Genomic DNA, 68,434 nt, shown 5'->3' on the forward strand with positions numbered 1-68,434 from the left:
CAAGGTCCGGCGGAAGGATCCCGGTTGGAGCCCCCGGCTCCCCACCTGCAAGGGAGTCGCTTCACAGGTGGTGAAGCAGGTCTGCAGGTGTCTTTCTCTCCCCCTCGGCCTTCCCCTCTTCTCTCCATTTCTCTCTATCCTATCCAACAACAATGACATCAGTAATAACTACAACAATAAAACAACAAGGGCAACAAAAGGAATAAATAAATAAGTAAATAAAATAAATTTAAAAATATATATAAAAGAATAATAAAAGAAAAATAAAAGCTGATAAAAGAAAGGCTAAATGAAAGCGGAATCGCAAGTTGCAAGCTGTCCCATGGCAGCTGGATGCAGGCGACCCTCAGTGGCTGGTCACTCTGAGTGGGCCCAGCCTGCAGCCTGCAGCGGTCAGCGCAGAGACAGGAAGTGGGTCAAAAAAGGGGAGCGGCCACGGAGCTCTAGGTCGGGGATTCCTGGACAACCTCTGAGCCCTGACTTCATACAGTGGCACACAGTACCTCTGCCACTAAGCTTAGCTGAGACCGGAAGCTCAGAATTCAGCACTTCCGGGAAGGATTTATTTTTTCAACGCTGATTGGTGGTTGGTTGGACCCCGCCCTTGTGTTGTTGAATTCTTCCGACCACGCATGCTCAGTAGCACGCGGAACGGCAGCATGGCTGAAGCAGAATCCCTCGGTTTCCAAGACATGGGGCTCGACCCCCGGCTTCTGCAGGTAACCAGGAGGGCTGGTGGGCCCGGAGGAGAACAGTCTCATCCGTGGGGGTGCTGGAGGCTGAGTGGGTCTGAATCAGGCTTCATTTTTCCTAGGCAGTCGCCGACCTGGGCTGGTCGCGCCCTACGCTGATCCAGGAGAAAGCCATCCCGCTGGCCTTGGAGGGGAAGGATCTTTTGGCTCGGGCCCGCACAGGCTCGGGGAAGACTGCCGCCTACGCCATTCCGATGCTGCAGCTGCTCCTCCATAGGAAGGCGGTGAGCAGGGGCAGGGAAGCCGGTAGGCTTGCAGGCAATCTGTGTTTCCGTCCTCCAGTCTCAGCTAAGAATCAGGTTTTTCTTTTTTTTTTTTTAATATTTGTTTATTTATTACTTATTGTTATCCTTGCTATTTCATTGTTGTAGTTGTTGTTGGATAGGACAGAGAGGAATGGAGAGAAGGGAAGACAGAAGGAGAGAGAAAGACACCTACAGACCTGCTTCACCGCCTGTGAAGCGACTCCCCTGAAGGTGGGAGCCGGGGACTCAAACCTTACGCTGGTACTTGTGCTTTGCAGCCAATGGCGCTTAACCTGCTGCGCTACCGCTCTTCCTCTTCCTCCTCCTCTTCTTCCTCCTCCTCCTCCCCTTCTCCTCCCCTTCCTCCCCCTCCTCCCCCATCTCCCCCTCCTCCTTCCCCTCCCCCCTCCTCCCCCTTCTTCTCCCCTTCCTCCCCCTCCTCCCCATCTCCCCCTCCTCCTCCCCTTCCTCTCCCTCCTCCCCCTCCCCCTCCTCCTCCCCCTCCCCCCTCCCCTTCCTCCCCTCCCCTTCCTCCCCCTCCCCCTTCCTCCCCCCTCCTCCTCCCCTCCTTTTTTATTTATTTATGAGAACCAGACATCACTCTGGCACATGGCTGCCAGGGATTGAACTCTCGACCTCATGCTTGAGAGTCCAAAGCTTTACCACTGCGCCACCTCCCAGACCAATATTTTTAATTTTAAAGACTTTATTTGCTAGAGAGAGAGAAACACACCAGAGTATTACATTGACATATTTACTTGTTAGAGTCAGAGCATCACTCTGCTACATGGGATGCGGAGGTTGAACTTGAGACCTTATGCTTGAAAGCCCTAGACTTTATTCACTGTGCCACCTCCTGGGCCCTTCATTTGGCTTCTTGCCTGCAAAGACTGGCCTGGGTATGGCTATGGCTATGGCTATTGCTGTGCACTGGAACTCAGGTTACATTGGTTCCAGTCCAGGCCCCACTACCTTGATTTGTAGTAGCCTTAAGTAAATAGTTTTCATTTTTTCTTTTTTTTAATTAATTAATTAATTCCCTTTTGTTGCCCTTGTTGCTTTATTGTTGTAATTATTATTTTTAAATTTATTTCTTTATTGGGGAATTAATGTTTTACATTCAACAGTAAATACAATAGTTTGTACATGCATAACATTCCCCAGTTTCCCATTTAACAATACAACCCCCACTATGTCATTTATCATCCTTCATGGACCTGTATTCTCCCCACCCACCCACCCCAGAGTCTTTTACTTGGGTTCAATAAGCCAATTCCATTTCAGGTTCTACTTGTGTTTTCTTTTCTGATCTTGTTTTTTAACTTCTGCCTGAGAGTGAGATCATCCCATATTCATCCTTCTGTTTCTGACTTATTTCACTCAACATGATTTTTTCAAGGTCCATCCAGGATTGACTGAAAATGGTGAAGTCACTTTTTCACAGCTGAGTAGTATTCCATTGTGTATATATACCACAACTTGCTTAGCCACTCATCTGTTGTTGGACACCTGGGTTGCTTCCAGGTTTTGGCTATTACAAACTGTGCTGCCAAGAACATATGTGTACACAGAGATCTTTTTGGATGGATGTGTTGGGTTCCTTAGGATATATCCCCAGGAGAGGAATTGCAGGGTCATAGGGTAGGTCCATTTCTAGCCTTCTGAGAGTTCTCCAGACCGTTCTCCACAGAGGTTGGACCAATTGACATTCCCACCAGCAATGCAGGAGGGTTCCTTTGACCCTACACCCTCTCCAGCATTTGCTGCTGTTACCTTTTCTGATGTATGACATTCTCACAGGAGTGAAGTGATATCTCATTGTTGTCTTTATTTGCATTTCTCTGACAATCAGAGACTTGGAGCATTTTTTCATGTTTTTCTCAGCCTTTTGGATCTCTTCTGTGGTGAATATTCTATCCAAGTCCTCCCCCCATTTTTGGATGCGGTTATTTGTTGTCTTGTTGTTGAATCTGGCAAGCTCTTTATATATGTTGGTTATTAAACTCTTGTCTGATGTATGGCATGTAAAGATCTTCTCCCATTCTGTGAGGGGTCTCTTGGTTTGGGTAGTGGTTTCTTTTTTTTTTTTTTTTTTTTTTTTCTTTCTTTTTTATTTATTTATTTATTTATTTTTTATTTTTTTATTTAAGAAAGGATTAATTAACAAAACCATAGGGTAGGAGGGGTACAACTCCACACAATTCCCACCGCCCAATCTCCATATCCCACCCCCTCCCCTGATAGCTTTCCCATTCTCTATCCCTCTGGGAGCATGGACCCAGGGTCATTGAGGGTTGCAGAAGGTAGAAGGTCTGGCTTCTGTAATTGCTTCCTCGCTGAACATGGGCGTTGACTGGTCGGTCCACACTCCCAGTCTGCCTCTCTCTTTCCCTAGTAGGATGGGTCTCTGGGGAAGCTGAGTTCCAGGACACATTGGTGGTGTCTTCAATCCAGGGAAGTCTGGCTGGCATCTTGATGACACCTGGAACCTGGTGACTGAAAAGAGAGTTAACATACAAAGCCAAACAAATTGTTGAGCAATCATGGACCCAAAGCTTGGAAAAGTGGAGAGGAAGTATTAGGGAGGTACTCACTGCAAACTCTAGTATACTTCTGCTTTCTTACTTTGGTGGGTAGTGGTTTCTTTTGCTGTGAAGAAGCTTTTTAATTTGATGTAGTCCCATAAGTTTATACTTGCCTTAGTCTTCCTTGTAATTGGGTTCGTTTCACTGAAAATGTCTTTAAAATTTATGTGGAAAAGAGTTCTGCCAATATTTTCTTCTAAGTTATCTGATAGTTTGTGGTCTAACATCCAAGTCCTTGATCCACTTGGAATTTACTTTTGTATTTGGTGAAATACAGTGATTCAGTTTCATTCTTCTGTATGTTTCAACCCATTGTTTCCAACACCATTTCTTGAAGAGACTCTGCTTTCCCCATTGACTAGTCTGGGCACCTTTGTCAAAGATTAGATGTCCATAGGTGTGGGGCCTTATTGTTGTCATTATTATTGTTGTCGTCATTGTTGAATAGGGCAGAGAGAAATGGAGAGAGATGGGGGAGACAGAGAGGAGGAGAGAAAGACACCTGCAGACCTACTTCATGGATTGTGAAATGACTCCCCTGCAGGTGGGGAGCCGGGGGCTCGAACAGGGATCCTTCCGCTGGTCCTTGCCCTTTGCTCCAAGTGCGCTTAAGCTGCTGTGCTACTGCCCTACTCCCTTTATTTTCTTTTCTGAGCATATGCGCACACATACACGTTCATACATATATTCAGTTTTGTAGAATTACTGTGAGACTTCAGCTCCTTAAATCTTAGACATTTCATTACTGTTAAGTTATTTTTCTTAAAAGTTAGTTTATGGGGGAAGAATCCTCTGTTCCACATTCACAGGTGGATACTAGATGTGAGGAGCTGATCAGAATGCAGCTCACTTGTTCTGTTGAAACCGCAACAGTTGAATCACAGCCACAGTGCATGGAAGAAGCTGAGAAGAACACCACGTGCTGCAGTAACAGACTAATCTATAATGACTGACTCTAATTCCTGTTCTTGCAGACAGGTCCAGCCATAGAGCAGGCAGTGAGAGGCCTTGTCCTCGTGCCCACCAAGGAACTGGCACGGCAGGCCCAGTCCATGATCCAGCAGCTCGCTGCCTACTGTGCTCGAGACATCCGAGTGGCCAATGTGTCAGCTGCTGAAGACTTAGCTTCTCAGAGGTGGGTGAGAACAATGCAGTAGGGCACTGAAGCTGCCTATGGGTTGTGGGGTTGGGTGAGTGCTGCACGAAAGAGGGTTGGGCCAGGGTCAAGTTCCACTTGCTGCTTTGCCACCCCCACAGAGCCGTGCTGATGGAGAAGCCTGACGTGGTGGTTGGGACCCCGTCTCGAATACTGAACCACTTGCAGCAGGACAGCTTGAAGCTGCGGGATTCCCTAGAGCTGCTGGTGGTTGATGAGGCCGATCTTCTTTTCTCCTTTGGCTTTGAGGAGGAACTCAAGAGTCTTCTCTGGTAAGGAAGAGAGAGGCCGACAGGGGTTGTGATTAGAGACCCAGAGCAGAGAAACCTAAAATTCAGCTGTCAGAGGCCTGTAGAGTGAGAGTCTAATGGGGATTTGTTTCATTTCAGCCACTTGCCCCGGATTTACCAGGCTTTTCTGATGTCAGCTACTTTTAACGAGGATGTACAAGCACTTAAGGAGCTGGTCCTTCACAATCCGGTGAGGGCCCTGCAGAAGTGTCTGGAACCACTGGCATACAATACTCAAAAGGATGTGATCCTTCCTTCTCAAAGAACCTTTTAGTGTTTCTAGTGGGAAAATCAGTAGCATCTAGAAATTAGTTATCACCTCCTCCAATCTAAAATCACTATGGTGGTTGCAGATGTGGAAGTGGAGGGGTTCATCTAAAGATCCGAATGGGGACCAGCAAGGGCTAGACAGGTTGCTTCCAACAGCAGGACTAGAATTCTTGCCATATGTGGACTTGACTCTTCTGAAAGGTTGTGGAGGTAGGATCGCCCTCATTTCATTCAGTTTCGAAGTAGTTCTACTGGTTCTGTGACCCTAATGGTCTCCGTGAGGTATTTATTTATTTATTCCCTTTTGTTGCCTTGCTGTTTCATTGTTGTTATTGATGTCATTGTTGTTGGATAGGACAGAGAGAAATGGAGAGGAGGGGGAGAGAAAGACACCTGCAGACCTGCTTCACCGCTTGCGAAGTGCCCCCCCCCCCCGCTTGTGGGGAGCTGGGGGCTTGAACTGGTATCCTTAGGCCGGTCCTTGCGCTTTGCGCCACCTGTGCTTAACCCACTGCGCTACCACCCAACTCCCTTCCATGAGGTTTTATGGCATCTGAACACCAGCGCGCTTAGAGTGTTGTGAAAGCTTTCTTTCTTTTTTTAACCAGAGCACTGCACTCTGGTAGTGCAGGGGATTGAACCTGGGACTTGGGAGCCTCAGGCCTGAGTCTCTTTGCATAGCCATTATGCTATTTACCCCTGCTCGTGAAAGCTTTCTTGTATTTTCCTTCTCTGTTGGTGTTGGGGATTGGACATGTGAAGCTTGTAGCCTCCCATGGTCCATGCTTCCTAGCTCCTTAGGTTCCATGCTGGAGGGAACTAGGATGCCCTGAACAGACATTCCTGTCTCCTTTCTCCTGACCATAGACTTGTCCTCCCCCAGGTTACCCTCAAGTTACAGGAGTCACAGCTGCCAGGGTCAGACCAGTTGCAGCAGTTCCAGGTGGTCTGTGAGACCGAGGAAGATAAGTTTCTGTTGCTGTATGCACTGCTCAAACTGTCACTGGTTCGGGGCAAGTCACTGCTATTTGTCAACACCCTGGAGAGGAGTTACCGGCTGCGTCTGTTCCTGGAGCAGTTCAGCATCCCCACCTGTGTGCTCAATGGAGAGCTCCCACTGCGCTCCAGGTTTGCCATGCTGGTGTTATGGATGAGATGAGCTGAAGATGGGGGCTGCAGATGGAAGACCCGCTTAACTGCTCCTGTTTCTTTACCTCCTATGAGATAGTTTCATGAGAAAGGTGACTCAGGAGGTGGCACAGTGGCTAGAGCACTGGACTCTCACGCATGAGATCCTGAGTTCGGTCCCCAGCATCAAGTGTACCAGAGCAATGTTTTGGCTCTGTCTGTCTCTCACATGCTGGTTTTTTTTTTTTTTTTTAAAAAGTCTTTTTAAGAAGGAAAGAAATCAAGGCACCACTCTAGTAGCACTGCAGTGGTGGGGGTTGAATCAGAACCCTCAGGCATGTATGCCCTGCTCAGCTGAGTAAATTTTAGTTCAGTTGCTGTTACTCTCCCCCCTTTTTATTGTTGTTATTGATGATGTTGTTGAATAGGACAGAGAGGAATGGAGGGGGGTGGGGAAGGTGGGGGGTGGGGGGAACACCTGCAGACCTGCTTTACCTCCTGTGAAGAGACTTCCCTGCAGATGGGGAGCTGGGGCTCGAACCGGTATCCTTATGCTGGTCCTGCACTTAACCCGCTGCACTACCACCCGACTCCCCACCCCCCCTTTTTTTTTTTTGTTACCAAGGTTTTGCACCTGACCAATCCCACCACTCCTGGCAGACTATTATTTTATTTTATTTTTTAAAAAAGATTTTATTTATTTTATTAATGAGAAACATAGGAGAGAGAAAGAGACAGATATTACTCTGGTACATGTGCTGCTGGGGACTGAACTCAGGACCTCTTGATTGAGAGTCCGATACTTTATCCACTGCGCCACCTCCTGGACCACAAGACTATTATTTTTAGATGGTGGAAGACAAGAGAGGGAGAGAGAGAAGACAAGACACTGTAATATTTCACAAAACTTTCCCTTTGCATTGTGTTCCCAAGTGGTGGCCAGGGTCTTGACCCAGGTTCTTGCACATGGTAAAGTATGCACTTGACTGGTATGCAGTATCCTGGCCCTCTTTCTAATTTTTTTTTCTCTCTTTTTATTTTTATTTTTTATTGGGGGATTAATGTTTTACAGTCGACAGTTAACACAATAGTTTGTACATGCATCACATTTCTCAGTTTTCCACATAACAGTACAACCCCCACCAGGTCCTCTGTCTATCTTCTACTCCCCCTCGTCACACACACACACACACACACACACACACACACACACACACACACACATCAGAGCACTGCTTGGCTCTGGCTTATGGTGGTGTAGGGGATTGAACTTGAGCCTCAGGTATGAGAATCTTTTTGTATAATCACTATGCTATCTACCCTCCACACTTTTTTTTTTTCTCTCTCTCTCTCTCTCTTTAAAAAATATGTATTCCCTTTTGTTGCCCTTTTTTTAAAAAAAAAATTCTTTATTTGGGAATTAATGTTTTACATTTGACAGTAAATATAATAGTTTGTACATGCATAACATTTCTCAGTTTTCCATATAATAATACTATAACCTCCACTAGGTCCTCTGTCATCCTTCTTGGATCTGTATTCCCCCCCCCCCAACCCCAGCGTCTTTTACTTTGGTACAGTACGCCAATTCCAGTTCAGGTGCCACTTGTGCTTTCTCTTCTGATCTTGTTTTTCAACTTCTGCCTGAGAGTGAGGTCATCCCATATTCATCCTTCTGTTTCTGACTTATTTCACTTAACATGAATTTTTCAAGGCCAATCCAAGATTGGCTCAAAACGGTGAAGTCACATTTTTTTATAGCTGAGTAGTATTCCATTGTGAATATATTTATTTATTCCCTTTTGTTGCCTTTTTTTTTAAAAATTGTAGTTACTATTGTCGTTGTTGGATAGGACAGAGAGAAATGGAGAGAGGAGGGTGTGAGAAAGATAGACACCTGCAAGACCTGCTTCACCGCTTGTGAAGTGACCTCCCTGCAGGTGGGGAGCCGGGGGCTCGAACCGGGATCCTTATGTCGGTCCTTGTGCTTTGCACTACGTGTGCTTAACCCGCTGCACTACCACCTGACTCCCTTCTCTCTCTTTTTTAAGAAATTAATTTATTGGGTAGAGACAGTAATTGAGAGGGAAGGGGGGAGATAGGGAGACAGAGAGACACCTGCAGCCCTGCTTCACCACTTGTGAAGCTTTACCCCTGCAGGTGGGGACCAGAGGCTTGAACCCAGGTCCTTGCACACTGTAATGTGTGGGCTTAACCAAGTTGCCACCACCTGGCTCCTCCTTTCCCTCTTTCTTTGCTTTATTATTTATTTATTATTACTTTTTTTTTTTTTTTTTTTTTTAACCAGAGCACTGCTCAGCTCTGGTTTATGATTATGCAGGGGAGTGAACCTGGGACTTTGGAGCCTCAAGCACGAGAGTCACTTTGCATAACCATTGGGCTATCTACCCTCACCCCTCTTGCTTTATTTTAATGACACAAACACACACCCTAGATGTTAAGGAAACTGTTAATAAGATGCCTGAAGCCGAGGTGGGTGGAGGAAGAAAGGGGCCTTTTATTTATGCATAGGCCAGGAGCTCAGATCTTTTTGATAACTCTGGCCCCAAACAAAGGGACAGTACAAGCTTATATAGGGGGTGCAGGCTGAGAGCAGAAGCATTACAGAAGCAGAGGCTGCAAGGTTAAGGGGTGGACTTGTACCCATTCCTCAGGGCCTGGTTGTCTTAGTTATTGTTATCTTTCCTGCATAGCTGTGTCTGGGAAAGGTTAGCCTCAGCACAAGATAGACCACTGGGGTAGGGTGGGGGTTGCCTTTTAGGAGGGCAGAAGCTAGCCAGGGTTACAGAAGCTGCCTTCTCGGTCAAAGTTCTGTCTGACCTTCATTGTCTCTACCTGTTATTATTTGCTCACCCAGTGAAGGCCAGCCTGCACTAGCCACCCGCCCTATCTCAGAATTTCCACACATTCTTAACCCATTATTAGTTTGTCAGTCTTTCTGTCCTGTATTGAGGCCTACTTACAAATGTATCACAATCAGATTAGAAGCATATATTATAAACATATCCAGGAGCTAAAAATTGGAAATTTCCTATCATATAGAGTACTGCTCAACTCTGGCTGATGGTAGTACTGGGGATTGAACTTGGTGCCTCAAAATCTCAGGCAAGAGAGACCTTTTGCAGAATCATTATGCTGTATGCCTAGCCCCACTCTTGCCCCTTCCTTCCTTTCTTTTTTATTACCTTTATTTATTTGTGAGAGATATCCATATATGGAGAGGGAAGGTGGAGATAGAGAGGAAGAGAGACAGAGAGACCCCTGCAGCACTGCTTCACCACTTGTGAAGCTTGCCCCCTGCAGTTGGAGACTGGGAGATTGAACCTGGGTCCTTGCTCATTAATGTGAGTTTAACCAAGTGTGCCACCACTCTTTCCCATTTAATAGTAGCTGACTTTATATCATGATAGTCACTTATTTCTCAGCTCTGAGAATACCTGCTGTAACTCCATGGGGTAAGGAAAAGTTTTAAGAAAAGTCAGAAAGGGGTTGGGTTAATGGTTGGGTAATGTTTGCCTTAGTGTCTGCAGACTGTATGTTGAATGAGTGTTGTGTCTGTCTCACCCCCCCCCCAGATGTCACATCATCTCACAGTTCAACCAAGGCTTCTATGACTGTGTTATAGCAACTGATGCTGAAGTCCTGGTTTCCACAGTCAAGGGCAAGCAGCGGGGCCGAGGGAGCAAGGGGGACAAGTAAGTTCACTTCTCTGCCCCTAGAACTCCACAGAAATCTGTTTCCCAGCCTTTCAGAAGACTGAAACCGTAGTGCCTGAGCAGGGGGCCTGGCCTGGCTGCCTGGGCATGGGGATGGGCATGGAGGAGGAGGTGACCTGGGAGCTGACCAGGGGCTCAGGTCTGTGACCTGTTGGGAGGATGTTTCTGGAGGAGGGAAACCCCAAGCCTGTGCTTGGTGGGTTATCAGCATAGAAGTGGTTTCAGGGGACCCTGTGGGCCAGTGAGTTCTACTGTTACCCTAGAGCTGAGGTGAGAGCAGGGGCCTGTCTGAGTGACAAAGCTCTAGGCTGTCCCCTACTTCCCTATCCTGTAGAGTAGTTCTTATACTAATTACTGGTATGTTGGGGCCTTGTGGTTCCTTCCAAGGTCTTGTTTAGGGTGCTGGATGATTACTAAGCTTGGGGGAGTACCTGCCATAGACAGGGAGGGTCAATCTGAGGTTGGGATGTTTCCCTATAGGGCCTCAGATCCTGAGGCAGGTGTGGCCCGAGGCATCGACTTCCACCATGTGAGTGCCGTGCTCAACTTTGACCTGCCCCCCACCCCGGAGGCTTATATCCATCGTGCGGGCAGGTAGGTGTGCCGGGTGGGCACTTGGGTGGAATGATGAGGGAACACACCAAAGGACTTGGTCCATAGACACAGGCAGGGCCTCTCCCCTTGTAGGACGGCGCGTGCCAACAACCCGGGCACAGTCTTGACCTTCGTGCTGCCCACAGAGCAGTCCCACCTGGGCAAGATTGAGCATCTGCTCAGCGGAGGTAAGAGGCTGGCTCTTTCTGGCCCAGACATGGGCAAGGTTTCTCTCACAGGGCCTTCACCAGTGCTGGTGGTGGCAGTGGGGACCCAGCATGATCAGCTACCCTCTCACTGGAACCATGGAGCTCTCCACCCCATTGTCCATCCTTTCCTGCCTCATGGTAGCCACTGCCCCCTCCACAGACATGCCAGTGGGATTCAGAGTCAGTGATTGCCTGGGTATGGGAAGGGCTGAAGGGCTTGGTGGTGATTTAGGAGATGACCCTGCGAGAGGGAGCTCTCAGTGGGACTCTTCACCAACTGAGCTGCCAGGTCTTGGTGACCTCTGGGTGGGCAGCACTGCCTACCACACAAGGTATCAGGAAGATCAGGACAGAGTGTCTTGTGCTGGCAAAATAGCTCCCTTGGCTAGTGCACTGCTTTGCCATGTTGTAACCCAGATTAGAGGCCATTTTCCACCACACTGAAGGAGCACTTCTGTGCTGTTATCTCTCTGTTTATCTCTCTGTCTCTGCCTTCTCTGTCTCAGTCTAAAAAGAAAAAATAAAAAAAAGTCAAAGTTTCTTGTGGGGGCCAGAGAAGGACACCAGCCCTTCTGGCATTAAGCCTCTGGGCCCTCTGTGTAAGGTGGTGGTCCAGGATGTACTTGGTGGGGAGGTTGAGGGAGTCTGCTTGTTCCTTACCTGAAGCAAGTGATGCCTATCCCCCATCATCATTGTCATGAGTATCTGGTAACTTTGTGCACTGCTGAGACAGCTTAGAACAGGGTCAGGCTGAGGTGGTGCTTCTGCCCTGCACGGACCCACTGTGACCTAAGTGTCCTCTGGGCAGCAAAGAGGTCAGGTGGGTGGGTCCTGAGCCTCGGGGACAGTGGGCCACCCTGTGTACAGCATTGTAGAGCAACTGCCACCACCCTGCTGGAAGATGCAGACTTTTGGCTGCGTATGTGACACACTAGGAAGGAGTGAACTTTAGTTCCCGAGGGGCCAGGGGCCCTGACTCTCAGCCTGAGGGACTCTTGTTGCTGCCCCTCCCCCAACCCCACAGAGAACGGGTCACCCGTCCTGCTTCCCTATCAGTTTCGCATGGAGGAGATTGAGGGCTTCCGCTACCGCTGTAGGGTGAGTGGGAGCTGGGGTGGGCATCCAGGTGAGGAGGGGGGGTTTGTTCATCTCCCACCTTGACCACTCTTGTCGACCCCCAGGACGCCATGCGCTCGGTGACCAAGCAGGCCATCCGAGAGGCCCGGCTAAAGGAGATCAAGGAAGAGCTTCTGCACTCGGAGAAGCTCAAGGTGTGTGGGGCAGCAGAGGGGTGCGGGGGGTGGGTGCAGGGCAGTAGGGCATGGGACAACTCATCTGGGAGGGTGCCTACCTTCCCATGCATGTGAGCCGGGCTCTAGCCAGGCCCCCATCGCACCAGAGTGAGCATGCATGGGCCCATAGTAGAAGCAGCACTGTATGAACACGAGAGGCATGAGTGCCTGAGACTCCACCATAGAGGCACAGTGGGCATGTTAGGATAAGGACAGGAGCCTGGAGGCTGCATGTCCAGACAGAGCAGCTACAACATCATGCTGAGCAAGGAGGGTGCTACGAGCCTCACAGGGAGGGAGAGGAGCTTGGGGCCAAGCCTTCACAGCTGTGTGCAGAGCATAGTAGTAGCTGCCTCAGGAGGGTCAAGGCGTCCTAGGCCAGGATAGCAGGATGGTCTCTGTTGCCTCCATTCTCAGGCCCAAACCACCCTGTCACACCCTCCTCCCCACAGTAGCCAAGGAGAGGCTGACCATACTTTCTCCCTATGCAGACATACTTTGAAGACAACCCCAGGGACCTCCAGCTGCTGCGGCACGACCTGCCCCTGCACCCAGCCGTGGTGAAGCCCCATCTGGGCCACGTCCCTGATTACTTGGGTGAGTGGGCTCTGCTCTCTGCCACCATGTGCTGCCAGTCATGGGGCCCTGGGGGCTGGTAGTGCCCATGTGCACAGACACGAGTACAGACTTGGGCATGTGGACACCTGTCCATAAGATCTTGCAGGGTAGGAGTTGCTCTTTCATGGAGATGGGGAAACTGAGGCAGCACAGGGGCCCTCTGCCTCACTTGGTGGGAGATACAGGGAAAGAATGAACCAGAAACTTCCCAGGCAGCTCCTTTGTGGTGAAGGGGGTGACAGGGTGGTGGAGGACTGAGGGTGCTGGGCTGGACGGCTAGAGTCTAGAACAGTCATTGAGAATGTGTGTGTGTGTGTCTGTCTGTCTGCCTGCCTGCCTGCCTGCCTGCCTGCCTGCCTGCCTGCCTGCCTCACCCAGTACAACACACACTTCAACATGTACAAGGACCCAGGGTCATATGGGAACACCTGCATGAGGAAAACTTCCTGAGTGGTAGAGCAGTGCTGTGGTGTCTCTCTTCTCTGTCACCTCTATCTCACCCTCTGTCTAAAAACAAAAAACAAACCTCAAACAGCTTGTACCAACATACGCACAGGCACATGTTTTGTCCTGTTACATGTTGTTAAAATTCGGATGCTCCAGCTGGCCGGGCTAGCTTCACGGGCGGGTAACAGAGACTTGTGGACACACGACTGGGCAGGGAAGCTGTATTTCTTTATTCAAGAACGATTCATAAACTGAACCAAACTAATCACCAAACAAAACTCTCCTGCCTCCTTCTCACATGGCGGCGCCAAGAACTCTCGAACTCTGGAATTCTGGAACTCTCTCAGGGTTCCTTGGGGCGGGGCCAAGCGGGCCCGGGAAACTAGCAGGACTGAACCAATTTTCTTGGCAGGGGGAGAGCTAGAACAACTCAATGTAAAACATACAACAATTCCCCCTTTTCTTTTTAACTAAATGACCACAGTATCAGGGGAGTGGGGTGAACAGAAACCTCTATCATACAGGCATTTTTTAAAAAGAAGCTGGCACAAACATGGAGAAACATGTAAGCAAGTAACAAGAACCAGTGTGCTGCCAAGGGAAGGCCTGAGGGGGCCATTTTTTGCCTCTGTGGGCAAAACTTTATCAGCTTAAAAAAAAAATTTCTTGCCTCTGGGGGCGTACATGTCTCAACGGACATTTGCATGGGGGCGGGGAACGGCCTAGAGTCCCAAAGGCAGCTGGCTGCAATTTACTTACTATGAAACAAAACTTGTTATTAGCATAACCATAGCGCAATCTAACGTTTCTAATAGAGAAGGAATTTGAGACTTTTTTTTTTTTCCTCCTCCAGGGTTATTGCTGGGTTCGGTGCCTGCACCATGAATCCACCGCTCCTGGAGGCCATTTTTTTTTTTTTGCCCCCTTTTGTTGCCCTTGTAGCTTCGTTGTGGTTATTATTATTGCCCTTGTTGACGCAATTCGTTGTTGGATAGGACAGAGAGAAATGGAGAGAGGAGGGGAAGACAGAGAAGGGGAGAGAAAGATAGACACCTGCAGACCTGCTTCACCGCCTGTGAAGCGACTCCTCTGCAGGTGGGGGGCTGGGGGCTCGAACCGGGATCCTTACGCTGGTCCCTGCGCTTTGTGCCACATGCGCTTAACCCACTGCGCCACCGCCCGACCCCCGGAATTTGAGACTTTCGGAATTTGAGACTTTTACATATCAACAACGTCTTTTTAACCTTTTGTTACACCCATTCAAGATGGAGACACACCCTAGGTGTGAGCAGGAAAGAAAACCTCAGGCATGAGAATAATTAGCATAGCCATTGTGCAATCTACCATTTCTAATAGAGAAGGTAATCGAGAGTTTTACATATCAACAAGTCTATTTAACCTTTTGTTACACCTATTCAAGATGGAGACACACCCTAGGTGTGCGCAGGTCTTGTTTAGACCAACTTAGTTAAAATATATTGATTGTTAACTAATTTTTACCTCAGACTTTAAATGTAAGTTAATTTTATCTTTATGAGAATACCTTTGTTGAAGACATGTCATTTTAAACACAAATTTAAATGTGTACTGTCTTAGTTGTTGGGGGGGTCACCATCTGGAGGTGGCCTCCCACGCAGCTCCACTTCAAGGAATTGCAGGTTGCAATCTCTGCACGAATCTCTGCATACTCCAGCTTGTCTGCCTTCAGACTGGAGCTGAGGATCTCGGCCAGAGTGCCCAGTTTCGGCAGGGCGCCCGGGGGGTCCAGGAGGTCTGGGATCTGTATAGAATTCATAGCCCGAGGGCGGGCGGGCCAGCCTTGTAGAAGGCGCAGGCCGAGATGCCCTGGGGTAGCGGCCATGATAGGCCGCCACGGCCCTGCCCCATGGCCCTGTCATATCTGCTGTCTTGTTCCATGGCCCTGCCATGTCTGCTGTCCTGTTCCATGGCCCTGTCATATCTGCTGCCCTGCTCGCAGTGGCCGAGCAACGTGGAGGGATCCCGCGTCCAGTGCCCTGCGCCACGTGGTGGAGAGCCGGCTCCTGTGGGCTGGCCTGAGTGCTGGCATTGGGCTCCTGCGTGTTGGCATTGGGCTCCAGCGTGTTGGCATCGGGCTCCTGCGGGCTGTGGGGTTGCGGGCGCGGTGTGTGGAGTTGTGTGGGCGCGGCCAGCTGGCTGGCTGGCTGGCTGGCTGGCTCCTCAACCAGGCAGCTCCACGCCTCACTCCCGCCCGCTGGCTCTTCCCAACTCCGCTGGCTGTTCTGAGTTCGCCCGAGCGAGTGGAAACCACAGAGTGGTCCAGAGATAAATGTTCCAGAAACAGCGAAACAATCTCGTGAAGAAAGGGCAGAGGCCTTTGGAGATCTCTTCACAAGCAGAAGAGAAGGCCATAGTACATAGGTAGCCAAATTGTCTTTACTTATCTGAGAGATGCGCAGGTCAGGTCCACGTGGGCACCATTTGTTGTTAAAATTCGGAGGCTCCAGCTGGCCGGGCTAGCTTCACGGGCGGGTAACAGAGACTCGTGGACACACGACTGGGCAGGGAAGCTGTATTTCTGTATTCAAGAACAACGATTCATAAACTAAACCAAACTAATCACCAAACAAAACTCTCCTGCCTCCTTCTCACATGGCGGTGCCAAGAACTCTCAAACTCTGGAACTCTCTCAGGGTTCCTTGAGGCGGGGACAAGCGGGCCTGCGAAACTAGCAGGACTGAACCAATTTTCTTGGCAGGGGGAGAGCTAGAACAACCCAATGTAAAGCATACAACAGTTACAGAGTCAAGTGCTGCAGGGAGTACAAGACCAGGCCCCCCCCCATGGCTCTGTGTGGGGATCCCTGTTCTGTGCACTCAAGAATAACAACTGCATGCTCGTAGGCACTTCAGATATGAGGCTCAGCCTGGGATTGAGGTGGGGGTATAGAGAGGGTTCCTCTCAAAACTCACTCATCTTTTCCAGTCCCTCCCACCCTGCGTGGCCTTGTGCAACCTCACAAGAAACGGAAGAAGCTTCCTTCGTCACAGAAGGGCAGGGTATGTCTCTAGGGGATTTGATGACAGCTTCTGGGCTCCCTCCCTGTCTGCCACCTTGTCCCACTGTCACAAGTCTGCTTGTGTCCTGCCCTAGGGAGGGAGAAGAGAAGCCCTAAGAAGTGACCTCCCCACTTCTAGCAATGGAGCAGAGTCAGGCTTGGTGCCTCCTGCCGCTGCCATTGAGTGGCACAGCCACCCTCCCCATGGTGCTCGTTCTCATAGGGGCAGACAGCACATTTCATTCCCCAACTAACCTGCAGCTTTGCTCCCGTAGAGGATGAAGACTCAGAACCCACTGCGCAGCTTCAAGCACAGAAGAGAGAAGACCAGACCCTCAGCCAAGCCCTCCTGAGGGCAACAGGCCTCCTGGACTGTCTTCAGGGTCCCCTCTGGCCTGAGCAGAGTGGGGAGTGGGAGTCCTGCCACCCCCACCCTGTGTGGACTATTTGTGGGGCAGCTGGAGTTGTGGACTTGCGCTGCCACCGGCACCCCTTACAGCAAAATAAAAGAGTCCAGCCGCCCTGCCTCATGTTTCCTGCGTGTAAGAAAGGACCTTCTCCAGACACTTCAGGACAAGAGCAGCTTCAGGAGGCAGGTGCACCAACTGTGCTTCCTGGGGCCTTGTGGTATCACCTCCACCAGGGTCTCGGTCTCAGCTCCTATGACCCTACCTACGTGATGTCATTTCCCGACTGTAAGGAGGGGAGCACAGAAGGGAGGACACCTGCTCTAGCTGCTTTAAGTCCAGCCCTCCGCCCAAGGGCATCCAGGGAAAGCCAGCTCCTCTCAGTTCTTTGTTTTTTGAGATTTAGATGCCAGAGCTTTGCCCCTCGTCATGCCATGTGGGGATTGAAACAGGGCCTCACAGTGGCATGTGCTCTGCCTACATGGTCACCTCCCAGCTGCACCTGGACGTGCCTGTGCACACGGTCATGTGATGTCAGCGTGTTCTGTGCCTTTGCTCTCTGCTCAGCTGGTAGGTAGGCCCCTTTATGGCTGCCTGCTCTCCAGAGTCACTGTCTTACCTGCTTATCAGGCCCACTAGTGAGGAGAGTCAGAGCAGCAGAGCAGAGCTGGGGCTGCCTGAGTATTCTAGAAAGGAAGACCAGCTCCCAGCTCAAGGCTGGGCCTCTGCTTACTGTTTTGGTGAGGCTTGGAGCAGGTGAAACTAGGTTTGGGGTCACAGTGTTTTCTTGTCGCCCCCCCTCCCTCCCTTCAGCCCTGTTCAGCTCTCGTTTATGGTGGTACTGGGGATTGAACCCAGGACCTTGGAGCCTCAAGAACAAGAGTCTGTTTGCATAACCATTATGCTGTCTCCCCTCACCCTCTGCCTTCTGTTATCATCTGAGCATTAGCAGGTTGGGTGTGATGGGGCACTTCAGTTGCAAAGCTTGGCTTACCAGTGAGTGGCATGAGGCAGGACCCAACGCAGTGTGGTCAGCCTGGGCTTGGACACACAATGGAGAAGCCATTGGGGGCCTGGGAGGTCGCTGGATTTGGAAGGATGAGGTCCTGAGTCTAATCCCTGGCATTCCATGTAAAGCTCTGGATTGTTCTGTTTCTCTATCTTGCATAAACAAACCTTTAAAAAAGGGAGGAACAGTTATTGCTGACCCAACATAGCAGCCTGGTGAGCTCTTGCTGTCCCCCAGGCATTGTGCTGGAATATTCTTATTTTTTTAAATTTTGATCATTGTTATTGCATAGAGACAGAAATTGAGAAGGGGAGAGGAGATAGAGAGGAAGAGAGACAGAAGCACCTGTAGCACTGCTTCACCACTTATGAAGCTTCCCCCTTGCACGTGGGGACCAGGGACTCGAACTTGGGTCCTTAAGCACTGTAATGTGTGCGCTTAACCAAGTGCGCCACCACCTGGCCATGTGCTAGACCATTCTGTGGGCTCCACTTGGAGAAGAGGCTGACTGGAGAGCTCAGGGCTTTGGCCTGGCTGGTGTATTGCGCCCCCTGTTGGGCTAGGAGGAGAGACCTGACCTGGGACTTAAACAACCGGGGTGGGGGTGAGGGGGGGTTGTCTGTGAGGCCCTGGGTTTGAGCCTTGGTGTGGCATGGAGCACCAAGGATGGCACTGGGGGACTTTGGATGCAGAGTGCTGCTCTGCTGTCTGTTTAGAAAAGTAATTGTGTTCGCACTCCCCCACTTTAAAAAGAAAAAAAAAATTAAAAAAGAAAAGTAATTGAATTGGACCACGACAAGCTGCTCAACTGTCACATACACACAGCACACTTGGTTCTACATGGTAAAAAAATGAAGGTGCATAAAAATGAAGGTGGTGACCTGGGCTGGGGAGACCGATGATGGTCATGCAAAACAACTCGAGACTGAGGCTCTCAGGTCCCAGGTTCATTCCCTAGCACCATCAACAACTAGAGCTCAGCAATGCTCTGGTCTTTCTTTCTCTGTATCTCTTAAAAATGATAAAAAAAATTTAAAAGAAAACAGTCTTGCATTGACATGGTTCCCTCTCTGACCCTGTCATCTCGGCTTGCATCCCAGAACCAGCCTGGATAGAAAGGGAGTTGTGCACTTTGAATAATAACCTATAATGATGTCATCCCCCCTCCTGTCCCCTATCCTCCCATAGAGATCGTGAAAGATACCATAGCACTGAAGCTTCCTTCAGTGCAGTGGAGGCCTGGGTCATGCACATGGCAAAGCAGTGCCCTCATCGTCCTGTTTTTTTTTTTTTTTTAACTTTGTCTACCTAGTTTATATTTATTGCCTTTCTTGTGATTATTAGTAGGTTATAAAATTACAGCTTATATAGTTCTACAACATACCAACTGGCAGAGTTCTGTGTCCCCACCTTCCCAAAGATACCCATCATATTTATCACAATTTTATAGTTTACTTTTCCCCCCTGCAAGTTCATGTGTATTTTTTTTTTTTTTTTAAGATTTTGTTTATTTGTGAGAAAGATAGGAGGAGAGAGGAAGAACCAGACATCATTCTGGCACATGTGCTGCCGGGGATCAAACTCGGGACCTTATACTTGAGAGTCTAAAGCTTTATCACTGTGCCACCTCCTAGACCACCATGTACACATGTCTTTTAAATTTCATAGTTAAAAGTGAAACCATTCAATAGTTGTTTTTCATCTTTTTCTCACAAAGCATAATCACCTCTGAGTCTATCCATTTGACAACACCATTTCTTAAAAAGTTGCTGAGTAGTGTTTCATGGAGCATATATATATATTTTAAACAATTTTTTAAAAATTTAAAAAATTTATCATTATCTTTATTGGATAGAGACAGCCAGAAATCAAGAAGGAAGGGAGTGAGAGAGAGAGACACCTGCAGCCCTGCTTCACCACTCGCAAAGCTTTCCCCTGCAGGTGGGGGCTTGGGGTTTGAACCCGGGTCTTTGTGCATTGTAATACATGAACTCAACCAGGTGTGCCACCACCCGGCCCTGGAGCATATTTTGAATTTATTGGATTAAGACAAATTGAGGGGAGGGGGAGATGGAGAGAGAGAGACACCCACACCACTGTTTTACCACTTGTGGAGCCTTCCCGCCATGCAGGTGGGGACTGCAGGCTTGAATATGGGTCCTTGTGCATAGTACATGTGCGTTCTACCAGGTGGACTGCCCATAGAGTGTGTATATATATATATATATCCCATAACTTGCCACCAGTGTTGTCATGGGCTTGATGTCTGTGATTAATCCATCATCCCTGATGGCTATTTTTTCTTTCTTCCTTTTTTCCTCCATGTTATCACTGGGGCTCAGTGCTGGCACTATGAATCCACTGTTCCTGGCAGGTGGGTTTTTCCATTTTATTGGATAGGACACAGAAATTGAGAGAGAAGAAGGAGATAGGGAGAGAGAAAGGTAGACACCTGCAAACCTGCACTGCTTGTAAGCTTCCTCCAGTATGTGGGAGTGGGGGCTCAAACCCACATCCTTGCCTGGGTCCTTGCATTTAGTATTATGTGCACTTAACCAGGTGCACCACCACCTACCCTTGGCTCTTTTTTTTAAAAAAAATTGTTCTGTTTTATTGATTTATTACAAAATTATGAGATAACATATATATATACATATATAAATATTTAATTGTGATAGAGACAAGTAGGACAAGAGAAAGGGGAAGAGGAGAGTGAGAAGCATTTGCAGCCTGTTCATTGCTAGTGAAGCTTCCCGCCTGCAGGTGGGGACAGGAAGCTTGAACTCAGGTCCTGATGCATGATGACTTGTACATTATATCAGCTGTGCCACTGCCTGGCACTGCTGTCCCTTCTTGAAGGCTGCTTTGCTCAGGGATATCCTGGTGAGGGCTGGGCCTGGTGGAGGTCAAGCACTACACAGTTGTGTGCAGAGACCCGTGTGGAGCATCTACCCCGTGTCTTTGCAACAGTCCCTGGAGAGGGTGATTGACTCCTTTGTTATTGTTATTATTGTTATTTTATTTATTTATTCTTTTTGTCTCCAGGGTTGTTGCTGGGGTTCGGTGCCTGCACTACAAATCCACTGCTCCTGGAAGCTTTTTCCCCCTTTTGTTGCCCTTGTTTATCGTTGTTGTTGTACCATTATTACTGTTAATTGCTGTCATTGTTGGATAGGACAGACAGAAATTGAGAGAGGATGGGAAGACGGGGAGAGAAAGACAGATATCTGCAGACCTGCTTCACCAATTGTGAAGCAACCCCCCTCCCCCCGCAGGTGGGGCGCTGGGGACCTGAACTGGGATCCTCGTATGGTCCCTGTGCTTCATGCCATGTGCACTTAACCCGCTGTGCTACTGCCGGCACCCTATTTATTATTATTATTAATATTCATTCCCTTTTGTTGCCCTTACTGTTTTATTGTTATAGTTATTGTTGTCATTGTTGGATAGGACAGAGAGAAATGGAGAGAGGAGGGGAAGACAGAGGGGTAGAGAAAGACAGACACCTGCAGACCTGCTTCACCGCCTGTGAAGCAACTCCCCTGCAGGTGGGGAGTCAGAGGCTCAAACCGGGATCCTTATGCTGATCTTTGCACTATGTGTGCTTAACCCGCTGCGCTACCGCCCAACTCCCTGTTTATTTATTTTTTACCAGAGCACTGCTCAGCTCTGGTTTATGGTGGTGTGGGGGACTGAACCTGGGACTTTGGAGCCTCTGGTGTGAGACCTCTTTGCATAGCCATTATGCTATCTACCCCCACCCTTTATTTCCTTTTAAAGTACATTTTAATTCTGATCATTTTATTTTTCCCTTTTGTTGCCCTTGTTGTTATTGCTGTCATCGTTGTTGGATAGGACAGAGAGAAATGGAGAGAGGAGGGGAAGACAGGAAGAGAGAAAGATAGACATCTGCAGACCTGCTTCAACGCTTGTGAAGCGACTCCCCTGCAGGTGGGATGAGAGCCTTTTACATAACCATTATGCTGTCTCCTGCCCAAGAAGGTGACTTATTCCCAGTTCCTAGCTGGAGTCTAGAGGCTCTGAGAGGAGATCACAGTGGATGAGGTTGGGCAGGGTTGGATGTCATTGAGGGCCTGCTTTGGAGCTGCAGACTAGCCAGTTTAGTAGAGGTGTCCTTGGGGCTCTTCCCAGCCTGGGAGGCAGGAACCTCAGGAGTTGGGCCATATGCTGAGTGAGGATGGCTCCTAGCACTTGGTGGTATCTGTAGCACAGTGCAGGGCAGGGCTGAGTGTCTGAGCTTCCAGCTGCAGGTGTACAAGGCCTCAGAAGCCTCCTCTCTGTGCAGCCCTGGACCAGGACCATTATGTTTGTACAAGCAGAAAAGCAGGCTCTAGATCTGATGCCTAGACCTCTGCCCCTAACAAAGGTGCCCAGAGGAGATCCCGGAAAGGCTCTGGGATGTGGATGTGCATGTGGCACCTCGCCAGGGAGATAAGCCAGGCGTTCTTGCTGTCAACAGCTCTTCTGGGCTTATCTGACCCATTTTCAGGCCAGCTGACGCACACACAGGGCTCACGGCAGGGAAGGTAGGGAATGTTCCCTCCCCCTGGCTGGTGTGAGCACATGAGGCTTCCACAGACACCTCTGTGTTTTGGACTGTCTGCTGTGTCCCTGGGGGGAAGCACAGGGCACAGCCTTGAGATGTGTGAGGAGCTTTGGAACAGAGATAAAGCTCACAGGGAGGTTGTGCACACTGCCAGGTCTGATCCCAGCACCAAGTAGGGAGGTGCTATGGTCTCTCTCCTTCTCTTCCAGTCTCTTGCTGATTAAAAAAATCCTGCCTGGAGGTGGAGGAGATAGCAAAATGGTTCTACAAATGACTTTTTTTTTCTTTTTCTTCTTTCTCTCCCTTTTTTTTTTAAAGTATTTATCTTTTTATTTATTTTTTTTGCCTCCAGATTATTGCTGGGGCTCTGTGTGATTATTGCTGGGGCTCCGTGTCTGCAGTAGGACTCTGCTGCTCCTGGAGGCTGTTTTTTCCCTTTTGTTGCCCTTGTTGTTTATCGTTGTTGTTATTGCTGCCATTGTTGTTGGATAGGACAGAGAGAAATCAAGAGAGGAGGGGAAGACAGAGGGGGAGAGAAAGACACCTGCAGACCTGCTTCACCACTTGCGAAGCAACCCCCTGCAGGTGGGGCCCAGGGCCTTGAACTGGGATCCTTGTACCGGTCCCTGTGCTTCACGCCATGTGTGCTTAATCCACTGTGCTGCTCTCCGGCTACTATTCCTTCCTTCTTCTTTTTTTTTTGCCTCCACGGTTATTGCTGGCTCTCAGTGCCTGCACTACCAATCCACTGCTCCTGGAGGCCATTTTTCCCCCCTTTTATTGCCCTTGTTTATTTATTTTTATTTATTCCCTTTTTGTTGCCCTTGTTGTTTTATTGTTGTAGTTATTGTTGTCATCATTGTTGGATAGGACAGAGAGAAATGGAGAGAGGAGGGGAAGACAGAGGGAGAAAGACAGACAGACACCTGCAGACCTTCACTGCCTGTGAAGCGACTCCTCTGCAGGTGGGGAGCTGGGGGCTCGAACCAGGATCCTTACGCTGGTCCTTGTGCTTTACGCCACATGTGCTTAACCCACTGAGCTATTGCCTGACTCCCCCCCCCGCCCTTGTTTATTGTTCTTGTTCTTATTGTTGTTATTGCTGTCATTGTTGGATAGGACAGAGAAATCAAGAGAGGAGGGGAAGACAGGAGGAGAGAAAGATAGACACCTGTAGACCTGCTTCACTGCTTGTGAAGTGACCCCCACCCCCGCAGGTGGGGAGTCAAGGGCTTGAACTGGGAGCCTTATGCTAGTCCTTGCACTTCACACCATGTGTGTTTAACCTACTGCACTACCACCTGGCCCCTTTTCCTTTTTTTTTTTTTTAATATTTATTCCCTTTTTCTCTTGTTGTTTTATTGTTGTAGTTATTATTGTTATTGTCATTGTTGGATAGGACAGAGAGAAATGGAGAGAGGAGGGGAAGACGGGGAGAGAAAGACACCTGCAGCCCTGCTTCACCACTCGTGAAGCTTTCCCCCTGTAGGTGGGGACTGGGGGCTTGAACCTGGGTCCTTGCACACTGTAGTATATGCACTCAACCAGGTGCACCACTACCCGGCCCCAGACTCTTTGCATGTATAACCAGTGAGCTGTATCCCCAGTCCTGCAAAAGACTTTCATGCCTGAGGCACCAGAGGTCCCAGGTTTCAATCCTCTGCACCATTACAAAGCACAGCTGAGCAGTGCTCTGGTAAAATGTGTATAAGTAAAAAATAATAAATCAAGTAAACAAAACATTATAAAAATCAAAGAAACAAGACAAAACAAAATCAAAATCCTGCCTGGATTGTGAAATCAGGAATGGGGAAGGCTCTGACTGGGGATGGGGGGACGGGGAGGAAACAGAAGAAGCCATTGGTTCACCTTGACCTTTCCTAAACTGCAGACTCCAGGAAGTATCTTGTCTGTTCCTTAACTGGAGGTCTGGCCAGTCAAGCCTGGAAGCAGGGGCAGGTACAGCTGTCCCAAGAGGGAAACCACATTTGAAGGCTCATCTGAAGATGAAAGGAGAAAACCTAAGTGTTCGTTACCAAGTCCCACACAGGCTCAAATGCAGGCTTGGTTTCCTTGAAAAGATAGCATGCTCACGTGTTGAGAATGCAGAAGATAACACCAAGGAACAGGTGTCTTCTAAGCAGGGGAGGACTCTGATCAGACAGCTGAGGTAGCCATGGCGATAAGAAATCGGTGAACAGAGTTCCTGCAGACCTCTGGACCCAGAGCAGAAAGCAGTTCAAGTGTGCTTCCCACTCCAGCATCCTCTCCTCGCATGAGGATCAGTGACTCAGCATTTGGGGCTTTATCTGTCTGGGGACTTTGGCCTTGGCGGGAGTGTCCCCAGGAGGCAGTCATAGGCAATACAGATTCATGCAGGGAAGGCACTCTCCCCCACACCCAAACGCCACCCTTTTTCCCTAGATAGAAGCATTTTGATGCTCAGTCTGTCAGAAGGGACTTCTCTTGTGCCTTTCAGCCATTTTCATTTGGTAAGAGAAGATGCACCTGGTAGAGTGCCTGCTACCATGCTCAAGCACCCAAGTTCAAGATCCCCATTCCCACCGCAGGAGAGAAGCTTCATGAGTGATGAAACAAGTTTTAATATACACACCATTTGCAGAGGTGTATTACTTTTTTTTTTTTCCTCCAGGGTTATTCCTAGAGCTTGGTGCCTGGCCATTTTTTACCCATTTTGTTGCCCTTATTGGTTTTTTTTTTAAATGTTTATTTATTTATACCCTTTTGTTGCCCTTGTTGTTTTATTGTTGTAGTCATTATTATTGATGTCATTGTTGTTGGATAGGACAGAGAGAAATGGAGAGAGGAGGAGAAGACAGAGGGGGAGAGAAAGAGACACCTGCAGACCTGTTTCACCACTTGTGAAGCGACTCCCCTGCAGGTGGGGAGCCGGGGGCTTGAACCGGGATCCTTACACTCATCCTTGCGCTTTGCGCCACGTATGTTTACCCCTTTGCGCTACTGCCCAACTCCCTGTTGCCCTTATTGTTACCTAGTTGTGTCTTTTTTTTTTTTTTTTTGATAGCAGCAGGGCCTCATACATGTGTGATTTCCCCACTCATGGACTCCCAGGTCACTTTTTCATTCAAAAAGATATAAAAAGAGGGAGAGACACTCCAGCACCATGAATTCCCCTGTTGCCATGTCATCTTGCATGTGGTGCCAGTGCTCAAACCTGGGCTGCTTGCAAATGATCAGACACCTGCCCAGTAAGCCATGTCTCTGACTCCCAAAGCTTTTTCCTGCCAGGGTTATCACTGGGGCTCAGTGCTTGCATGACTCCACTATACCTGGTGGTCACTCCCTCCACTTTTTTTTGACTAAGGGCGAGACAGAGAAATAGGAAGAGACAGAGAGGAGAGACATGTGCAGCACTGCTCCACCACTCATACATCTCCCCTGTCCCCCACCCTAGGTAGGGACCAGGGACTTGAACTCAGGTCTTCACACCACCCAACCCCCAGGGGTGTCTTCTTAATGCTGGTCTTGGCCACCAGGCCTGGGACAGCGCTTGAGTGGCTCCTGCCCACACCCCTGTGCTATTTTATAGACTGGCATCCAGGCTTGAACACAGCATCCAACTTGGGGAGCAGGCTGTGCTAGTACCTAGGCTGCTCTGAGCCCTGAGGAGTTGGTTTCCTTCTGTCCTGACCCCCTCAGAGCTCTCATAGTGCTACTTGTGAAGTGCAGTGCCTGGGAGTGAGTGCCCAATGGGCAGGGAGACTAAACTCACAAGTCAACCACAAGAAACTTCAGCCACAGTGGGTATATCTGGGATGGAGTAACCACAGTGTTTGCTGCTTATCTGAAAGTCAAATCTAGGTTGGGCAAAATATGCCATGTGGACAGTGCGTTGCTTTGCCTTGTGCATGACCCAAGTTTGAGCCTGGTCCCCACCACACAGGGAAGCTCCAGTGTTTTGGTGTTATTGTTTTTTTTTTTTTTTGCTCCCCTCCCTCTATTCTACTCTTTCTCTCTCCTTCCTATCTCTCTGTCTTTTTTTTTTTTTTTTTTTAAAGATGGACTTCCAGAGGCGGAGCTACGAGCAGCAGATCGCTTTATCTCCTCTCCTCTCCTCTTCTCTCCCGGATCAACTAGGAATAGCAAAGGAGACCACCTGGACCGAAATAAGACAGGACTAGAATGACCACAGGAACACAGTAAATCACCGGTGGCTGACGACAGAGAGGAGAGAGGAGCCTAAGGAGAGATTAAGTGACTGCTAACAGTTCAGCAGTTTATCAGTTGAGACACCACCTCCAGTCTGCTCCACCAACAAGGGGACAGCTTAAGGGAGGAAAGGACTCCCCAGAGACTCACCAAGTGCAACTCTGAGTCTCCATTGCTACTACCCTCAGAATCTGGAGCAGCAACAGGGAGGGACACCAGGGGACAGAGATCTAACCAGGAAACTCAGGAGAAGACCTATACCTCGGTGGCATAGCTGAGGGGCTGTGAAAGTCTCTTTGCATAACCACTGGATTATCTCTGCCACACCCTGCTTTATCTCTTGGTCAGGAGTCAGTGATTAAGCTGAAGCCTATTGATAGTTTAAAAGCCCTCAGGCTCCCATAGCCTACAGGGAAGAAAAAAAGAAAGAGGCTTTTAAACCACTGAGCTCCAACTCAGGGATTGAAACAACTGTTAATTTCCACCACTGTAAACCCTTTAATTAACTTACTTAGACACAAGTCAATCCAGGCAATAGTGATCAATAATTTGAAAAGTACTGATAAAGGGAACTCATAACATAATATATAAAATGGTTAAAACAACAAAAAAAAATTGGAGAATCGAACCAGGACAAGAGTCCAGCTAAGAGTCCTCCAGAGGGTGAAGCACAAAATAACGAGTTCAACATCCAAACATTAGCTAAGGAAATAATAACAGGAGTGAGTAAAGAATTTGAAAAAATTGTAATCAGAAATACAGGAACAACAAATGAGAATATGGAAGAAAATACTAATTATCTCATGGTCATTAGAGAGCTGAAAGCTGAAATCGCTGAGCTAAGAATGCAACTAGTTGAACAAGTTAAAACAGTATCAGAGCAGGGCAACAAAATAGATGAACTCCAGAAAACAGTAGAGGGCAGAGAGACTAGAATAAATGAGGCTGAAGACAGAATTGGCAAGATTGAGGATGAATTAGAGATAACTAAAAAAGAAGTAAGAGGTCTCAAAAAGAGATTAAGAGATGCTGAAAACAACAACAGAGTCCTATGGGATGATTTTAAAAGAAACGATGTACGCATTATTGGCATACCAGAGGAAGAGAAGGAGAGGAAGAAAGCATTTTCCAGGCCATAATAGCTGAAAACTTCCCTAGTCTAGACAACATCAAAGACATAAAGATTCAAGAAGCCCAGAGGGTCCTAAACAGAATTAACCCAGACCTAAAGACACCAAGACATATCATACTTAGAATGGAAAGGAATAAGGATAAAGAAAGGATCCTGAAGGCTACAGGAGAAAAACAGAGTCACCTACAAAGGAAAACCCATGAGATTAGCAGCAGACTTCTCCATACAAACACTACAGGCCAGAAGAGAATGGCAAGATATCTATCGAGTGCTCAATGAGAAAGGCTTTCAGCCAAGAATACTATATCCTGCTAGACTGTCATTCAGACTAGATGGAGGCATCAGAACCTTCTCAGACAAGCAACAGTTGAAGGAAGCAACCATCACCAAGCCTGCCCTGAAAGAAGTTCTGAAAGGTCTCCTATAAACAACCAGACCACCACAAATAGGACATATATCAAAACACTCTAGAACTCTACAAGAATGGCATTAAAATATCTTCAATCTTTGATATCAATAAATGTCAATGGCCTGAATTCACCTATTAAAAGACACAGAGTAGGAAGATGGATCAGAAAACACAACCCAACAATATGTTGTCTACAGGAAACCCACCTAACTCAACAAGACAAAGACAGACTTAAAGTGAAAGGATGGAAAACTATCATACAAGCCAATGGCCCACAAAAAAAAAAAAAAGCAGGAACAGCTATTCTCATATCTAACATGATAGACTTTAAAATAGATAAGATTAAAAAAGATAGGAATGGACACGACTTAAAGCTCAGAAGATCAGTCAATCAAAAGGACTTAACAAATATTAACATCTATGCACCCAATGAGAAGCCATCTAAATACATCAAACTTCTACTGAAAGAGCTACAGCAATATATTAACAGTAACACAATCATAGTAGGGGACTTCAACACTCCACTCTCTCAACTTGACAGATCATCCTGGCAGAAAATCAATAAAGACATAAGGAAGCTAAATGAAGAGATAAATAAACTAGAAATACTGGACATTTTCAGATTCATTCATCCCAGGAAACTGGAATACACATTTTACTCAAATCCACATGGGTCATTCTCAAGGATAGACCATATGTTAGACCACAAAGACAGCATCAGCCAATTCAAGAGCATTGAAATCATCCCAAGCATCTTCTCAGACCACAGTGGAATTAAACTAACACTTAACAATCAACAAAAGATTAGTAACAGTCCCAAAATGTGGAAGCTCAACAGTACACTTCTTAACAACTTCTGGGTCAAAGAGGAAATCAAGGAAGAAATCAAAATGTTTTAAGACTTCAATGAAAATGAAGACACAAGCTATCAAAATATTTGGGACACAGCTAAAGCAGTCCTAAGAGGGAAGTTCATAGCTATACAAGCACACATTAGGAAACAAGAAAAAGCACAAATAAACAGCCTGATTGCACATCTTAAAGACCTAGAAGAAGAACAACAAAGGAATCCTAAAGCAACCAGAAGAACAGAAATCACTAAAGTTAGGGCAGAAATAAATAACATTGAGAATAGGAAAACCATACAAAAGATCAATGAAAGTAAATGTTGGTTCTTCGAAAGAGTAAACAAAATCGACAAACCTTTAGCCAGACTCACAAAACAAAAAAGGGAGAAGACCCAAATAAATCAGGTAGTAAATAAAGAGGAAATATCACAACAGACACTGCAGAAATTCAACATATCATGCGAGGCTTCTATGAACAACTATATGCCACCAAGCTAGAGAACCTGGAAGAAATGAATGATTTCCTAGATACCTACCAACTTCCAAAACTAAGTAAAGAGGAAGTGGATAACATGAACAGGCCATTCACAGCTAATGAAATTAAAACAGTTATCAAAAATCTCCCCAAAAATAAAAGTCCTGGACCAGATGGTTTTACAAATGAATTCTACAAAACCTTCAAAGAAGAACTAATACCTCTACTTTTAAAAGTCTTCCAGAAGATTGAAGACACTGGAATACTCCCTGCCAGCTTCTATGAAGCCAACATCAGCCTGATACCAAAAGCAGACAGGGACACAACCAAAAAAGAAAACTACAGACCAATATCTCTGATGAACATAGATGCGAAAATATTAAACAAAATTCTAGCCAACCGGATACAGCAGTATATCAAAAAGATTGTTCATCATGACCAAGTGGGGTTTATCCCAGGCATGCAAGGTTGGTTTAATATACGTAAATCAATCAATGTGATCCACCACATCAACAAAAGCAAGACCAAAAACCACATGGTCATATCAATAGATGCAGAGAAAGCCTTTGACAAAATACAACATCCCTTTATATTCAAAACACTACAAAAAATGGGAATAGATGGAAAATTCCTGAAGATAGTGGAGTCTATATATATAGCAAACCTACAGCCAACATCATACTCAATGGTGAAAAACTGGAAGCATTTCCCCTCAGATCAGGTACTAGACAGGGCTGCCCACTATCACCATTACTATTCAACATAGTGTTGGAAGTTCTTGCCATAGCAATCAGGCAGGAGCAAGGAATTAAAGGCATACCGATTGGAAGAGAAGTCAAACTCTCCTTATTTGCAGATGACATGATAGTATACATGGAAAAACCTAAGGACTCCAGCAAGAAGCTTTTGGATATCATCAGGCAATACAGTAATGTGTCAGGCTATAAAATTAACATTCAAAAGTCAGTGGCATTCCTCTATGCAAACACTAAGTTAGAAGAAATTGAAATCCAGAAATCAATTCCTTTTACTATAGCAACAAAAACAATAAAATATCTAGGAGTAAATCTAACCAAAGAAGTGAAAGACTTGTATACTGAAAATTATGAGTCACTACTCAAAGAAATTGAAAAAGACACAAAGAAGTGGAAAGATACTCCATGTTCATGAGTTGGAAGAATTAACATCATCAAAATGAATATATTACCCAGAGCCATCTACAAATTTAATGCTATCCCATCAAGATCCCAAGCACATTTTTTAGGAGAATAGAACAAATGCTACAAATGTTTATCTGGAATCAGAAAAGACCTAGAATTGCCAAAACAATCTTGAGAAAAAAGAACAGAACTGGAGGCATCACACTCCCAGATCTCAAACTGTATTATAGGGCCATTGTCATCAAAACTGCTTGGTACTGGAACATGAATAGACACACTGAGCAGTGGAATAGAATTGAGAGCCCAGAAGTGAGGCCCCACACCTATGGACATCTAATTTTTGACAAAGGGGCCCAGACTATTAAATGGGGAAAGCAGAGTCTCTTCAAGAAATGGTGTTGGAAACAATGGGTTGAAACATGCAAAAGAATGATACTGAATCACTGTATCTCACCAAATACAAAAGTAAATTCCAAGTGGATCAAGGATTTGGATGTTAGACCACAAACTATCAAATACTTAGAGGAAAATATTGGCAGAACTCTTTTCCGCATAAATTTTAAAGACATTTTCAATGAAACGAATCAAATTACAAAGAAGACTAAGGCAAGTATAAACCTATGTGACTACATCAAATTAAAAAGCTTCTTCACAGCAAAAGAAACCACTACCCAAATCAAGAGACCCCTCACAGAATGGGAGAAGATCTTTACATGCCATACATCAGATAAGAGTTTAATAACCAGGAGTCGGGCTGTAGCGCAGTGGGTTAAGCGCAGGTGGCGCAAAGCACAAGAACCGGCATAAGGATCCCGGTTCGAATCCCGGCTCTCCACCTGCAGGGAAGTTGCTTCACAGGCGGTGAAGCAGGTCTACAGGTGTCTATCTTTCTCTCCTCCTCTCTGTCTTCCCCTCCTCTCTCCATTTCTCTCCGTCCTATCCAACAACGACAACAACAATAATAACTACAACAATAAAACAACAAGGGCAACAAAAGGGAATAAATAAATAAAATAAATATTTAAAAAAAGAGTTTAATAACCAACATATATAAAGAGCTTGCCAGACTCAACAACAAGACAACAAATAACCCCATCCAAAAATGGGGGGAGGACTTGGACAGAATATTCACCACAGAAGAGATCCAAAAGGCCGAGAAACACATAAAAAAAAATGCTCCAAGTCTCTGATTGTCAGAGAAATGCAAATAAAGACAACAATGAGATATCACTTCACTCCTGTGAGAATGTCATACATCAGAAAAGGTAACAGCAGCAAATGCTGGAGAGGGTGTGGGGTCAAAGGAATCCTCCTGTGTAGGAGTGGTGGTGGGAATGCAAATTGGTCCAACCTCTGTGGAGAACAGTCTGGAGAACTCTCAGAAGGCTAGAAATGGACCTACCCTATGACCCTGCAGTTTCTCTCCTGGGGATATATCCTAAGGAACCCAACACCTCCATCCAAAAAGATCTGTGTACACATATGTTCATGGCAGCACAATTTGTAATAGCCAAAACCTGGAAGCAACCCAGGTGTCTAACAACAGATGAGTGGCTGAGCAAGTTGTGGTATATATACACAATGGAATACTACTCAGCTGTGAAAAACAGTGACTTCACCGTTTTCAGTCGATCCTGGATGGACCTTGAAAAAATCATGTTGAGTGAAATAAGTCAGAAACAGAAGGATGAATATGGGATGATCTCACTCTCAGGCAGAAGTTGAAAAACAAGATCAGAAAAGAAAACACAAGTAGAACCTGAAATGGAATTGGCGTATTGCACCCAAGTAAAAGACTTTGGAGTGGGTGGGTGTGGAGAATACAGGTCCATGAAGGATGATAAATGACATAGTGGGGGTTGTATTGTTAAATGGGAAACTGGGGAATGTTATGCATGTACAAACTATTGTATTTACTGTTGAATGTAAAACATTAATTCCCCAATAAAGAAATAGTTAAAAAAAAAAAAAGAAATCACAAGTAGAACCTGAAATGGAATTGGTGTTTTGCACCCAAGTAAAAGACTCTGGCGTGGGTGGGTGGGGAGAATACAGGTCCATGAAAAATGATGAATGAAATAGTGGGGGTTGTATTGTTAAATGGTAATCTGGGGAATGTTATGCATGTAAAAAAAAAAAAAAGAAGTAGAAACGCAAAGCAGAAATTGACTGAGTTTGGAGTATGGCACCAAAGTAAGAAAGCAGAAGTACACTAGAGTTTGCAGTGAGTACCTCCCTAATACTTCCTCTCCACTTTTCCAAGCTTTGGGTCCATGATTGCTCAACAATTTGTTTGGCTTTGTATGTTAACTCTCTTTTCAGTCACCAGGTTCCAGGTGTCATCAGGATGCCGGCCAGACTTCCCTGGATTGAAGACCCCACCAATGTGTCCTGGAGCTCAGCTTCCCCAGAGACCCACCCTACTAGGGAAAGAGAGAGGCAGACTGGGAGTATGGACCGACCAGTCAATGCCCATGTTCAGCGGGGAAGCAATTACAGAAGCCAGACCTTCTACCTTCTGCAACCCACAATGACCCTGGGTCCATGCTCCCAGAGGGATAGAGAATGGGAAAGCTATCGGGGGAGGGGGTGGGATATGGAGATTGGGCGGTGGGAATTGTGTTGTACCCCTCCTACCCTATGGTTTTGTTAATTAATCCTTTCTTAAATAAAAAAGAAAAAAAAATGACATAGTGGGGGTTGTATTGTTTAATGGGAAACTGGGGAATGTTATGCATGTACAAACTATTGTATTTACTGTTGAATGTAAAACATTAATTTCCCAATAAAGAAATAAATTAAAAAAAAAAAAAGAATAGGAAAGCTTCCCATGGAGGAGATGGCAGATGGAACTCTAGTGGTAGGAAATGTGTAGATTTTTACCCCTTATGCTATAGTTTTGTCAATATTTTCTATTTTTTACTGTATAAATAAATTTAATAAAAATAATAAAGATTTTTAAAAAAATGGCCACAGGAGCAGTAGATTCAAAGTATAGGCACCGATCCCCAGCGATAATCCAAAACTGTTGCTAAGGCTTTGTGAAAACTATGGTAGTTACCTTTGGGTTTAGGGAGAGAGCTGGAGTTAGGGGTGAGGAGGACACAGAGCTATGGTGGTAGGTGCTGTGTACAACTATATTCCTGTAATCTTACAATATTTTAAACTATTATTAAATCACTAAAAAAATTTAAAAAATATATGTGAACTTGATATATGCATATAGGGTAATAGTTCTCCAAAAAGACTTTAGTGCCTAAGACTTTGAGGTTCCATGTTTAATTCTCAGCACCACCATAAGTCAGAGCTAAGCACTATTCTTGCAAAAAAAAAAAGGAAAGAAAAAGAAGGGGCTGGTGGTGGTGCACCTGGTTGAGCGCACATGTTACAGTGCCATGGACCCAGGTTCAGCCCCTGGTCCCCACCTGCAGGGGGAAAGCTTCACAAGTGGTGAAGCAATGCTGCAGGTGTCTCTATGTCTCTCTCCCTATCACCCCCTTCCCTCTCAGTTTCTGACTGTCTCTATCCCACAGATAAAGATTTAAAAAAATAAGAAAGAAAAATTAATCAACAACTGAAATAAACCTTGGGTCTAGGAGATAGCTCAGTGGGTACAATGTTATTATTCTTTTTTCCTTTTTTTTTTTTTTTTTGCCCCCAGAGTTGTTTCTGGGGCTTGGTGCCTGCACTACAAATACACTGCTCCTGGAGGCCATTTTTCCCATTTTGCTGCCCTTGTTGGTATCATTATTATTATTGTTGTCATTGCTATTGTTTTTGTTGGATAGGACAGAGAGAAATGGAGAGAGAAGTGGAAGACAGAGAGGGGGAGAGAAAGATAGTCACTTGTAGTCCCGCATCACTGCCCGTGAAGCAACCACTCCTGTAGGTGGGGATCCAGGGGCTTAAACCGGGATCCTTGTGCTGGTCCTTGCACTTTGCACCATGTGTGCTTAACCTGCTGCGCTACCACCTGACCCCCTATTTTTTTTTTTAATCAGAGCACTAATCAGGTCTGGATTATGGTGGTACAGAGGATCAATCTGGGACTTCTGAGCCTCAGGCTTGAGAATCTCTTTGCATAACCATTATGCTGTCTACCCCACCTGAGAATGTTTTATTCTTTTATTCATTATTAATTAATTAATTAATTAAACCAGAACACTGCTCAGCTCTAGCTTATGGTGGTGTAGGGGACTGAACCTGGAACTTTGGAGCCTCAGTCATGAGAGGCTCTTTGCATAACTATTTTTTTTAATACAATAGTTTGTACATGCATAACATTCCCCAGATTCCCATTTAACAATACAACCCCCACTATGTCATTCATCATCTTTCATGGACCTGTATTTTCCCCACCCGCCCACCCACCCCAGAGTCTTTTACTTTGGTGTAATACTCCAATTCCATTTCAGGTTCGACTTGTGTTTTCTTTTCTAATCTTGTTTTTCAACTTCTGCCTGAGAGTGAGATCATCCCATATTCATCCTTCTGTTTCTGACTTATTTCACTCAACATGATTTTTTCAAGGTCCATCCAAGATCGGCTGAAAACGGTGAAGTCACCATTTTTTACAGCTGAGTAGTATTCCATTGTGTATTTATATACCACAACTTGCTCAGCCACTCATCTGTTGTTGGACACCTGGGTTGCTTCCAGGTTTTGGCTATTACAAATTGTGCTGCCAAGAACATATGTGTACACAGATCTTTTTGGATGGATGTGTTGGGTTCCTTAGGATATATCCCCAGGAGGGGAATTGCAGGGTCATAGGGTAGATCCATTTCTAGCCTTCTGAGAGTTCTCCAGACTGTTCTCCACAGAGGTTGGACCAATTGACATTCCCACCACCACTCCTACACAGGAGGGTTCCTTTGACCCCACACCCTCTCCAGCATTTGCTGCTGTTACCTTTTCTGATGTATGACATTCTCACAGGAGTGAAGTGATATCTCATTGTTGTCTTTATTTGCATTTCTCTGACAATCAGAGACTTGGAGCATTTTTTTAATGTGTTTCTCGGCCTTTTGGATCTCTTCTGTGGTGAATATTCTATCCAAGTCCTCCCCCCATTTTTGGATGGGGTTATTTGTTGTCTTGTTGTTGAGTCTGGCAAGCTCTTTATATATGTTGTTATTAAACTCTTATCTGATGTATGGCATGTAAAGATCTTCTCCCATTCTGTGAGGGGTCTCTTGGTTTGGGTAGTGGTTTCTTTTGCTGTGAAGAAGCTTTTTAATTTGATGTAGTCCCATAGGTTTATACTTGCCTTAGTCTTCCTTGTAATTGGATTCGTTTCATTGAAAATGTCTTTAAAATTTATGGGGAAAAAAGTTCTGCCAATATTTTCCTCTAAGTATTTGATAGTTTGTGGTCTAACATCCAAGTCCTTGATCCACTTAGAGTTTACTTTTGTATTTGGTGAAATACAGTGATTCAGTTTCATTCTTCTGCAAGTTTCAACCCATTGTTTCCAACACCATTTCTTGAAGAGACTCTGCTTTCCCCATGTAATAGTATGAGCCCCTTTGTCAAAGATTAGATGTCCATACTTGTGGGGCCTCATTTCTGGGCTCTCAATTCTATTCCACTGGTTAGTGTGTCTATTCATGTTCCAGTACCAAGCAGTTTTGATGACAATGGCCCTATAATACAGTTTGAGATCCGGGAGTGTGATGCCTCCGGTTCTGTTCTTTTTTCTCAATATTGTTTTGGCAATTCTAGGTCTTTTCTGGTTCCAGATAAACATTTGTAGCATTTGTTCTATTCTCCTAAAAATGTGCTTGGGATCTTGATGGGGATAGCATTAAATTTGTAGATGGCTCTGGGTAATATGTTCATTTTGATGATGTTAATTCTTCCAACCCATGAACATGGAATATCTTTCCACTTCTTTGTGTCTTTTTCAATTTCTTTGAGTAGTGACTCATAATTTTCAGTATACAAGTCTTTTACTTTCTTGGTTAGGTTTACTCCTAGATATTTTATTGTTTTTGTTGCTAAAGAAAAAGGAACTGATTTCTGGATTTCAATTTCTTCTAACTTAGTGTTTGCATAGAGGAATGCCACTGACTTTTGAATGTTAATTTTGTAGCCTGACACCTTACTGTATTGCCTGATGATTTCCAAAAGCTTCTTGCTGGATTCCTTAGGTTTTTCCATGTATACTATCATGTCATCTGCAAATAAGGAGAGTTTGACTTCTTCTCTTCCAATCTGTATGCCTTTAATTCCTTGCTCCTGCCTGATTGCTATGGCAAGAACTTCCAACACTATGTTGAATAGTAATGGTGATAGTGGGCAGCCCTGTCTAGTACCTGATCTGAGGGGAAATGCTTCCAGTTTTTCACCATTGAGTATGATGTTGGCTGTAGGTTTGTTATATATAGACTCCACTATCTTCAGGAATTTTCCATCTATTCCCATTTTGTGTAGTGTTTTGATCATAAAGGGATGTTGTATTTTGTCAAAGGCTTTCTCTGCATCTATTGATATGACCATGTGGTTTTTGGTCTTGCTTTTGTTGATGTGGTGGATCACATTGATTGATTTATGTATATTAAACCAACCTTGCATGCCTGGGATAAACCCCACTTGGTCATGATGAACAATCTTTTTGATATACTGCTGTATCCGGTTGGCTAGAATTTTGTTTAATATTTTCGCATCTATGTTCATCAGAGATATTGGTCTGTAGTTTTCTTTTTTGGTTGTGTCCCTGTCTGCTTTTGGTATCAGGCTGATGTTGGCTTCATAGAAGCTGGCAGGGAGTATTCCAGTGTCTTCAATCTTCTGGAAGACTTTTAAAAGTAGAGGTATTAGTTCTTCTTTGAAGGTTTTGTAGAATTCATTTGTATAACCATCTGGTCCAGGACTTTTATTTTTGGGAAGATTTTTGATAACTGTTTCAATTTCATTAGTTGTGATGGGCCTGTTCATGTTATCCACTTCCTCTTTACTTAGTTTTGGAAGTTGGTAGGTATCTAGGAAATCATTCATTTCTTCCAGGTTCTCTAGCTTGGTGGCATATAGTTGTTCATAGAAGCCTCGCATGATATGTTGAATTTCTGCAGTGTCTGTTGTGATATCTCCTCTTTCATTTACTATCCGATTTATTTGGGTCTTCTCCCTTTTTTGTTTTGTGAGTCTGGCTAAAGGTTTGTCGATTTTGTTTACTCTTTCGAAGAACCAACATTTACTTTCATTGATCTTTTGTATGGTTTTCCTATTCTCAATGTTATTTATTTCTGCCCTAACTTTAGTGATTTCTGTTCTTCTGGTTGCTTTAGGATTCCTTTGTTGTTCTTCTTCTAGGTCTTTAAGATGTGCAATCTGGCTGTTTATTTGTGCCTTTTCTTGTTTCCTAATGTGTGCTTGTATAGCTATGAACTTCCCTCTTAGGACTGCTTTAGCTGTGTCCCAAATATTTTGATAGCTTGTGTCTTCAATTTCATTGAACTCTTGAAACATTTTGATTTCTTCCTTGATTTCCTCTTTGACCCAGAAGTTGTTAAGAAGTGTACTGTTGAGCTTCCACATTTTGGGACTGTTACTAATCTTTTGTTGATTGTTAAGTGTTAGTTTAATTCCACTGTGGTCTGAGAAGATGCTTGGGATGATTTCAGTGCTCTTGAATTGGCTGATGCTGTCTTTGTGGCCTAACATATGGTCTATCCTTGAGAATGATCTATGTGGATTTGAGTAAAATGTGTATTCCAGCTTCTTGGGATGAATGACTCTGAAAATGTCCAATAGTTCTAGTTTATCTATCTCTTCATTTAGCTCCCTTATGTCTTTACTGATTTTCTTCCTGGATGATCTGTCAAGTTGAGAGAGTGGGGTGTTGAAGTCCCCTACTATGATTGTGTTACTGTTAATATATTGCTGTAGCTCTTTCAGTAGAAGTTTGATGTATTTAGATGGCTTCTCATTGGGTGCATAGATGTTAATAATTGTTAAGTCCTCTTGATTGACTGATCCTCTGAGCATTAAGTAGTGTCCATTCCTATCTTTTTAAATCTTATCTATTTTAAAGTCTATCATGTTAGATATGAGAATAGCTGTTCCTGCTTTTTTTTTTTTTTTGTGGGCCATTGGCTTGTATGATAGTTTTCCATCCTTTCACTTTAAGTCTGTGTTTGTCTTGTTGAGTTAGGTGAGTTTCCTGTAGACAACATATTGTTGGGTTGTGTTTTCTGATCCATCTTCCTACTCTGTGTCTTTTAATAGGTGAATTCAGGCCATTGACATTTATTGATATCAAAGATTGAAGATATTTTAACGCCATTCTTGTAGAGTTCTAGAGTGTTTTGATATATGTCCTATTTGTGGTGGTCTGGTTGTTTATAGGAGACCTTTCAGAACTTCTTTCAGGGCAGGCTTGGTGATGGTTGCTTCCTTCAACTGTTGCTTGTCTGAGAAGGTTTTGATGCTTCCATCTAGTCTGAATGACAGTCTAGCAGGATATAATATTCTTGGCTGAAAGCCTTTCTCATTGAGCACTCGATAGATATCTTGCCATTCTCTTCTGGCCTGTAGTGTTTGTATGGAGAAGTTAGCTGCTAATCTTATGGGTTTTCCTTTGTAGGTGACTCTTTGTTTTTCTCTTGCAGCCTTGAGGATCCTTTCTTTATCCTTATTCCTTTCCATTCTAAGTATGACATGGCTTGGTGTCTTTAGGTCTGGGTTAATTCTGTTTGGGACCCTCTGGGCTTCTTGAATCTTTATGTCTTTGGTGTTGTCTAGACTAGAGAAATTTTCAGCTATTATGGCCTGGAGAATGCTTTCTTCGTCTCCTTCTCTTTCTTCTTCTGGTAAGCCAATAATGCGTATGTTGTTTCTTTTGAAGTCATTCCATAGGACTCTGTTGTTGTTTTCAGCATCTCTTAATCTCTTTTTGAGATCTCTTACTTCTTTTTTAGTTGTCTCTAATTCATCCTCAATCTTGCTAATTCTGTCTTCAGCCTCATTTATTCTATTCTCTCTGCCCTCTACTGCTTTCTGGAGTTCATCTATTTTGTTGCCCTGCTCTGATACTGTTTTAGCTTGTTCAGCTAGTTGCCTTCTTAGCTCAGCGATTTCAGCTTTTAGCTCTCTAATAACCTTGAGATAATTAGAATTTTCTTCCATATTCTCATTTGTTGTTCCTGTATTTCTGATTACAATTTTTTCAAATTCTTTACTCACTCCTGTTATTATTTCCTTAGCTAATGTTTGGATGTTGAACTCATTGTTTTGTGCTTCACCCTCTGGAGGACTTTTAGCTGGACTCTTGTCCTGGTTTGAGTCTCCAATATTTTTTCTTGTTGTTTTAACCATTTTATATATTATGTTATGAGTTCCCTTTACCAGTACTTTTCAAATTATTGATCACTATTGCCTGGATTGACTTGTGTCTAAGTAATTTAATTAAAGGGTTTACTGTGGTGGAAGTTAACAGTTTTTTCAATCCCTGAGTTGGAGCTCAGTGGTTTAAAAGCCTCTTTCTTTTTTTCTTCCCTGTAGGCTATGGGAGCCTGAGGGCTTTTAAACTATCAATAGGCTTCTTAGCTTAATCACTGACTTCTGACGAAGAGATAAAGCAGGGTGTGGCAGAGATAATCTAGTGGTTATGCAAAGAGACTTTCACAGCCCTTCAACTATGCCACAGAGGTATAGGTCTTCTCCTGAGTTTCCCGGTTAGATCTCTGTCCCCTGGTGTCCCTCCCTGTTGCTGCTCCAGATTCTGAGGGTAGTAGCAATGGAGACTCAGAGTTGCACTTGGTGAGTCTCTGGGGAGTCCTTTCCTCCCTTCAGCTGTCCCCTTGTTGTGGAGCAGACTGGAGGTGGTGTCTCCAGTGATAAACTGTTGAACTGTTAGCAGTCACTTAATCTCTCCTTAGGCCCCTCTCTCCTCTCTGTCACCAGCCACGCGTGTTTGTACTCACGGGTGATTTACTGGGTTCCTGTGGTCATTCTTGTCCTGTCTTGTTTCGGTCCGGGTGGTCTCCTTTGGTATTCCTAGTTGATCAGGGAGAGGAGAGGAGAGGAGAGGAGAGGAGAGGAGAGGAGAGAAAGCGATCTGCTCTCTTTGCATAACTATTATGCTATCTACCTCTGCCATTATTACATTATTAATATTAATATTATTACCAGAGCACTGCTCAGCTCTAGCTCATGGTGGTACCAGTGACTGAATCTGGAACTTTTGACACCTTAGTCATGACAGGCTCTTTGCATAACCATTGTGCTGTCTCCCTAGCATTCCTCCCCTGTTATTTTTTAAAATATTGATTTTATTTTTTCCCTTTTTTTTAAATATTGATTTTATTTATTTATTCCCTTTTGTTGTCCTTGTTGTTTTATTGTTGTAGTTATTATTGTTGTTGTTGTTGGATAGGACAGAGAGAAATGGAGAGAGGAGGGGAAGACAGAGAGGAGGAGAGAAAGATAGACACCTGCAGACCTGCTTCACCGCCTGTGAAGTGACTCCCCTGCAGGTGGGGAGCCGGAGTTCGAATCAGGATCCTTATGCCGGTTCTTGTGCTTTGCGCCACCTGCGCTTAACCCGCTGCGCTACAGCCTGAATCCCTATTTTTTCCCTTTTTTGTTGCCCTTGTTGCTTATTGTCATTGTTGTTGTTATCATTGGTGTTGTTTTTGCTGTCATCATTGGATAGGACAGAGAGAAAGGGAGAGAGGAGGGGAAGACAGAGAAGGAGAGAGAAAGATAGACACCTGCAGACCTGCTTTACTGCCTGTGAAGTGAACCCTCTGCAGGTGGGGAGTTGGGGCTCGAACCAGGATCCTGATGTTGGTCTGTGCGTTTTCTCCCATGTGCGTTTAACCTGTTGCACCACTGCCCAGATCCTCCGTTTTAAAAAAAATATTTATTTATTTTTCCTTTTTGTTGCCCTTGTTGTTGTTTATCGTTGTTGTAGTTATTATTGTTGTTGTTATTGATGTTGTCATTGTTAGATAGGACAGAGAAAAGGAGAGAAGAGGGGAAGACAGAGAGGTGAAGAGAAAGACAGACACTTGCAGATCTGCTTCACCGCCTGTGAAGCCACTTCCCTGTAGGTGGGGAGCCGGGTGCTCAAACCAGGATCCTTACTCTGGGCCTTGCACTTCATGCCATGTGCGCTTAACCCGCTGCGCTACTGCCTGACTTCTTTTTTTAAAAAAATGTTTTATTCTCTTTCTCTCTTTTAAATTTATTTATTATTTATTGGATAGAAACAGAAATTAGGGCTGGGTGGTGGCACACCTGGTTGAGCACATGTGTTACAGTGTGCAAGGATCCAGGTTCAATCTCTGATCCCCACCTGCAGAGGAAAGCTTTGCCAGTGGTTAAAGCAGGGCTGCAAGTGTCTCTCTGTCTCTGTCCCTCCCTATTTCCCCCTTCTTTGTAGATTTCTCTATCCAATAAATAAAGATAATAAAAAATAAAAAAAGAAAAAAAGAAATTGAGAGGGGGGCGGTGGAGAGGGAGAAAGAGTGACACCTGCAGACCTGTTTCATCAATCATGAAATGTCCCCCTAAAAGTGGAGACTGGAGGCTTGAACATGGTTCCTTGCACTTGTTAACATGTGCACTCAGTGAGATCCACCACCACTCAGCCCCTGAATGTTTTATTTTTTAGGAGGCTTTTGGTTCAGTCCTCAGTTCCACATGCTGTACCAAGGACAGAATCAAAGTAACCTCCATAAATGGTGGAGTAGTGCTTTTATATCTTTCCTCTCCTATGTCTTTAATTATATAAAGAATAAAATTAACTGGACCAGGAAGAATACTCAGTACTGTCATATAGTCTCAAGACTCTTGTTTTATTTCCTAGATCTGAATAAAACAAAAAGAAAGGCAATATATTGGTCATGCAACACTTCCATGCCTGATGCCCTAAAGTCCATGGTCAGTGCCCCACACTACTATAAGTCAGAGCTGAGCTGTGCTCTGGGGGAGAAAGAAAGAAAGAAAGAGAGAGAAAGGGAGAGAGGGAGGGAGGAAGGAAGGAAGGAAAGAAGGAAGAAAGGATGGAAGGAACAAAGGAGGAACAATGGTGGGAAGGAAGAAAGGAAGGAAGGAAAGGAGAGAAAGTCTGAGAGGCAGAAATAGAAATGAATGGAGAAAAATGAGAGACTAAGAAACTTGTAGGACCTCACCTGGCAAATCAACATGCATATTATATGGAACTCCAAGGAAAGAGAAAGAGTAGAAGGTACAGAAAGGTTATTTGGATAAATAATGCCAAAAACTTGATCACATTAAAGAAAAAAATATCTTTCTTTTCTTTTAAAATTAAAAAAAAATTTTATATTTATTTACTAATTTTATCTTTTGTTGCCCTTGTTGTTTTTTATTGTTGTAGTTATTATTGCTGTTGTTGCTGTCATCCTCGTTGGATAGGACAGAGAGAAATGGAGAGAGGAGGGGAAGACAGAAAGGGGGAGAGAAAGATAGACACCTGTAGACCTGCTTCACCACTTGTGAAGTGACTCCCCTGCAGGTGGGGAGCCGGCCCTTGCACTTCCTTTTAAATTAATTAATTAATTACCATTATTATTGTACCAGATTACTGTTCAGCTCTGGTTTATGGTGGTGCACGGGTATTGACCCTGGGACTTCAGAGCTTCAGGCATGAAGGTAATCATTATGCTATCTACCCATCAAAAAAACTTTTCACATTTGATGAAAGATAGGAATTTGTAGGTCCCTGTTGTTCAACGAACTTCAAGAAGGAAAATCCAGAGACCCACACCAAAGTATATTATATTTGACATTATATGTTTGACATATTATAATTGATATTATATTTGACATCATCTGTCAAAGGCCAAAGAGAAAGAAGGAATCTAGAACACAGGAAGAAAAGTGACTCATCACATTCAAACTAGTCTTAATAAGATTACCGGGTGATTTCTCATCAGAAAACTTTGAGGCCAGAAGGCAGTAGACAATATATGCTCAAAGTGCTTAAAGGAAGTAACAGCAGGAAAACTATGTATAGCAAAGTTGTCTTTAAAAAATGAAGAAGGGGGAGTCCGGCGGTAGCTCAGCGGGTTAAGTGCACATGGTGCAAAGCCAAGGACCGCCATTAGGATCCCTGTTGGAGCCCCCGGCTCCCCACCGGCAGGGGAGTTACTTCACAGGCGATAAAGCAGGTCTGCAGGTGTCTTTCTCTCTCCCTCTCTGTCTTCCCTTCCTCTCTCTATTTCTCTCTGTCCTATCCAACAATGACAACAATAATAACTACAACAATAAAACAACAAGGGCAACAAAAGGAAATAAATAAATAAATATTTAAAAAATGAAGAACGGAGTCGGGCAGTAGCACAGTGGGTTAAGCGCACGTGGCACGAAGCACAAGGACGGGTGTAGGGATCCCGGTTGGAGCCCCTGGCTCTCCACCTTCAGGGGAGTGGTTTCACAGGCGGTGAAGCAGGTCTGCAGGTGTCTTTCTCTCCCCCTCTGTCTTCCCCTTCTCTCTCCATTTCTCTCTGTCCTATCCAACAACGACGACATCATAACAACAATAATAACTACAACAACAACAAAAAGACAATAAGGGCAAGAAGGGGAAAATAAATAAATATAAAAAATAGAAACAGGTTTCTAGAAAAGGTAAGTAGTAGGGAAATATAAAAGTCAATATTACTGTAGCTCTGGTGTATAATCCCATTGTTGATTTTCTATATATTTTAGATTTAAAAATTTTATTTATTTGAGAGAGAGAGAGACATACAAAGAGAAGGACACTCAAGGAAAGACCAGAGCACTGCTTAGCTCTGGTGGTACTGGGGATTGAACCTGGGGTCTCAGAGCCTCAGTCATGAAAGTCTTTTGCATACCATTTAGCTATCTCCCTAGTCCTATTTTGTTATTTTTGTATTGCCTTTATTTATTTATTGGATAGAGACAACAAGAAGTCAAGAAGGAAGGGGTGATAGAGAGGGAGAGAGACAGAGAGACACCTGCAACATTGCTTCACCACTTGCAAAGCTTTCTCCCTATGAGTAGGGATTAGGGGCTTGAACCCTGGTCCTTATGCATTGTAACATGTGTGCTCAACCAGATGTGCTGCCATCTAGCACCTCCTCCCCCCCCTTCTTCTTCTTTTGGTCTCCAGTGTTATCGCTGGGGCTCAGTGTCTGCACTATGAATACACTGCTCCTGAAGGCTATTTTTCCCCCTTTGTTGCCCTTGTTGTTATTATTAATATGTTAATGTTAATATTGTTATTGCTGTCATTATTGTTGGATAGGACAGAGAGAAATTGAGAGAGGAGGGTAAAACAGAGAGTGAGAGAGAAAGATAGATACCTGTTGACCTGCTTCACTGCGTGTGAAGTGACCCCCCTGCAGGTTGGGAGCTGGGGCCTCAAACCAGGATCCTTACGCCAGTCCTTGTGCTTTGTGCCATGTGCACTTAACCCGCTGTGCTACTACCCGGCCCCAGCACCTTATATTTTAAATGAACAACAGAGAGAGACCAGGACACTACTCAGCTCTGGTTTACTGTGGTGCCAGGGGTTTAATCTGAGACTTTTGGGGACTCAGACATTCAAGTTTGGTGCACTACTGGCTGTGATATTTCCCTATCCCTCCCTATTTCACACACACACACACACACACACACACACACACACACACACACACACACACACACACACTCGTGCCCATGCACTATTTTTAACCAGAGCTCTGCCCAGTTTTGGCTTATGGTAGTGCTGGGGGCCTCAGAGTCTTCAAGTATAAACATTTGCATAACCCAAGCCTAACATAATTTAAAAGAAAAATGCTTAAAACTGTAATTTAATATTATTGGGCATACAGTGTAAAAAGATATAATTTGTGACGCAAATAACAAAAAGGGAGGCAGCTATATAGGAATTGAGTTTTTGTATCTTTTGAAATGAAGTTGGCATTAATTCAAATTAGATAGTCAAATTTAGATGTCACATGTGGTCTCCTGGCAATTACAATGAAAATAGCTATAGAACATATACAAAGAAAATAAAAAAGAAGTCAAATATGTTACTACAAAAAAAAAGATATAAACTAAGTCTAAAAGATGACTGTAGTGAAGGAAACAAGGGGGCGGATATTCTACTATACAGAAAGAAAACAACAAAATGTTAGTTTTCTTTTAAATCAATAATTACTCTATCATATTCTTTTATTATTGAGAGAGAGCCCATGCAAGGGGATTTTTGCCATGTGTGAGGTTCTATTCGTTTTTTCTTTTGGTTCGTTTGTTTCTGTGTAGTAGTATGGATTGAAGCCAGAACAGATCTCTCTAGAACTACTTTAAATGCATGTAGATTAAAGTCTCTAATCAAAGGAGCAGAGAGAAAGAGAAAGAACCAGACATCAGTCCGATGCTTTATCCACTGCCCACCTCCTAGACCTCCTATCTGTGTATTTTCTATAAGAGAATAAACTTAGATCTAAAGACCAAATGAGTTTGAGAGTAAAATAATGGAAGAACATATTCCACGCAAATAGTAGTCAAATGAGAGTCGGGTGGATGTTTTATAAAACTAGGCAGAGACTTTAAATGATAATCCATCATCCAAGAGACAAAAACATTATTGTCTTCTCTGTCATTGCCAGGGATGCACCACTCCTGCTGAATATATATATATATACATATATATTAATAATTTACTATACTACAAAAATTAATTCATTTTGTTTTAATTTTAATTAATTTGATTATTTGTTTTATTGTTGTTGGGGCTAAGTGCTGGCATGTTGAGTGTACCACTCCTGATGGCCTTATTTATTTATTTATTTGTTTGTTTGTTTATTCACTACTGTCACCAAAGGTCTGTGTCCTCATCCCCACCCTCATAGATAACCACTATAGTTCTTGAGTGAAACCGTTCTATAGTTGCCCTTCATCTCCTCACCTCCTTCAATGAGCATAATCTTCTTCAATTCCATCCCATTTGTCCCAGAGGACACAAAACCGCCCCTTTTTATTGCTGCATAATACTCTGTTGAGTATATGTCCCATAGATTTTTTTATCTAGTCTTCTGTCGAAGGGCATTTTAGTTGTTTCCGTTTTTTTTGCTATTGTGACTAAAGTCTCTATAAACATGGGGGTGCATATGTCTCTTTGAATTAGTGCTATTACATTGTTTGGGCTGACGGGCTTTTACTTCTTCTTTTCCTTTTCCTCCTCCTCTTTCTTTTTCTTCACTTGATAGAACAGAGAGAAATAGAGAGGGGTGTGAATGATAGAGAGGGAGAGAGACAGAGAGATACCTGCAGAACTTGCTTCACCACTTGTGAACTTCCCCCCTGCAGGTGGGGAGTGGGGGCTTGAACTCTGGCCCTTGCACATGATAATCTGTGCACTTAACCAGGTGGCCACCTGGCCCCTTCTGCTGAATATACATATGGAGGAGATACCAGCAGCACCAGAACTTCCTCCAGTGCTGTGGGATCCAATATGAATTGTACATATGGCAAAACAGGTGAGTACCACACTGGGTGAATTTTATTTATGTATGTATTTAAATTTTATTTCTTTATTTCTTAGAATTTTTTTCTTTCCATTGTAGGCTTTTAAAAATTATCTTTATTATTTATTTATATAGCCTCCAGGGTTATTGCTGGGGCTCAGTAATTATCTTTATTTATTTATTGGGTAGAGACAGCCAGAAATTAAGAGGGAAGTGAGTGAGAGAAAGAAAGAGAGATAAATTTTAAGGACATCTTCAATGAAGCGAATCCAATTATAAAGAAGACTAAGGCAAGCATAAACCTATGGGACTACATCAAATTAAAAAGCTTCTTCACAGCAAAAGAAACCACTACCCGAACCAAGAGACCCCTCACAGAATGGGAGATCTTTACATGCCATACATCAGACAAGAGGCTAATAACCAGAATATATAAAGAACTTGCAAATATCAACAAGACAACAAATAACCCCATCCAAAAATGGGGGGAGGACATGGACAGAATAGTCACCACAGAAGAGATCCAAAAGGCCGAGAAACACATGAAAAAATGCTCCAAGTCTCTGACTGTCAGAGAAATGCAAATAAAGACAACAAGAGATATCACTTCACTTCTGTGAGAATGTCATACATCAGAAAAGGTAACAGCAGAAAATGCTGGAGAGGTTGTGGGGTCAAAGGAGCCCTCCTGCACTACTGGTGGGAATGTCAATTGGTCCAACCTCTGTGGAGAACAGTCTGGAGAACTCTCAGAAGGCTAGAAATGGACCTACCCTATGATCCTGCAGTTCCTCTTCTGGGGATATATACTAAGGAACCCAACACACCCATCCAAAAAGATCTGTGTACACCTATGTTCTTGGCAGCACAATTTGTAATAGCCAAAACCTGGAAGCAACCCAGGTGTCCAACAACAGATGAGTGACTGAGCAAGTTGTAGTCTATATACACAATGGAATAGTACTCAGCTATAAAAAATGGTGACTTTACCGTTTTCAGCTGATCTTGGATGGATCGTGAAAAAATGTTAAGTGAAATAAGTCAGAAACAGAAGGATGAATATGGGATGATCTGACTCTCAGGCAGAAGTTGAAAAACAAGATCAGAAAAGAAAACTCAAGTCGAACCTGAACTGGAATTGGCGTATTGCACCAAAGTAAAAGACTTTGCGGTGGGTGGGTGGGGAGAATACAGATCCAAGAAGGATGACAGAGGACCTAGTGGGGGTTGTTTTGTTATATGGAAAACTGGGAAATGTTATGCATGTACAAACTATTATATTTACTGTTGAATGTAAAGCATTAATTCCCCAATAAAGAAATTAAAAAAAATTAAGTGGTCCATTCACCAATAATTATGGACACACATACAACAAATAATGGCCCTAAAAATGCAAGAAGTAAAAATGGGCAGTACTGGGGGCCAGGTGGTAGTGCAGCGGGTTAAGTGCACATAGCCTCAAGCACAAGGACTAGCGTAAGGATCCTGGTTTGAGCCCTAGGCTCCCCACCTGCAGCGGGATCTCTTCACAGCAGTGAAGCAGGTCTGCAGGTGTCTATCTTTCTCTCCTCCTCTCTGTCTTCCCCTCCTCTCTCCATTTCACTCTGTCCTATCCAACAATAACAACAGCTATGGCAGCAATAACAACAACAACAACAAGGGCAACAAAATGGGAAAAATGGCCTCCAGGAGCAGTGGATTCATAGTGCAGGCACTGAGCCCCAGCAATAACCCTGGAGGGAAAAAAAAGACTGTACTGAGAAACAGATGGTGTTGAAATATTAGTGAAAGTAATGCCCATTAAAAATTTTAATCTTTATTTATTTATTGAATAGAGACAGCCAGAAATTGAGAGGAGGGGAGATAGAGAGGGAGAGAGTAATATCATTTAAATAAAATGTTATGGGTAGAGGAACAAAAGTCCATAAAGAAATAGAAGGCTCTTGATCAACACTATAAACCATTTGTAACTAACAGACATACATAGACAATTCCACCCAACAACCACAGAATACACTTTTCCCTCAAGTGCTGGGGGAGCAGTCCCACTGTTTACCCTGTGCTAGGCCACAAATAAGCTTTACTCATTTGAAATGACTGGGTTGGGGCCAGTGAGATCTCATCCATAAAGTACAACCTTGCATGTGTGAGGACTTAGGTTTGATATTTAAGCACCACAGTCAAAGAAGTCAGAGAAGCCTCTCTCTTTCTCTAAACAAAACAAATAGTAAATACATAAAAAAGAAGGGCTCAGAGATGGCTTGGTGGGTAAAGAACATGCCTTACCATGAGTAAGGTCCCATGTGGAATCCTCAGGGATTCATAGGAACATCAGGGACAGCACCAAGGGGACTTCATGGAATAATGGAGCAGTGCTCTGGTGTCTCTTCCTCTTCCTTTCTCTAGTCTCTCTCAAAAATATATTATAAGTGGCTTGGGAGATTAATGTGCCAGATTTATCTGCATGAGATCCAATGTTCAATCCCCAGGATTGCATATACTACAGTAATACTCTTGTTCTCTCTCTCCTCTCTCTCTCTCTCTCACTAGTAAATATGGGGGGGTGCAAATGGTGGCATGCTCAGTTGAATACACATATTACACAAGGTACAGTGTCCAAACTCCTGCTCCCCAGGGGCAGGGTGAAGCTTCACAAGTGGTGAAACAGGTCTACAGGTGTCTCTCTTTCACTTCCTCTCAGCCCCCTCAACACTGCCCCTCCCCCTGCCAATTTCTCTCTGTCCTATCAAATAAAAAGAAATAAAACAAAGTAAAAGTGAATGGAATTACACAAAGTACCTTGTCTAATGACAATGGAATGAAACTAGAAATCAGAGCACTGAAAAACTGAGTATTTCACAAATTTGTGGAATAAAACAGCTCACTTGGATAGAGCACTGCTTTGCCATGTCCTCAACCCACGTTCAACTTTTGTTGTCCTCGCTCAGAAAAAAACTTTGGTGCTATTGTTTGTTACTTATTTTCTCTCTTTCTCTGTCTAAAGAAGAAAAAAAAAAGTCAGCCCGGGGTAGTAAAGCCAAAAGATAAAAAACAAAACAATACAAACAAGCAAAAGCAAGCAAACAAAAATACTCTTTTTTAATATTTATTTTATTTATTCCCTTTTGTTGCCCTTGTTGTTTTATTGTTGTACTTAATATTCTTGTTGTGATTGATTTACTGCCCGACTCCCCAAAAATACTCTTAAACAACCAAATGGACCAAAGAAGAAACCACAAAAGATATTAGAAAATACCTTGATGGGGAGTTGGGCAGTAGCTCAGCAGGTTAAGCACACGTGGCTCGAAGCTCAAGGACCGGCGGAAGTATCCCAGTTTGAGCCCCAGGCTCCCCACCTACAGGGGAGTCACTTCACAGGCGATGAAACAGGTCTGCAGGTGTCTGTCTTTCTCTCCCCCTCTCTGTCTTCCCCTCCTCTCTCCATTTCTCTCTGTTCTATCTAACAATGATGACATCAGTAACAACAATAATAGTTACAATAATAAAACAAAAAGGGCGACGAAAGGAAATAAATATTAAAAAAAAGAAAATACCTTGAAAAAAACAAACATGAGAATACAGCATACTGGAACTTACAGAATTCAGGGGAAGCAACAGTAAGAGGGAATTCTGTAGCTAAAAATAGGTACATGAAAAAAAGGATAACAAAGCAACAGCTTAACTGTATGTCTTTAGGAACTAGAAAAAGAACAAATTAAACCCAGCAGATGGAAGGTAATTATAACATAGAATAGAGAGAAATAAAATAGAGAAGAGAAAGACAATGGAGAGAAAAGGTAAATGAAATCAAGAGTTAGTTCTTAGACAGAACACTGAAACTGGTACAACCTTGGCTAGACTAAGAGAATACAGTCAAGTCAGGAATGAGAGAAGACTTTATAACTGATTTTAGATAAAAGGATTATAAATGCACTATGAGCAACTGCTCACTAATAGACAAGATAACTTAGATGAACAGGATAATTCTTTAGAAACAAACAACCTACCAAGATTGAATCATGAATAAAGAGAAAATATGAGCACACCTACCTCTAGTCAAAAGATCAGATCAGTTAAGAAAACACTTCCTGACATAAAAAAGCCCTGGACCTCAGGACTTCTGTAGAAAATTCTACCAGCTGATAAAGAACAATTATCAAAACTCTTCCAACTTGTCCCAAAACAATCAAAACAGTGCAGACACTTCCTGAATCACTCTGTGATTCAGGGGTCGCCAACAAGTTTATCACTGGGACTTAGTGCCTGTATGATTCCACCATTTCTGGCATCCATTAAAATTATTTTTCTTTTTGATAAAGTGTAAAAATAGAGAAATAGAAGGAGAGAGAGAGAGAGAACACCTACAGCACTATTTTACCACTCTTGAAGCTTCCCCCACTGCAGGTGGGGACTGGGGTCTTGAACCCAGGTCCTCAAGCATGGTAACATGTATGCTCTACCAGGTGAATCACCACCCAATACATTCTTTTAAAAAATTTTTTTATATTTATTCCCTTTTGTTGTTCTTGTTTTATTGTTGTAGTTATTATTGATGTCGTTGTTGTTGGATAGGACAGAGAGAAATGGAGAGAGGAGGGGAAGACAGAGAGGGGGAGAGAAAGATAGACACTTGCAGACCTGCTTCACTGCCTGTGAAGCGACTTCCCTGCAGGTGGGGAGCTGGGGGCTTGAACCGGGATCCTTACTCTGGTCCTGGCTCTTTGCACTACGTGCACTTAACCCGCTGCGCTACCGCCGGGCTCCCCACCCAGTACCTTCTTAAGAATATTGATACAGGGCCAAGATAAATAGAACAGTGGTTTATAGCAGACCTTCTTGCCTGAAACACCAGAGGTCCTATGTTCAACCCCTGGTACCACCATAAGCCAGAACTGAGCAGTGCTATGGTTAAAAAAAAAAAAAATGATGCAAAAGTCCTCAACAAAGTACTAGTAGAAAGAGTTCAGCAAGTACTATGACAGGATGGGATTTATTACTTGGATAAATTGTTCGTACAGAAATTGAGCTGGGAGGTGGCTCAGTGGTAGAGCACCGAACTTTCATGTGTGAAGTCCCAGGTTCGACTCCTGGCACAGCTTATGCAGCAGCAGATCTCTGGTCTCTTCCTCTCTCTCTCTCTCCTTCTCTCTTACATATATACATACCCTCTTTCTCTGTTACTCATGAAGTAAATAAACAATCTTTAAGAAAACAAACAAAAACAGATCAGTGTATGTTCTAGATCAAAATGAAAGATGGTGGCGTGGGGTGGTGCCCACATGATCACATCAGTGAATGCAGTGTCTGAAAATTCCAACACTCCTTCATTGATAAAAACACTCAGCACCACAGGAGTAGCAGAAATGCCTCAGTAGAAGTCATATGTGAGACAGCCAGAGCAGAGACAGCCAGAGCAGGGGCGGGACAGGTGACTCAGTGGTGAGTTTGTGTCTTGCAAGAGGGAGGCTCTTGGTTTGATCTCTGGCACATCATGAAAATAAGAAAGACAAAACCAAGTAGAACATTTCTAAGTGGTAGAACTTTGCTCTGGTCTGTCTCTTTCTCTCACACAGCAAAGAACGAGAAGAAGGGGGAGGAGGAGGTGGAGAGGGAGAAGGAGAAGAAGGAGAAGAAGAAGAAGAAGAAGGAGAAGGAGAAGGAGAAGGAGAAGGAGAAGAAGAAGAGAAAGGAAAGAGAATGAAAGAAATAATATAAAGGCCACAGCAAATATGGATGAGGAAGACTGAAAGCACCTTTGCTGACATTGGCAGCAAGGGTGCCTGCTTTGACACTATTCAACACAATACTGAAGGTTCTAGCCAGAGCTATTAGGGAGAAAGAAGATAATTCATCCAGTTTGGAAAGGAAGAAGCAAAAGCAAAATCAAAGTAAAGAAAAAAAAAAAAGCAACATCTGGGAGTCAGGCAGTAGCACAGTGGGTTAAGTTTCTTCTTCTAGCGTTTGCCCTTCTTCCGTAGCGTCAGGTTGAGCCTGATGTAAAGTTTCGAGACCTCCTTTGAATCTGGAGAGGTGGCAGTCGTTGACTATGTGGGTCATAGTCTGTCTGTAGCCGCAGGGGCAGTTCAGGTCGTCTCTGGCTCCCCAGCGATGGAACATAGTGGCGCACTGGCCATGGCCTGTTCGATAGCGATTGAGGAGGGCCCAATCATAATGTGCTAGGTCAAAGCCGGGTTGACGCTTGCAGGGATCTGTGATGAGGTGTTTGTTCTTTACCTCAGCTGACTGCCAATTCTGTTTCCAAGAGACTGGAACAGAGAAGTTCACTGTAGACGTAGGGGACCAGATTGGGTGACGAGACGTCAAGCGTTCGACAGTGTGGGAGAAGATATCCGCGTATATTGGCAGGTCCGATCGAGCGTAGACGTGGGAAATGAACTTAGATGATGCCGCATCCCGACGAATATCTGGCGGGGCGATGTTGCTAAGAACTGGCAGCCATGGAACCGGGGTGGAACGGATGGTTCCAGAAATTATCCTCATGGAGGAATATAATTTGGAATCGACCAAGTGGACATGGGGGCTACGGAACCATACTGGGGCACAGTATTCTGCAGTGGAATAGCATAATGCCAGAGATGATGATCGTAGTGTGGAAGCGCTCACGCCCCATGAGGAGCTGGCCAGTCTTGCAATGATGTTATTCCTCGCGCCCACCTTTGCTGCAGTTTTTATGAGATGTTCGTGAAATGACAGAGTGCGATCGAGAGTAACGCCAAGATAGACTGGCTGGGCTTCACGCCGGATTCTCGTATCGCCAAGCTGCACATTAAGCTCACGCGAGGCCGAGGCATGGTGTAGTTGGAAAACAGATGATACCGTTTTTGCAGTGCTAGGGATTAGTCGCCATTTTTTACAGTAATCAGATATCAGAGACATGTCTTTCGTGAGTGTTTCCTCGAGGATGTCGAACTTGGATGCCTGAGTTGCACATCAGATGTCATCGGCGTAGATGAACTTCCTTGAAGAAGTTTCTGGGAGGTCATTGATGTAAATATTAAATAGCGTAGGAGCCAGAACAGAGCCCTGGGGGAGGCCACTTGAGACAAGTCTCCATCTGCTAGACTTGTCACCCAGATGTACCCGGAATCTTCTGTTTTGTAGAAGAAATGATATAGTGTTGGCCACCCATGGAGGCAGGCATCTTGAGATCTTGACTAGGAGACCACGGTGCCAGACCGTGTTATAGGCTGCTGTGAGATCAACAAAGACAGCACCCATCTTTAAATTCTTCTGGAATCCATTTTCAATGTAAGTTGAGAGGGCCAGGGCTTGTTCGCAGGTAGATCTTCCTGGGCGGAAACCAGCTTGGGCTGGTGATAGGAATTTCTCTGTAAGATGAGAAATACGTGACAGAAGCAGCCTCTCAAGGAGTTTGTAACACACGGAGAGGAGAGAAATTGGTCTATAGCTGGCGGCCAGTGTTGGGTCTTTCTTTAGTTTCAAAACCGCTATAATCTTCGCACGACGCCAAACTTTGGGCATAGACTCAGATTCCAAGATGTGGGACAGGAATGAAGCGAGCCACTTCTTTGCCGCGGGACCCAGGTTAAGAATGAGTTCTGGGGTGATGTTATCATAGCCAGCAGCTGTTCCTGGTTTAACCCTCTTCAAAGCATCTTCCAGTTCAGACAGTGTAAAGGGAGAGAGTTTTGGAGATGGACAAGATAACCGGAAGGGGGATGACCACTCATGGGAAATTTCTCTTTTCCAGACTGGGTCGATCTTAGCACGTCCAACTTGAGTTAGGTGACTGGCCACTGAGTTTGGAGATACGGGAGGATGGGAGACGGGAGGGGGTTGGCTACCGGCACCCAGTCTGTGAAGAAGCTTCCAGGCCTTCCTACTTGAGTGGGTGAAGTTCAGACTTTCCGTGAGTTGTTGCCAGCGGGCTTGGCGTGCTGCATCCAGGGAGGCAATGAGATGGTCAGCCACATCTGGGTCGCCCGACTCATCATACTGCTTTAGTAGTTGCTCGCATTCAGCATCAAGACAAGGCGTATAGTTAGCACGTCTCCCACAAGGAATGGCTTGGGAAGCTGCTTTGAAGATGGCTTGGCGGAAGCGTCTGTAGGAATCTTCAGAGGGGATAGAGTTAATTGGAATTGCAGGAATAGATTTGTTGGTAAGATCACTGAACAGACGCCAGTTTGCTTTCTGAAAGTTCCATCTTAGTTTCTCCGAGCACAGAATCAGTGGGAGCTGGAGACCAATGTGGATGATAGCTGGGTGTTGATGACTGTGCGGGAAGATCTTGAGAACTTGTCTCGTAGCAGGAAAGGCTTGGCCGTTGACTGTGCTAATCCAGCACAGGTCGGGTGACGAGTCTTTATTCCATCTAGCACTGTGAAAAGAGCCTGGCTATTTGGGATCGTATAATAGGGAGAGGTCATTCGCTGAAGCCCAGTCGGCTAAGATAGAGCCATCAGCACGAGTGGAGGAATATCCCCAGTCTATTAAAGTCTCCAACATAAACGGCTGGGTGATTCGGGCTAGGCAGGACCTCATTATCCCATGAGGCACTGAGAGGCTTATATACGTTGACGAGCTTAATAGTTCCAATAGTAATGGAGTCGTAGAAGGTCGAAGAGGCTGTATGGTAAACGTCCGCAAGACACGATTTGGTGTAGATGGCTCGGCCGTGTTTAGGATGGAGATTATAGCATATTAAATCGAATCCACTGATGGTGAATCGAGCAGCTTCATCGACTGCTATATGTGTTTCTTGTAGGCAGATAATATCTGCCTGATGCTGTATCGCCAATTGACCAATAAGAACGCGTTTGGCAAAGGACAGCCCCTCAACATTAAGTTGGAGGACTCGAAGAGCAGGACCAACAGCTTGAAAGCTGTCAGGAGCTGCTTGTTGCTGGCTTTGAAAGTGACTGGGATCCATGTGGATTCAGTTGGCTAGGAAGGATCGTCAGTTTCCCCAATGAATGGGTACTCACGGGATGCACCACGGGAAGGTGGATCCAATGGGTTAAGTGCAAGTGATGCAAAGCACAAGGGCCGGTGTAAGGATCCTGGTTTGAGCCCCTGGGTCCCCACCTGCAGGGGAGTCGCTTCACAGGTGGTGAAGCAGATCTGCAGGTGTCTATCTTTCTCTCCCCCTCTCTGTATTCACCTCCTCTCTCCATTTTTCTCTGTCCTATCTAACAACTACAACATCAACAACAATAACTACAACAACAAGAAAAAACAAAGGCAACAAAAGGGAAAATAAATAAACATAAAAAAGTAACATCTACACACAAAAGCAGTTGTCATTCTATATATGAACAGTGAATCTAGCAAAGAAAACTAAATCCATTTACAAGAGCACAGAAAATAATTTATACTTAGGAATTAACTTCACCAAGGAGGTGAAAGATTTTGACACTAAAAACTACAGAACACTGCTGAAAAAAATGGAAAAAGACAGACATAAGTGGAGAGATATCCAGCACTCATGGATAAAACAAGTTACAGGCTTGATATAGAGCTCTGGCCTCTCTCTATACCTCTTTCTTGCTAAATCTTTCTCAACATAATAAAATAAATATAACATTTATATTGGGGCTGGTGAGATATTTCACTGGGTAGGGTACCTGCACTGCCATAAATGTGACCTGGGTTTGAGTCCTGACACCACATGGGAGATGCTATGGCAACAGAAGAAGCTACAGTTTCTCTCCTCTCTCTTTTTATTTTTATTTTTAATATTTACCAGAGCACTGCTTAGCTATGGCTTATGGTGGTATGGGGGATTGAACCTGAGACCTTGGAAGTTCAGGCAAGAAAGTTTCTTTGCATAACCATTATGCTATCTTCCCCACTCCTCCCTGTCTCTCTCAATGTGAATGAAAAAGTGACCTGGAGTGCTGAGACCCAGGCTACCCCCCATATCAATTTATTTATTTAATATGGGTAAGAGAGTGAGAGGCCAGAACACTGCTCTGTCATATGTGCTACCAGGGATTCAACCTGAGACTCTATACATGCAAGTCCCAGGATCTAGTTTGCTGTACCATCTCCCAGTTTGCAAAAATATAATATAAAATAAAATCTTAGCAAGAGCCTGATTTCTGGCACTAGCAGAGTAAAGTTTTGTGAGTGTTGGATTCTTCAGCATGAGGGAGAGAGAGAGAGAGAGAGAGAGAGAGAGAGAGAGAGAGAGAGGGAGAGAGAGAGAGACTGATTCTGTGGGACAGGGTCAGTGCTAAGTGTGCTGGTCCAAGACTGAAGCAAGGCTGAATGTGTGTATTAAAAGCTTAGTGACCTAACCAAAGCAACGATTGCTACCTCAACATGCTTCACCTCAGAATGTATCCAGAGACTTCACGTGTGGAATGACAACCCTTCAGCTTCATTACTCGGGTGAGACCTTTCCTTTAATAGTACACTCTAATTTCATCTCAGGTAGTTCACTTTCTAACAAAGTCCCATAACCTAGATATACACCAGTTTCTGTGAGAGAGAGCTTATGTGCACACGTATCCATAAACTACTGCAAAATATATACCTGAAAGCAGGACTACACTAGAGTTTGCAGTGAGTACCTCCCTAACACTTCCTCTCCACTATTCCAAGCTTGGGATCCATGATTGCTCAACAAATTGTTTGGCTTCATATGTTAACTCTCTTTTCAATCACCAGGTTCCAGATGCCACCAGGATGCTGGCTAGGCTTCCCTGGATTGAAGACCCCACCAATGTGTCCTGGAGCTCAGCTTCCCCAGAGTCTACTAGGGAAAGAGAGGTAGTAGACTACTAGGGTACTACCTACTAGGGTACTAGGGTACTACCTACTAGGGTACTACCTACTAGGGTACTAGGTCTACTACCCTACTAGGGAAAGAGAGAGGCAGACTGGGGGTATGGACTGACCAGTCAACGCCCATGTTCAGCGGGGAAGCAATTACAGAAGCCAGACCTTCTACCTTCTGCATCCCTCAACGACCCTGGGTCCATGCTCCCAGAGGGATAGAGAATGGGAAAGCTATCAGGGGAGGGGGTGGGTTATGGGGATTGGGTGTTGGGAATTGTGTGGAGTTGTACCCCTCCTACCTTATGCTTTTGTTCACTAATCCTTTCTTAAATAAAAAATTAAAAAAAAAAAAAAAAGCTTAGTGACTAAAAGGGCCATTGACATTAAGTTTCCAAAGTCAGTCTACACTGGGATGAAGCCTTGGAGCTGTGACATGGGGATGCGACTTTTATCTTTTACTTGAATTTTCTTTTTTTGGGGGGTATAATTTAATTTAATATGAGAGAGAGAGAGAGAGATACAAAGAGAAAAGCATGGAGAGAAAGACCAGAGCACTGCTCAGCTCTGGTTTATGGGACTGATCCTGGGATCTCAGAGTCTCAGGCAGGAAAGTCTTTTTGCAGAACAATTATGCAAAAAGTAGCCCCAGCTCAAACTTTTAAAAAATGCTTATTTATCTATTTATTTATGAGAGATAGAGACAGAGAGAGAGAGAGAGAGAGAGAGAGAGAGGATCACTTTGGCATACTGATGCTGGGGATTGATGCCTGGGACCTCAAGCCCATGTGTGCAATGCTCTGTTGCACCACCTCCCGCGCTATCTCTTACCTGCCTGGGTCTCCCTCCAGCAGGGCCGATCACCATGTGTCAGCACTGAGGCTTGTTGCTGAGGAGTTATTCTGATGCAGTCTCCGCCCCGAGAGAAAAGTTTAGGTGCTAGTAGAGGCAGAAGAGGTAAAGAAGCTATCAATTTATTAGAAGGAAAATGGTTATCTATCTGTCCTGGAAACCCCACGAAGCTTATGGCAAAGCGGGAATGATGGCGTATAAGCCACTCTGTATCTGTGAGAGAAAAGGGCAGAATGATTAAATCTGGTTCTTTCCCTAAGACCTGCACAGACCTATTTCTCCCTTGGCGAACCATGAATGCTAACGCGTCTATCTCAGTGAGGAGTCTTGGAGCTCCTCCTACTGGCGTGTGAAGCCATTTGAGAACCCCATGGTCTTGCCACAGTGCCCCTACTACTGTGGGGGTGGAGTTGAAGATTAGAAGGTTTACCGGAGAGGAGGGGGAGAATCGAACAAGGTGCATGTCCTGGAGGGCCTGGTTAACCCTTTCCAGTGCCAAGGAGGCCTCGGGAGTTAACTTACGTTTTGAAGAGGGCTGTTTGTTTCCTTTCAACAGGTCAAACAGTGGTTGGAGGCAGCTTATAGGCAGATAGAGATACTGCCTAAGCCAATTTAAATTTCCTAGAAAACTTTGTAAAGAAGCAAGAGTAAGGTTAGAAGGGAAGGTAACATTAGGTTTTAAGGGACGAATTTGCGTTAGAGAAATCTCTGAACCTAGGAAAGATATTGGAGGGATAAGCTGTATCTTCTCAGGGGCTACATTAAGGCCGCTTTTCTTTAATGCAGGAATGAGAAAATCACGTAAGGCATAGAGACCTGTATCTGATTTTCCCCATATTAAAATATCATCTGTATAATGAAAAATATTAAGGCCCTTATGAATATATGGGACAAGGGCAGATTTGACAGCCTCCTGACAAATTGTAGGACTATTGGCCATACCCTGGGGCAGCACCACCCATTAAATCTATCAGCAGTGCTGGCGTTATTAATAGACAGAACAGAGAAAGCAAAACGTTTACAATCTCGCGGATGCAAGGGGATAGAGAAAAAACAATCTTGTATATCAATAGCTATGATTGGAATTCCCTTGGGAATTGCAGAAGCAAGAGGCAAACCCCTTTGGGGGGAGCCCCAGACCTGCATGGTTTTTCAATGAAACGAATCCAATTACAAGGAAGACTAAGGCAAGTATAAACCTATGGGACTACATCAAATAAAAAAGCTTCTTCATAGCAAAAGAAACCACTACCCAAACCAAGAGACCCCTCACAGAATGGGAGAAGATCTTTACATGCCATACATCAGATAAGAGTTTAATAACCAACATATATAAAGAGCTTGCCAGACTCAACAACAAGACAACAAATAACCCCATCCAAAAATGGGGGGAGGACTTGGACAGAATATTCACCACAGAAGATATTCAAAAGGCCGAGAAACATATGAAAAAATGCTCCAAGTCTCTGATTGTCAGAGAAATACAAATAAAGACAACAATGAGATATCACTTCACTCCTGTGAGAATGTCATACATCAGAAAAGGTAACAGCAGCAAATGCTGGAGAGGGTGTGGGGTCAAAGGAACCCTCCTGCACTGCTGGTGGGAATGTCAATTGGTCCAACCTCTGTGGAGAACAGTCTGGAGAACTCTCAGAAGGCTAGAAATGGACCTACCCTATGACCCTGCAATTCCCCTCCTGGGGATATATCCTAAGGAACCCAACACATCCATCCAAAAAGATCTGTGTACACATATGTTCTTGGCAGCACAATTTGTAATAGCCAAAACCTGGAAGCAACCCAGGTGTCCAACAACAGATGAGTGGCTGAGCAAGCTGTGGTATATAAATACACAATGGAATACTACTCAGCTGTAAAAAATGGTGACTTCACCGTTTTCAGCCGATCTTGGATGGACCTTGAAAAAATCATGTTGAGTGAAATAAGTCAGAAACAGAAGGATGAATATGGGATGATCTCACTCTCAGGCTGAAGTTGAAAAACAAGATTAGAAAAGAAAACACAATTAGAACCTGAACTGGAGTTGGCGTATTGCACCAAAGTAAAAGACTCTGGGGTGGGTGGGTGGCTGGGGATAATACAGGTCCATGAAAGATGATGAATGACATAGTGGGGGTTGTATTGTTAAATGGGAATCTGGGGAATGTTATGCATGTACAAACTATTGTATTTACTGTTGAATGTAAAGCATTAATTCCCCAATAAAGAAGAAATAAATTATTTAAAAAAATACAGTGGTTGTGTAAATAGAATACAGTGTTAAGCAGGGGGTATTAAACTAATGAAACAGAAGGGGTCTCATGCATACCAACACTTGTGGACTGTATTATTTTTTTTTTCAGATAAAGCATGAGGGACAGATAGGGGAGCATCGCCCCACCATGTTTTAAATATGTATTTACTTTTATTTTTTGCCATTTTTCTGTAATCAATAGTGGGCTACAATATTTATTTTATTTTATTTATTTAAAAATTTTTTTCCCTTTTGTTGCCCTTGTTGTATTTTTATTGTTGTTGTAGTTATTACTGTTGTTACTGATATTGTCGTTGTTAGATAGGACAGAGAGAAATGGAGAGAGGAGGGGAAGACAGAGAGGGGAAGAGAAAGATAGACACCTAAAGACCTGATTCACCACCTGTGAAGGGACTCCCCTACAGGTGGGGAGCTGGGGGCTTGAACCGGGATCCTTGAGATGGCCCTTGTGCTTCGCACTGCCTGCGCTTAACTGCTGTGCTACCACCCGGCTCCCACAGGCTACAATATTTTAAGCTTAAAATGTATAGCTCCACACCACACCCATCACCAAAGTTCTGTGCCTCCACCTCCCACCTTCCAAGGATAACCACCAGATTTCTCACAAGTCTTAAAACCAGTTTGCTTGCTTCTATTTTTTTCAAGTTCATCTTCCACTCTCTCTTTCTCTCTCTCTTGCAAATGCATGTGTATTAATTCTTTAGATTCCACATGAGTGAAACCATCCATTAGTTGTCTTTCATCTCTTTAGTTCTTTTTCTTTCTTTTTTTTTTAAAGATTTAAAAAAATATTTATTTACTTATTCCCTTTTGTTGCCCTTGTTTTATTGTTGTAGTTACTATTGTTGTAGTTGTTGGATAGGACAGAGAGAAATGGAGAGAGGAGGAAAAGACAGAGAGGGGGAGAGAAAGATAGACACCTGCAGACCTGCTTCACTGCCTGTGAAGCAACTCCCCTGCAGGTGGGGAGCCAGGGGCTTGAACCGGGATCCTTACGCCGGTCCTTGGGCTACAGCCCGACTCCCTTTTTTTAAAATTTATTAATGAGATTTTATTTATTAATGAGAAAGTAGGAGGAGAGAGAGAAAGAACCAGACATCACTCTGGTACACGTTTTGCTGGGAACTGAACTCAGGACCTCACACTTGTGAGTCCAATGCTTTACCCACTGCACCACTTCCTGGACCACTTTAGTTATTTTTCTAAGCATTATCATTTCCAGTTCTATGCAATTTTTGTTTCACCACTTTTTCATTTGTGATTAATAGTAGGTTATAATATTGTAAGATTACAGTGTATAGTTCCACACCACACTCACCCCCAAAGTTCTGTATCCTACCTCCTGATAACCACCAGAGTTCTCACAAATCTTAGAAACAGTTTGCTTTCTTCTTCTTCTTCTCCGTCTCCTCCTCCTCCTCCTCCTTTTTCTTGTTCATGTGTATCAGCTCTCTAGGTTCCACATATGAGTGAAACCATCTGGTAGTTGTCTTTCATCTCAACTTATTTTGCTAAGCCTATCACCTCTATTTCCATACATTTTTGTCCCAAAGGCACAATATCTTTTTAAAAATTTCTTTATTGGGGAATTAATGGTTTACAGTTGATAGTAAAATACAATAGTTTGTACATGCATAACATGTACCAGGTTTCCACATAACAATTCACCCCCCGCTAGGTCCTCTGCCATCATGATCCAGGAACTGAACCCTCACCCCACCCCAGAGTCTTTACTTGGGTGCAATACACCAAATCTAGTCCAAGTTCTGCTTAGTGTTTTCTTCTGACAGCATCTTTTTTGATTGCAGAGTAGTATTCCATGGAGTATATACCCCTTAACTTTTTTCCAGCTTTTTAAAAAAACTTTATTTATTTTCTCTTTTGTTGCTCTTGTTGTTTTATTATTGTAGTTATTATTATTGTTGATGTCGTCGATGTTGGATAGGACAGAGAGAAATGGAGAGAGGAGGGGAAGACAGAGAGGGGGAGAGAAAGATAGACAGACCTGCAGACCTGCTTCACCGCCTGTGAAGCGACTCCCCTACAGGTGGGGAGCCGGGGGCTCGAACCGGGATCATTATGATGGTCCTTGTGCTTTGCGCCAGCTGTGCTACTGCCAACTCCCACCCCTTAACTTCTTTAGCTATTCATCTATTGATGGGCATTTAAGCTGCTTCCATTCTTTGGCTATTGTGAATAATGCATCTATGAATATAGGTGCATGTATCCCTTTGAATTATTGTTTGAGTGTCCTTTAGCTTAAATGCCTACGAGTGGTATTGCTGGATCATAAAGTAATTCCATCTTTATTTGTTTAAGGACTCTCTCCACACTCTTCCAAATACTTCCTCGCCATTTTTTAAAGCCCCCACTTTGACAGTCTTTTTTTTTTTTTTTTTAGTATTTATTTTATTTATTTATTCCCTTTTGTTGCCCTTGTTGTTTTATTGTTGTAGTTATTATTGTTGTTGTCGTTGTTGGATAGGACAGAGAGAAATGGAGAGAGGAGGGGAAGACAGAGAGGAGGAGAGAAAGATAGACACCTGCAGTCCTGCTTCACCGCCTATGAAGCAACTCTCCTGCACGTGGGGAGCCAGGGTTCGAACCGGGATCCTTATGCCGGTCCTTGTGCTTTGCGCCACCTGCGCTTAACCCGCTGCGCTACAGCCCGACTCCCTAAAGCCCCCACTTTGAATGGTTCTCCCAGTGTGATGTATGGGGACTCAAACATGGCTCTTTGCACACAGTAAGACATGCACTCTACTAGGTGAGTATCGCCTGGCCCTGAGCCTGGTTTGGGAGGTCAGTCCTCTCCCTCCAGGGGCCACCTCCCAAAGGAGTGATTTGGAATCCCTGTCTCAGCAGGGTCTGTTTCTGGGGGATCACATTCAGGACTGAGGACAGAGGCCCCATGTGGACTTTGAAATCTCAACTTCTGCCAGCTAGGGCTGTGGGAACAGGGCCTGGAAAGTTCTAAAGGAGCCACTGCACATGGACATCCCAGGCCCCTCATTGTCCTGGCTGCCATGGCTGACTCAGGGGCCAGCCTAGTCCTGCCCTAACACCCCCTTTGATGTCCTGACTCCCCCATCCAACTCCCAGGCTTCTCCTTTTCCTATATGTTGGGTAACTCCCCTGAGTCAAGTCAGGGGCCAGGAAGGCCAGGGCTGGGCAGATAAGCACTTCCTGCCTGGAGCTGTCTGGAAGCAGGTGGCTGCCCAGAGAGGTGCTCACAGCCGGCCTTGGCTTGGGGCCCCACAGTGTGGCCCACCCTTGCTATTGGGGAGCCCCAGGTGCGGCCTTCTAGTTCCCAGCTTAGAGGAAGTGGGAGGTGCGCACCTGGGGCTTCATGCACCTGGGCCCTAGTAGGGCTGGGTGGCTTCACCCGGGGTTCCCAGTGACACTGCTCCTCAGCAGATGGTGGTGGGGGAGGCGGGGATTGAGGAAGGAAGAAAGGGTAGGAGAGCAGAATGAGCAGAGCAGGGCTATGTATGGCATTTCCATCTGGGGTTTCTGCTATCAGATCCTGAGGGCCTGGTCACCCCAGTTCTACCTGGAGGAGACTTCTGTCACTGCGTCACTCCACCCCAACTGTCTCCTCTTATCAGGCTGTTAATATTAATTAACTACAGTTGCTAAGGATGACAGTGCAAGGGTGCGTCACAGCAAGAGCTGATCTAATCCCTGAGGGGCGCTAGGGACACTGGGGTGTCTGGGTGGGGTTGTGAGGCTGGACCAGGGTGGACAGTGGGGGGTGCAGGGAGATGAGAGGTTGAAGCCCTCTGGGAGGTGGGTGGAGGGGGTATCCCAGATCCTGCATGGGGAGACTGACGTGGGAGGCTGTCCCTTGGGTGGAGGGAGGAGAGCTGGGTGGATCATTAACTGGGGGAGCCCCGCGGCGAGGCCCTATTGGCCCCAGTGCAGTCAGGCCAGGCCAGGCCAGCCCTTTTGGGAGTCTGCCTTACTCTCCAACCCCTGTAGCCAGCTCCTGGCTGCCTCTGGACCTGTTGGTTCCTCTCTGACCCTCTGAGATGGCGGAGGACAACCTGAGGACCTGGCTCCTCTGGGTCTTGCTCTTGCGCTCGGTGAGCCCTGGCACCTGGTCCATCCCCACTGTCCCCTGTCTGGGTTGGGCCATTGGAGGGGGTAGGGCAACTGGGTACTAGGCTGGGAGCTGATTTAAGGGGACTGATATCTGGACAGATGTGAGATCCCCAGTCCCTAGTGGAGGGATGTGGTCAGAAGGTCCTGGCCTGCCATGTCTCTGAGCCATGAGGTTGTGACATGGGTTTGGTGGTGGGGGGCAGTTGGACCCCATCTGATGTGGATGCCATGCCTTGAGCTGGCAGGTGGGATGTGGAAGTGGGTCTAGTTCTGGAGATACTGGTGGTGATAGCTTCTGGGGGGAATCACCCTCAGAGGATTTTTGCCTGGAGAAGTTTGCCTGGGGTGTTCTTGCCTCACCTGCTAATCTGGGGGCAGGTGTAGGCTTTTGGCCGAGCAGGTAAGGCAGGGGAGGTTGTGCGCTGAAACTCCCAGATGGGTCCTGAGTTTAGGGCTTGGTGTGCAGCCTGGCATCTCAGCAATTTCAGGTACATCGTTTCACAGGACACCTCAGAGCCAGACCCCTACAGACCTCATTCTGGCTTGTTTTCAGTTATTATTATTCTCTTATTTTATTTATGATAGTGATAAAGAAGGCAAAAAGAGACCACAGCACTGAAGCTAAGTAGCACTCTATCCAAGGAAGCTATTTTTACTTATTTTTTTTAAATTTTAGGTTATTTATTTAGATAGAAACAGAGAAACTGAGAGTCAAGGGGAAGATATAGAGAGATGGAGAAAGAAAGACCGTAACCCTGTTTCACCACTCGTGAACCTTCCCCTTGAAGGTGGGGTCTGGTGGCTTGAACACAGGTCTTTGTTCACCGTAATGTATGTACTCTGCCAGGTGTGCCACCACGAAGCCCTCAAAAGTAGCATTCTTTTTAGTACTTGAAGAATTTTTTTTTTTTTTTTTGCCTCCAGGGTTATCTATCTCTGGAGCATGGTGCCTGGAGCACCATGAATCCACTGCTCTTGGAAGCTATTTTTTTCCCTTTTGTTGCCCTTGTTGTGGTTATTATTGTCGTCGTTTTTAGATAAGACAGAGAGAAATGGAGAGAGGAGGGGAAGTCAGAGTGGGCGAGAGAAAGATAGACATCTGCAGACCTGCTCCACCGCCTGTGAAGGGACCCCCCTGCAGGTGGGGAGCTGGAGGCTTGAACCAGATCCTTAGGCCGGTCCCTGAGCTTCACACCATGTGGGCCTGGTGCCCAGAATTTTTTTCTCTATTGGAGGGGTTTAATGGCTTATAGTAAACAGCAAAATACAGTAGTTTGTACATATTTAACATTTTTCAGCTTCCCATATTAATAGTTCAAACCTCACCAAGTCCTCCTCTGCCATCATGTTCCAGGACCTAAACCCTCCCTCCTTACCCCAGAGTCTTTTACTTTGGTGCAATACACTAAACCAAAGTAGCTATTTTGAGGATTCCCCTGGATTTGCTTTTTTTTTTTTTTAAAAAAAAAATTACATTTATTTTATTATTTAGAAAAATTTAAAACAGTTCTTTCTTCTTTCTCTCTTTTTTCCTCCTTTCTTTTTTCCTTTATTTTGTTCTCTCTTTTTTGAATAGAGGCAGAAATTTAAGGGGAGGGGGAGATAGGGAAAGAGACAGAGAGACACCTGCAGCACTGCTTTACCACTCCTAAGCTTCCTCACTGCAGTTAGAGACTAGGGGCTTGAGCCTGGGTCTTTGCATATTGTAACATGTCCTCTCAACTGGATGTACCACTACCCAGCCAGCATATTTACTTTATTTTATTTTTAAAAATATTTATTTATTCCCTTTTGTTGCCCTTGTTGTTTTTTTATTGTTGTAGTTATTATTCTTGTCATCATTGTTGGATAGGACATAGAGAAATCGAGAGAGGATGGGAAGACAGAGATGGGGAGAGAAAGAAACACTTGCAGACCTGCTTCACCACTTGTGAAGCGACTCCCCTGCAGGTGGGGAGCTGAGGGCTCGAACTGGAATTCTTACGCCGGTCCTTGGTGCTTTGCATGACCTGTGCTTAACCTGCTGTGCTACTGCCCGACTCCCTAATTATTTTATTTTAATAAGAGAGAAATACATAATGAGCATGGATCAGCTGTGGCTTATGATAGTGCTGAGGACTGAATCTGGGACCTTGGAGCTTCAAACATGTGAATCTTTGCAGAACCACTATGCTGTTTCCCCAGCCCAAGATTACTTATTTTTCAAGCTCTGGCTATCCATCTATCTATATATCTATCTGTCTATCTATCTGTCTACCTATCTATCTGGGAGAGAGAACCAGAATATCAATCTAGTACATGCCAGGGATCAAATTCAGGACCCCATGCTTGAGAGTCTAACGCTTTATACACTGTACCACCACTTGGCCTCCACCTAGCTTTGCTCGACTGGCCATTCTCAGGATGAAGGCCTGGCTAGCATGGCTATCTGTCCCTTGGTGTTGCCTCAGCATTTTCCTGGGGACCCTTCTGGACTCTGGATGCCCACCCCTGCTCAGACCCTTTCCGCAACTTGTGTTGTCCTCCCTGCTGCACATCCTCCAGGTCTAGGGGCTCAGGGTGATACAGGATGACTTTGCTTCCCCTCCCCCCCCCCCAGGCCCTGGGCGAGCTGTATACACCTATTCATGCAGCAGACACCTGCGCCTTCTATGGAGAGTGCGGAAAGAACCCGGAACTGTCAGGGAGCCTGGCCACCCTGTCCAACGTGTCCTGCTTGTCCAACACACCAGCACAGCTACTGGAGGGTGAGCACCTGGCCCTGCTGCGGAGCATCTGCCCTCGCCTGTACCGTGGCCCTCACTCCACTCGTGCCTGCTGCTCTGCCGCACAGCTGCTGTCCCTGAGGTCCAGCATGGCACTCACCAAGGCGCTGCTCACCCGCTGCCCTGCCTGTGCTGACAACTTCGTGAGCCTGCACTGCCACAACACCTGCAGCCCCGACCAGAGCCTTTTCATCAACGTGACACGTGTGGTGGCACAAGGTGGGCCAGATAAGCGGGCTGTGGTGGCCTATGAGGCCTTCTACCAGCGCGCCTTTGCCGAGCGCACCTATGAGTCCTGCAGCCGGGTGCGCATCCCCGCAGCTGCCACGCTGGCTGTGGGGACCATGTGTGGCGTGTATGGCTCGGCCCTCTGCAACGCCCAGCGCTGGCTCAACTTCCAGGGCGACACAGGCAATGGCCTGGCCCCCCTGGACATCACTTTCCACCTCATGGAGTCTGGCCAGACACCCGGGGCTGGGATGCAGCCCCTGAGTGCTGAGCTCACCCCCTGCGATGCCTCTGAGGGCAATGGCTCGGCGCCCTGCTCCTGCCAGGACTGCGCTGCCTCCTGCCCTGTCATTGTCCGCCCAACGGGCCTGGATGCCACCTTCCGCCTGGGCCGCCTGGATGGCTGGCTGGCCGTGGTCATCATCCTCTGTGGCCTG

General features: G+C 45.0%; 2 protein-coding genes across 4 annotated transcripts in view; both read left to right on the plus strand.

The window, feature by feature from the left end:
• Positions 1–568: 568 nt before the first annotated feature.
• DDX56 (DEAD-box helicase 56) lies at positions 569–16,885 on the plus strand. 3 transcript variants are annotated; one of them, XM_060171603.1, is made up of 14 exons: positions 569–719; positions 815–998; positions 4,561–4,717; positions 4,840–5,010; positions 5,128–5,218; positions 6,182–6,426; positions 10,023–10,142; positions 10,644–10,757; positions 10,851–10,945; positions 11,991–12,064; positions 12,148–12,237; positions 12,750–12,855; positions 16,288–16,361; positions 16,636–16,885. In XM_060171603.1, the coding sequence occupies exons 1-14, from the start codon at positions 633–635 to the stop codon at positions 16,711–16,713; spliced, it is 1,686 nt and encodes a 561-aa protein (XP_060027586.1). In that variant the 5' UTR covers positions 569–632; the 3' UTR covers positions 16,714–16,885. The 3 variants fall into 3 exon arrangements, with proteins under 3 accessions (XP_060027586.1, XP_007524463.2, XP_060027587.1); XM_007524401.3 differs by having other exon boundaries at positions 815–976; positions 4,557–4,717; XM_060171604.1 differs by lacking the exon at positions 569–719 and having other exon boundaries at positions 844–976.
• A 48,001-nt stretch (positions 16,886–64,886) lies between these two features.
• The window catches only part of NPC1L1 (NPC1 like intracellular cholesterol transporter 1), a 15,206-nt gene continuing 11,658 nt past the window's right edge, over positions 64,887–68,434 (plus strand). Inside the window, exons 1-2 of the mRNA XM_060171001.1 lie at positions 64,887–64,985; positions 67,604–68,429. Coding sequence (XP_060026984.1) covers positions 64,932–64,985; positions 67,604–68,429 — 880 coding nt within the window. The 5' untranslated portion in view covers positions 64,887–64,931. The remainder of the gene's footprint in view (positions 64,986–67,603; positions 68,430–68,434) is intronic.

This window comes from Erinaceus europaeus, chromosome 14, assembly GCF_950295315.1.
Source record: "Erinaceus europaeus chromosome 14, mEriEur2.1, whole genome shotgun sequence".
Classification (NCBI taxonomy): domain Eukaryota; kingdom Metazoa; phylum Chordata; class Mammalia; order Eulipotyphla; family Erinaceidae; genus Erinaceus; species Erinaceus europaeus.

Excerpts from the sequence above, each read along its gene's own strand:
- DDX56 (XM_060171603.1), top strand. The coding sequence starts at position 633 with ATGCTCAGTAGCACGCGGAACGGCAGCATGGCTGAAGCAGAATCCCTC. Across the intron at positions 720-814 it reads TCGACCCCCGGCTTCTGCAG|GCAGTCGCCGACCTGGGCTG; the intron begins GTAACCAGGAGG and ends CATTTTTCCTAG. Across the intron at positions 12,065-12,147 it reads GCTTCCGCTACCGCTGTAGG|GACGCCATGCGCTCGGTGAC; the intron begins GTGAGTGGGAGC and ends GTCGACCCCCAG.